The sequence below is a fragment of the Nymphaea colorata genome, chromosome 3 (assembly GCF_008831285.2).
Source record: "Nymphaea colorata isolate Beijing-Zhang1983 chromosome 3, ASM883128v2, whole genome shotgun sequence".
In the NCBI taxonomy this organism is placed as follows: domain Eukaryota; kingdom Viridiplantae; phylum Streptophyta; class Magnoliopsida; order Nymphaeales; family Nymphaeaceae; genus Nymphaea; species Nymphaea colorata.
The window spans coordinates 7,453,205-7,520,412 of record NC_045140.1 but is presented as its reverse complement, the minus strand read 5'-3'; the positions used below and the strand labels follow the sequence as shown (position 1 = coordinate 7,520,412).

Sequence of the window (67,208 nt, the reverse complement as noted above, 5' to 3'; positions counted from 1 at the left end):
ATATATATATATATATAGAGACAGAGAGAGAGAGAGAGAGAGATATGGTTGAATTGTTTTTTATTTTGTATAGTTAAAACTTACATAGTTTTCCGCAACAAAATATTATGTGGATGCTTTTTAACTCTCTCTCTCTCTCTCTCTCTCTCTCTCTCTCTCTCATCCACTAAGAGATTTAAGAGGAGCCGACTCTCTTTCTCTCTCAAACTTGAATGCAGGTCGACATTGGGGTGGATCTTATCTCAAGCGTCGGTCTCGTTACAGTGTTCATATCCAACGGAACGTGACGGAAATTTGGATCAATCTTAGTTGGGATGATGTGCTTCGGCTGGACTGATCCACAGGAAGAATGAGGCTTTTACTTATGCCCCAAGTGATTGTCGCCCGGGAAAAATTGTAAGGATCACAAATGGATAGTTAAAAAACACTGCTTCTAAACACTAGCATGCATGCACACACATACGTAGACACACAATCTCTTCTGTTAGTTCTATTAAGCAATTATGCTATGCAATTAAGGATATCAACTGATTGTATTTGAATTCGATATACTCTTAAACATACTGTTTTTTCGATATTCACATATTCAGATTCAAATATAAATAAAAAGAAATGTCATATCCAAATCCGAATCCAAATTTTGAATTGAATTTTTCCAATTTTCAAAATGTAAAAGCATTAAATATAGGATTTTGTTTAAAATTAAATTCAATCCGAATCCATATCTGAATCTTATCATATGTCATTTCTTAAATTTGAATTTGGTCTGATTTCTTAATTGGATATTATAATCTTTTTTTCATATCCATTTTTTCAAATCGGTTTGATCGGATATTAAATTTAAATTGGATATATTGACATCTTTGCTTTTATAAGCAAGTATTGTTGAGTTGCAGTTCTGTCGCAAGCCCTTCGTATGCAAGCCGGTACGCAAGCCCCACCTTAGCTTTTATAGTCAGTTTTTAGCACACTGATAGATAAAAAATTTGAAGCAGTAAAAGATCAATGAACCAGTGGATCACAATTGAAGAACATGAGAGTACTTTAAAGATGGTCTAAAAGTTCATGCTACCTAAACTTTTAACAACCCACGAATTATTAAAGCGAATCATATGAAACTTGGTCTACTTTTGCTTTTCGTAGGTCTGGTCTTGTAAGGAGTGCCACGCTAAGTTACGTTACCAACACCACAACGGACAAATCCAGACGAGAGCGAGAGAGATCAAATAAACGTGATGACATTTATAACCATTGCCAAATTCGAAGCTAGATTTACAATTCAAATCCGATTTGTATCGGATTTTTAAATTCAAATCCAGGCATAGAACTAACTTTTAATCTGAATCCGAACAGCATTATCACAATGAGTCAGCAACCGGCTAGTTTCAAAATGCAAATTTTTGTGTCTAGGGCACGTTTTGTTCTCAAATTTTGATATACATTCCCATTTTATCGGCTTTTTCTTTCTAGTTCTCTTTCTTCAATCGGATGCCTGCGACCAAAAAGATCAAATCCGATTGATTTTTAAAAGACGATCATATTGCAACTAGATTGATGGTCCTGGTCGATCGACATGACCACAAACAAGAAAATCATCAATCCCATAACGTTTCTTCCACGGGCTAGTTCTATTGATGTTACAGGTATGCCAATAATTCTGGTTTGAAAATCTGACCGGATTTAGATTTAAGAAAATCTGACCGGAAACAGCCACAACCTCAAGCTAGGAAATACAGAGACGGAGAACTAGAAAGAGAAAGACAGAGACGGAGAGATGAATTTTGCTGCAACAATTCACTTTGCTCACTGCTTGCTGACAATCCCGAAATGAAAATTTATATTTTCTTGTTCTCAAATCTTTCTCTAAGATAATCTGATGTTCTCACTCAATCGATCTGCTCAATCAAATGGATGGTAATTGCAATCGAATGCCACACAAATGCTTGTCAAGAGGCTCATGAACAAACACCGAATCGACCTCAGATGTTGACAAACCTGCACTTCTTCCGGACTTCGCCCGTGCTATAGCTCACTGGATCTGTTATATTTCCCAGCTTCACCATTGACTCAGAGAACTGCTTGAAGAAGGCCAGCACGTCCATCGCATACTCTGTGATCAATGGCTTTGTGTCCTTAGACAGGAGGCTCGAATACATGGCTTGGTCAGAGCTCAGAAGCCCCTCCCCTCTGGTCAGGATCTGGTAGAACGAATTGTCGAAGAGAGCCGGAGAAAGATAATCCAATGAAGTGATGTTGTCGTCGTTCCCGACTGGTGGGCACGCCGATTTCAGGTTGTAGAGGTAAGCTTGGCTCAGTGGGTTTGCTCCAATTGTGTCCTTGAAGTCGCCATGGATCCTGTCCCTGTAGTTGGTACATCTAGACATTCCAATCGTATGTGCACCTGCCATTTTTTTGTTCTTTTAGCCATTAGTCTAAAACTTTGAAGGCCTAATTGATATGCTAACAAGTTGTTATTTTTTCATGAATTTACAAAAAAAATTTGTGGTAGATTCATGAAACACTTATGCATAGAATTTTATTTTATATGAAAGTGCCTATTTTTTTGGGCAGATTCATAAATAACGAATTTTACTATTACCAAATGACCCCTAATTAGTACAAGTTGGAAACCATGCATCTATAAGTAAATGGATGTTGTCCAGATAATACTTTCCCATGCATAGGAGAAGCGACTTGAGTTTTTCATAGACGCATTTGTTCCACTTTCGAAACAAGTTCTTTTCCTATACCGTAGACATTAACAACTACTGCTTAAGGAAAAAATTCATGAACTTGGACTTGGATTTTAATGCAGTATATATCTACGGCTCCCGTTAAGTGGGTTTCGTTTTATAAGTTAGTACATGAAAGGCAGATGTATCGATCAATGGTTGGTGAACCAACAACCACTTGGTTGCTGTTGTAAATGGTTGGTGCCTTGAGTGGATTTAATTTACTACGAACTGCTATTGGGATCAAATAATAAAGTAAGTAGTAGATGAAAATACCAACTAGAGCCACCATATCTGTCAAAGAGAGCCCCTGATTCTGAAACTTGGCGAGGAGGGTCACAAGGCCATGACTAGGCAACGGGAGATCGACGTCCGCCCTGGCTAAGCTTGCCGTTGTTGAGTCTCTCCTTCCTAGCGGAACGTCCCAACACGGCCCCCCAGTCTGCAATCTCATCATAAACACCAATATTTTATTAAGTTCAAGATTATATGTCATATCAAGTCCAATTATCTAGTTAGCTAGCTGCTAATACTTTGGGCCATAAAGTTTATTTACATTAAGGAGATTAAATATTCATAACAAATAGTAAAAAAATATATCTAGCTTGATAGTATGAAAAAGATAGAAGGCAGTGATAAAGTTTATTTACAACGAGGAGATTAAATATTCATCACAAATAATAAACAAAGTATACACATATGAAGGAATCACGAGTTAAATGTTTAGAATGTTTGCAGATGCACCGGTGGCTGAAATGCATCTTTTGTCTTGATTTTGCAACTATGATAAGAAGAATTCATAGTGGACTGGTAATAAAATTTCATCTCCGCTTTCAGATTTAATTTGGAATAAATTTAGCAGTGATGGATGCACGCTTTGCTTGCATGGTAAACATATTATGCAGAGTTCTGTCTTACTAGGACAACAGCGTCTCTGGCTGCAATTGCAAGTATGTCTGCGCAGGACACGATTCCTGGGCACCTGGCTTCCACCATGGTTTTGATCCTGTCCACCAACCTGAATCCTCTCAATGAATCCTTGTTTGCGATTGCAGACCTTTCGCCGATAAGGGTTCTAGTGTCGTCTAGCAGCACCGATCCATCGCACCCCTGTGAAGGAATATATATGTAGAACCAATGTGTTCAAGCTAGGGGGATGCATGTCTGCTGTGTGCAGGCTTAGCTTTGTATACATCATACCTGAACAAAACAGTCATGGAAATGCAGCCGGAGAATTGAGGCGGCCGTCCGGCGATCGGCGACCACTGCGCACTCCATCTCTCTCCTCACTATGTGAAGCACTGAGGGGCAAGTCTTAGAGTAGTAGTCTAGTGACAGAGGTGGCACTTGGGCATGTGCAGTGATGGCCAAAGCAGTGATCAGGAAGAAGGCTAGGATGTTCCTGGCCATCTGAGGAGTTGAAGATGGAAAACTGAGCTTCTGTGGACACTGCCCAAGCTGCAGATACGGGCTTCTACTTATAACACCTAGAATTCAGAAATGTTCTTCGTTTGGACTTGACTGCTAATTTTAGCGTCTTAACTCATAAATCCTTCCAGCATACATATTATACATAATGCATGTCAATGCAAAATTAAAGAACAAAGTTTTATTTTCGGGGTTCCTTTTCCCATAATTTCAAAAAAAGAGACTACAATTTGCAAGTTTTTAAGAACACCATGTTTTTTCATGAAATGAATTTGAAGGAAGTTTTTGTAAACTTGAAGAGCAAAAAATGTTAGTGAATACGAGTATAATCCATAGTTTTAAAAAAAAATCTGTTTTTTTTTTTTTTTGAAAAAAGCGTGTTAGAAAACAAAAAAATAAGTCAAACGAAAGAAAACAGCAACACGCCATTTTTTTTGGAAAAAAATACCAAAACGAAGAAACGCAAACCAAACATGTTTTTCCTTTTTTGTTTTAGGGTTTTTTTTAAATTTTTTTAACGCAAAATGCTTGTTTCCATTTTAAAATATTTATTTCGTACTTATGCATTTATTTTTTGACTTTGCCTTTAATTTCTCATTTATTTTATTTTTTCATAATTTTCAAGACTTTTAAGTTTTTTTTTTCAAGTTCGCTGTATTATAAATAAGAAAAACCCTACCATTTAAAGTGTGAAAACAATATTTGTGACTATAATATAGTCTATTGACAGAGGTCACTATGATTGAAAAAATTAAGCAGCTATATTTACTAGTCCTTTTCAAATTAACAAAAAAATTCACTTTGAACAATCAATTTGACAGTTTCTAGGTGCAATTTTGCCGTTTTCTGGAAAATTTTGAAAGGATGTCCCACTTTAGAATTATGGAAAAAGGAAGGCATGGAAATGGTAATTTCGCTGAAAAAGAAAACCGTATGTATTAGAAAATCGAACTCGCTTGATGAAATTACGAAGACGCATGGTCTTCTTGCTCCCCAATTTCCCTAACTTAATGCATCACGTATGTAACGTATAGAAGGAGAAATGTGAACTCCAAGACAATCTAAACATCAACCAGTTTTAGCTAGTTTTCCATGTATTGGCGTGTAGGTTTTGGTAGTTTATGTGAATTGGCCACCGTTATTTTCTCTATTCTATTTTCATCACCATCAACTTCTGATCTGAGATTTTGATATTGGAAGTAGGAAGGACCATTAAGTCACCGCAGTCAGGGATTTAGGTCAGGTTGGTGAATCTGTTGCAGACTAACACTGACTTCCACCGAGCTTCTTGAGATAGCGTGAAGATATCCATTTCGAGGGTTGTTAGACTTTGTTTAACCACATGGAATCTATGCTCTTGCCCAGTCCGTAGGCTTCTAGGAGAAGATTTTACAGTTGATGTGTGTAGGCTTCGGTTGGAGAGATTATTGTTTTGATCCTTCCTTTTGCGCCTTGGAGTTCTTTCTGCTCTTCAACTGGTTCTTAGTGCGTGCGTGGAGCATGCTCGAGGGCCGAACACTACTCAAGCAACACAGCAGGATGCCTCCCAGCCATGACCAGATGGGAAAAGAAAACTTTTTATTTTTGCTTTTTGTTCTGAAGGACGTCAGTAAAAGTGACTTGTTTAGCAACATTTGCAAAATGGATGTCGGTAAAAGCCCAACTTCAATGACATCGTAATACCACGCCTTGGTGAATGCTACCTTTCATCCACATCTTCCTTTGGTTGTCGGCGAAAATGAATCTTCACTGACATTTGCTTCAAATGTCAGCTTTCCCATGCGTCGCTGAATCCTTTTTTTTTTTAGTGCTTGTAAGTAGGAATGCGCCAATGATTCCGATTGGAATTCAATATCCTATTAAACTGTTTAAAAAAAAAAACAGATATATAAAATTATTTAACACCAAATTAAGAAAATGGATCAGATTTGGATTTAAGAAATGACTTCAAATCGGATTTGGATTTGAATTCAGTTTCAGATTTAATTTTAAATATGTATCCCATATCCAATACTGCCCATGCATTTTGAAAGCAATTGGTTTATCATATCCTGGTGCAACCCTGATCTGTTTGTGTATCTAAAAGTCCAAATGGTTGTGAAAATAAATTAAGGTTGGATTTGGATCTGATTTGGATTAGAAATTTACAAGTCAGATTTGGATATGGCATAGACTTTTCTCCAAATCGTATTTAAGTCCAAATATTATTTGAGCATCTGACAAATTAGAAAAAGTAAAGAGAATCTGATATTCTTCGAATTCGATACATTGACATCCCTATGCCTACATGGGCAAGGGATCCTTTTTTCATTTAAGGGCATTGTCTGTCATTTAGCCACCGAACATGCAATAGAGTCAAACATATAAACAGATCCAATTGTTTCTAGTTTCAATGTACATAACAGTGGTCTAGAACCTCCTTGTTCAGGCTCCATGCAAAAGTAGAGTATGTCAACTGGCTACGAGATCTAGACTACCTATAAGGATGGTTGGCTACAGATCTAATTTATGACCAACTGCAACATATCTAAGTTTTGGAAGACTTGAAATGTTTGTTAGTATTACTGTATTATCCATCGTGCAAGGCAACCTAATTCCCAATGTTGGGGATTCCAACTACTATCTAGCACATGTGCTTTGTGCTTCAGAATACAATTCTTTTTTGCTCTATATATCACAAATGATCAACATATTTTAGCGCATGGTGGGGTTATATCTGGGCAACAAGGGAAAGTGTTATATATAGAGATAAGATCAATATGCAAGACATGATCAGACAGATCTTATGTGGTGTTTCATTCATTGTTAAGTAGCATCACATTGAGCACTTGTTCAAGAAATATGGATGGCACTGTAGAGAGGTGGACCACCCAACCATTTCATGAAGTTGATAGGAGAACTTTTGTGTTGTTTATTTAAAATACTCCATTGACTATTGCGTCAGTTTTTACTTTTTTTCTTTTCTTGTAGTTTGTAAAGTATGTATTCTTCATTCCTCATGCATTTGGCCATCCTCATAATGCAGTTTCTTATTTTTTTAATCTTTAAAATTTTGAATCCCACCAGTTTTTTTTACACGATCGGAACCTGAAGATGTATACTATTATATATTAAAGAAATAGCAAACTTGTACACGTTTTTGAAATGAGCTTGAATTAAAGAAACCAAGACCTTAAACCTGATAATTTGACGTCCAAAATCATAATTGCTGCTAAATGTGGTTCTGAAAGCTGCTTAAATCAAGCACATGTTACAGCATATTAGATGGCTGATTTTTGTGATGAATTGGTCATGATTTTTGTGTTGAATAATCATGCTTAGCTTTAGAGGTGTAGATTGAACAAACTAATAACAGAGAAATGCTTGCGTTCTTTTTTCCCTGCTTTTTCCCTTGTTCCATTTCCTTTGTTTTCTACTGTTTATTTATATTTACAGCATCAAGCTTGTGTTGCTTTCTTTATTGAGCCCTTAATTTCACATGATATCAGAGCTATACATCTGATACATTGTGCGGGAAATTCATCGACTTTTTCATATGCTTCAGCATCAAAAGCATCAATAGAGGTGGTAGTTTGAGTTCTTGAATCCCTTCTTCCTCCATCATGGTGGCAACCTAGATGTGTTACTAATGTTTCCACAATTAACTGCTAACAACTATGTTAACATAGGGTAAATCGATATGTATATGTCTCTAGCTGCAAATAGTAAGCTATGTTTTGTGGATTGTTCCATGCTTCAACCAGAAGTAGGGTCACCTAAGTATGCACTACCACTGTGATGCAACAATATAGTGTTGTCATGGCTAATCAATTCTCCATCCAGAGAATTTTGGCTTAGAGTGTTATCTATGCCACTGGTGCAAGGAAAGTGTAGATTGATTTGTAGGAGAGGTTTATGAAAAATTTTGCAACAAGGAAATATCATATCAAAACTGCAACAAATCGGTTCTCCCACGATCACCAATTTGTTGTTGATTACTTCACTCAATTTAAATTGTTTTGAGATGAACTAATGTTGTGTGAACCTGTGCCAAGTTGTCCATGTGGTGCCATGAAAATTATCGTAGAAAGACAACAAAAGCTACGCAATTATTGATGGTGCTCAATGAGTCTTATAAGACAATAAGGGGATATATCTTACTTATAGAACCTCTTCCTTCCATTGCCAAAACATATTCCCCAATTCTATAGTAACAGAAATAGAGAGGCACCATGATATCTCTTGAGCACTCAGGTTTAGCTGCACTTAGCACTCATCCATTCATGGGGAAAACAATCAATGTTAATTGTGGTTTGTACACAAGACCGACTTGCAACAAGTGCTTCAAATTACATGACCGAAGTTCAGAAATCAAAAGGGAATGCTCATTTTGTTGCTGATGCCTCTAACTATGCTGATCATGCTAAAGCTACTAACAAGGAGATTGCTCCCATGATCATGGAGGAATATTATAAAGTCATTCAAGTATTTATTGAAAAACAATGTTGTACATATCGTACGATACGACCCCGTATCGTAAGATACGTATCGTCTCGTTTGAAAAAAATGGTACAATACACCTCCCATATCGTAAAAAGGGGGTGTATCGGCCCTGTATCGCACGTATCGTACGATACAGGGCCTGAATCATACGATACAGGGTCTGTATCGTACGATACAGGCCCTATATCATACGATACGGGGCGATATACCCCGTATCGTACGATACGTGCTAAAAACGCAAAAGGGGGCCCGAGACCTACTTATTCGGCTTCTTTTTGAAATTTTTCTTTCGTTCTTCATTTCTAACGCTTGGATAGTGCCGTGAGGGAGGGCGATCGTTCATTTTTACCATGAAAAACTTGATTTTCATCGTCAAATCGAAGATTAAGTGGTCGATTTGTGTGTGGGTGCTTGATTTTCATGGGAAGGAAAGGGGTTTTCTTCATTTCAGACATTTCTTCTTCGTAAGGTGTGAAATCTCATGTTCTTACCATGTATTCTTAATTTTTTACCGTATAATCGTAGATTGGAAGACTTTGAGTGTTTTTCATTAAGTTTACCATAGGATTTCGTTTTTTTTTTTTTGAAGATATGGATCCTACATGGCAATGGTGCGAAAAGGGTGAAAGAGAATAACCGTTTGAAACTCAAATGTAGCTTCTGTGGGAATATATTTTCAGGAGGGATTATTAGAATGAAACACCATTTGGCAGGGACCTCCAAAGATGTGTCTCCTTGTGTTGGAGGACCAAACAAACCTTTGCCTCTATTTGTGCGTCAACAATGTTTAGATATGTTTCATGCTTTACGTCAAAAGAGAATACAAAAAGAAATTGAAGATGCAGATGTAGGCTATAATGTGCCTTTGGAAGATGAAGAAGAAGAGGAAGAAGCTTATGAATGTGATGATGAAGACGATAGCAGTCTAAGAACAGATTTGGACACCTCAAGAGGCAGAGATCGTAGAGGAAAAGGGATTATGTATGAAGGAGGTCGATCTGGCCTAACAGAAAGGAAGAGAAGAGGCACAACAGATATTAGAGCCAGGCGTGGTATGCGACCACCTAGTGGTAGAGTTCCTACTGGTAGGTCTAGTGTTGGTTCTATTAAGAGTTTTTTCCTTTCATATACCAGCCCAGGTGGTCAGCCGCAGATTCATGCTGCTATGACATCTAAAAATATGTTATATCATGCACAAAAGCAGGTAGGGAAATGGTTTTATGATGCATGTATTCCATTTAATGCAGCTAATTCTTTTCAATTCTAAGCCATGGCAGATGCAATTGCTTCTATAGGCCCCGGATTCAAAATGCCATCATATCATCAGTTGAGGGGTAAAATTCTTCAGGATACAGTCAAAGAAGTGTCTGAGCATTGCGATGAGTTGAAATTATGTTGGAAGGAAATAGGTTGCTCCATTATGTCAGATGGTTGGACTGATACAAGGTCAAGAACACTTGTAAATTTTCTTGTTTATTGTTCTAAAGATACTGTTCTTGAAATCTTTTGATTTGTCTAATGTATTTTGATAATGTCGTACAAGAAGTTGGACCTGCAAACATTGTACAGTTTATTACAGATAATGCTGCAAATTATAGAGCTGCAGGAGATTTGTTATTTCAAAAGTATAGAACATTTTATTGGAGTCAATGTACCACTCATTGTATTAATCTAATGCTTCAAGACCTTAATAAAATGCATGATATGAAATCAGCCATTGACCAATGTCAAGAGGTAACAAAATTTATCTATAATCATGCATATGTATTGAGTTTGATGAGAAACCTTACAAAAGGAGTTGAATTAATACGACCTGCATAAACTAGATTTGCCACAAATGTATTGACTGTGCAGAGTGTGGTGAAACAAAGAACTCCTTTGAGACAGATGTTTGTTAGTGAAGAATGGACTGCATATCCACATGCTCATAAAAGAAATGCTTCTTTAGTTGTGGATATTATATTTAATAACGTATTTTGGGAATCATGTGTGAAGCTATTGAAGGTTTGTGTTTCATTAGTTAAGGTTCTCAGGTTGGCTGACATCGAGGACAGACCTTCCATAGGGTACTTATATGAGGCTATGGACAAAGCAAAATAGGCAATTCGTGACAACTTAAAGGAGAAGAAAAAGTTATATATGCCTATATGGAAGATTATAGATAAATGGTGGACTGGACAACTTCATCAACCTCTTCATGCAGCAGCTTATTATCTAAATCCTGCAATTAGATTTTCTCCTACATTTAAGAAGGACAGAAAAGTCATGCATGGTTTGTTAGATTGTATTATTGTGTTAATGGAAGATTCTACAGAACAAGATGTTGTGCACAATGAGTTGGATCTATATGATAGTTGTTTTCGGAACATGGGACTACCTGCCGCCGTTCGAGCCAGGACAACGATGCGTCCAGGTAAATACATAGAAATTTTTAATTTACTTTGCATTTGTTACATTTGATTCTTTTAAAACTTTCACATTGATTTGTTATATTTTTGTTTAGATTTGTGGTGGAATAGGTATGGGTTTGATTGTCCAAACCTAGCACGTTTTGCAGTTAAAGTCCTCAGCCAGACATGCAGTGCTAGTGGATGCGAAAGGAACTGGAGTGTGTTCCAACATATCCATAGCAAAAAAAGAAATAAGCTCGAACATAAAAGGTTGAATGACCTTGTCTTTGTTCGATATAATATGAGGTTGAAACAAAGGTAATATAGGCATATAGCTTAATTAATGTTTACATTTTTTGTACAATATATTTATATGAAATTATATACTAACAAATTTTCTCTTATTTAATGTAGAGAATTAGAAAAATCATTAGCAAGGAAGCACACATCTCAGTTCGATCCTATCAGCTTGAAAAATTTTGATGATCTAGAGCCATGGATTGAAGAAGAACCAGCTACAATATTTGATGAAGAAGATCTTGAATGCTTCAACCTTGAAGCTGAAGCAACAGAAGGCTTTGTTGATGAATGAGAGTCTGCTACTGCTGGTGCTGAATATGTTGGTGAAGATCAAGAAGAAGAAGAAGATGAAGATGAAGATGATGAAGATTATGAATGATGAATCATGAATGAGAGTCAATAGTGCTTTTATTTTATATGTAACAAAAACTTAAGAGTTATGAATCTATGGTCGTTGAACACTTGATTGAATGTTTTATGACTTTATCACTTTATGGCTTATGGCCTTATGCTTTGTTGAATGATATTGTATTATTTATTGTTATAAATTTTGATGTTTATGAATGATGAACACGTAAGTTTATAGCAATAATAAGTCTATCATTATCTCAAATATGTTTTCTATGAACAATTTATTATTTTTATTTTTTTCTGATTTTTTTATGAATTTTCTGATTTTTTTTTAAATTTTTTCTGATTTATTAATAATTTTTTTAAAAAAATTACGATACGGTTACGATACGTTACGATACGGCGTATCTTAAAGCCCGACCGATACGGCTTACGATACGCATTTTACAACATTGCTGAAAAATCATTTTTGTCCCAAGCAAACCTAACATGCACATCTTCTGTTCTAATATCTAATCGATTTTTGATAATGACCACTTGTTATCTTTCTTGTCCTTGCTAGAATCCTATTGAAAGCTGCATAGTGGTACATTAGTTAGTGCTCTGTTCTATCATAGTAGCACATTAGCGTGCATGTGCTCTATTCTATCATAGTCGAACGTTAGTTAGTGCACATCATAACCAATACACGACACACCCATACTCTAGTAGTCAAACCTAAAACCTACATATAAATATATATACACTGTATCTATACAGGCGAGCATTGCCCTACATGATCAAATATATAGAAATTAGAACCACAACAAAAAAGGCTATCATGGCATAATTTGCGGTGCCCAACAATTACCTTCTATCAGGACAACATCTTGATCTAGAAACACCACTTTTTGCCAAGCAAGTAGTTGAAAATAAACATCAACACATCAAAGATAAACTCAAAATATGACCTATCTTGAGCTAAAATGTACAATCCAAGTAAACCATAAAACACAAACCACAGGTGTCCACACGCAACATAGTCTGTCTGCATAAAAAAATAATAACCATGAATAACATAATGCAACAACTGCATATATATGCCCACGTACACAGTCCTGAGTACTGAGCAACAAAGCATTCCCCACTGAAATGCACATAAGACCACTATGCAGCTTATAGTCATCACACACAAAATGAGTCACCGGGGACAAAAGAGTATGGGTTAACCCCAGTCGTGACTGCAAACTAGGCTAACCTTGTGTATCACTGCTACAGTAGTGGCGTCCCACCCTCTACATGGGGACGAGCTACTCGCTAGGAGCCCGAGTAAGGAGGACTGCACAATATAGTTGTTCTTAGAACCTGACCCGTGCACCGCCTACCTAACCCCTTTTACATGGGGCTCGACTGTTATCCAGTCAGTAAAATCCATTTATGATAAAACCGGCCTTCAGCCATTACACTATGTCTATATTTCACATGCTTAGGCTTACAACACAATATCCACATGCCACATAAGCTCATATCTTAATATTCAATAAAATACACTAGGAAATGCATAATATAGTCTTTGTGTAACATCAGATAATAAGATTCAAAAACCTGAAATCACATTCTCGCAAGCACTGGTCTAACACCAGTTTGCCAGTATCCTAGTCATAACACAACTCCTCTTGAAGAAGTGATATCGTGTAGAAATTCTAACAGACATGTGTGCAATGTTGCTAGTAGAAAGACTAACGAACATGTGTGCAATGTTGCTAGTGCTCATCAGTACCCATATCATGTTATTTGGCACATGCTATGATCAGTTAACAGCTCACAGGCCATGAAAACAAGAAAATTTGATTTCCCCACATTAGAAGAAATTGACATAGTACCCCATGATGGCAAGCCTCAAGTCTAAACTGCATCCATCAATATGATCAATGCTCAACTATGGTTGCTCATTCGCTTGTATTCGTTAACCCATACATGACGCAAAAAAAAGTCAAAATGCACATCTAATGTGTGGTGGCATGCAAAACGAGGTACAAATATGTATCAAGTGTGTATGTGTGCGCATACCAGTAAGCCAAACAAGTCAAACATGTGACCACTACATTGTGGCCGACTGAAGCTGGGCATGACTGACCAATGCTGGCTGGTCAGGGCAAGCCATCGACCACAACCAATTTCAACAGAATAAAATAAAATACATCTGAGCTCATTAGCCCAAATCATTGAGTAAGTCGTAATGATGCACTCCATTATATGTTAAACATTACATCATAAATGCTCTGTCCTAGCTTTTATTAAATGCCGAGAGAAGTGTTCCCAGTGCTCAACAAGCCACACTCAACGTCTCGTGGTGCTAGGAGAAGTGACCACCTCGGACCAGTTATTTCTGTTGCTTCCAACAGCGCTGCAAAAGCATATATATATATAGCAAATAAACAATAAAAACTATTATTAATGCATCATTGAAGCATATATATAACAAAATTCAATAATTCAATCATCAGTTCCCAAATAACAAAATTGATGAAACTAATGGAGCTTATTCACTAAGAATCTTTAGTACTACTATTCACTCTTGGTCCAACATAAACTAAATTGCAGAGTTGTTTGGTGGATCAAGAAATTTCTTGTGAAATGGATGACTTTCTGCATGGTACTCAAAAACTCTCCCAGGTCATCTTTGAATGTCATTCCTAAGTCACAGACCCTTTGAACTCATCTCGAGGAGCTTCAACAATATTAATTGTCTACATGTCTCATCTAATGGAACAACTGATTGGTCACAAACTGAACATGAGAACTCCGCTCCATTCTCTACTACACCATACAGGAAGAAGTTGTATATAATTCCAACATACACATGCATGTAACAAAAAAGGCTAATGACATCAATAGGTGATGAAGGTTTAGTACCACTGCTGTAATGTTTCTATGCAGTATCAAGACAGTAGCACACTATTGTCATTTTAAAATGTTGCCATAGATCATAGACACAAATAAGCCTATCCATGACGTAGATTGTTGTCTAGTTGGGCATAAATGCTCATTGAAGCTTGGCAACACCTTTAATATCTGAATTTCTTTTTTATCACACTAGCAAGTACAAGAGTTTTCTTGCCACCAAAGAATGGTATGCATCAATAACAAGGGGTACCTTTACAAGGAGATATTTGTGACCAGTTAGCTCCCAGACAAGTACACCCATGGACTTTTGAACTCAAACAAGTTGTGAACTAGCAATGCTCTTTGATTGTTTAGTCCACCATCCATAACAACTTGAAGAAGAGAAAAGGTAAATTTTAGTGCAATTGATGAAAATGCTCAACATAACGAATGATGCAGTTTCAGATGAAAAATGCTGAAAGATGCATGACATGCAAATCTATTCTATGCCTTCTAATTGGACAATTCAACTCACCTAATTTAACATTAGTTTGATCAATGGAGTAATCTGCAGCAAGTGGTGCATTTCAAATTCTATTTTTTGCCTTCATGTCAGGAACTGCCATCTTTTCAACCAAAACCTTCGAAAGAGGTGAACTTACAAATATGAACAAATAACAATCGTGCATCCTAAGGTACCCATGCTAGGAAGCTTACAAACTATAGCATTTTTTTGTGCCATTTTTCTGGTGCCCAGTGATAAACAAGTGGGAATAACAATAAGGAGTCCTTCAAGTATGGCAGCAACTGCAAGGGCAACAACAATCTTAAAATAGTATGTGCAAAGGAAAACTGAAAATCTGTTGTCCATCCATTCATAATAATAAAATTTTTATATACTTAGATAGTTACCTTCAATGCTAACTTCAATATCCTCACCAAGATATCAGTTTTGATTGCCTTAATGAAACAAGGGTAATATAGTTAAAAGAATAGTAATACCAAAATCTTATTAACTGTGTAGAAGTTTTCCCATAAAACATGGACAATACATCCTGTTCTTCATACTTAATAAGTTAAACTCTACATCATGTAGTGCAGCTAAGAGAGACGAAGGCCCCTACTTGACCAACTCGTGTTAAGTTGAAATCTAGAACATGTGGTGCCACTGAGGGATACTAGTGCCCCAACTTGACCAACTAGTGTTAACTTGAACTCCAGACCTTATAGTGTCACTAAGAGAGACTAATGGCCCAACTTGACCAACTAGTGTTAACTTGAACTCCAGACCTTATAGTGTCACTACGAGAGACTAATGGCCCAACTCATGCCTCTTACTTATCGTTTGTTGCTTCAAAGGAAGTAAAACTTAAAAAAAATAGAAAAGTTACATGACTTTAAGATGACTAGAAAACGTTAAAAAGAGAATGCCATATTTGATGTGATGAATATGCCACCACATATTTATTATGAGTCGTGGCCCACAAACGATACCACATTACTCATGGTCAGTATGTTGAGGAACAAAGGAAAAAAATGAAGCTATGAGGGCAATATAAAACATAAAAATAATGAACTATTAAGACCAAAAACTTTAATAACTTTCCAAGGCGCCACCAAATTTAACTAAAAATGTGATAATTTGATAAACATTATATACATGCTAGCTATATAACATAAGAAAAATTGTCACCTCTTGATAAGAAAAAGTCACATTTTTTTAGGTTTGAATGTAATTATCTTGCCATTCAAGTAGATGTCTTGCCACCGATATATATGGTGGTCGGTCCTCCAGTAGGTTCTAACTTCTAACAAATAAATCTGAACATGGATTGCACCCAAGTTCTTAGAAAAGAACTATATGTTAAATAAAAGTTGTCTGAAATTTAGTCTATAGATTGAATTTTATGACAAAATTGGGGAAAAAGGGGTACTAATTCCATCCAAAAATTTGGGTGAAATAGACACATCATTTCAAAATTGTATGGGGAGATGAAGTTAAGAGAGGAGGAGACAGAGATTAGACTCATCTATACCTCGTGGCAGTTGAAGGATGATGAGATGAGCCATGCATGTTTCGACGACAATCATCAAAGAGAGCTGCATAAGGACTACAGAAATCTTCATAATTTGGTTTCGACAGCCCTCATTAGTTCCAAGTCCCAGAAGATGAGTAAATATTGGAAGTGTATACATAGAGAGAAAGAACAAAAGTGTGAGCAAGCAAAGGATCAAAATCAAAGGGAAGACGAGCCAATCTGCCAGCAGCTTTGCCACCAAGCAAATCTGCATAAGAACCAGAATACCGGAGAACAGTATCATACAGATTTTTGTAGGAATCTTAGGTGGTAGACCATCCTCCCTCTGGTTCATCGTCGAAGAGGAACTGTGCATCGAATGTCCAGCGGTGATCTGATGCTCTATGTTTATTGCTGAGCTTTGATGTAAAACTCCGAACTCGATTTCCTACCGCTGCAGTGTTGTGGAGGAAGGCCTAGGTGTTGCCCTATTAAGCCATGATAGAATGATCCCGGTGGTTTGATGCCATAAGCCTTTTAAAAGAAAAAATAAAAGCAACTCTAGACATTTTACTGTCGTCCGGTGGTGCAGAAACCTACTGAGGAAGTTGCAAGCTTCTAATCAATTGGGCATGTGCTCAATGGAATAGAATTTGCAACTATCGTTTTGAAAGTATCAACAAGTGAGGCGGAGTATGGCAAAGCATGTGTGTGTGCGTGTTTGTGAGAGAGAGAGAGAGAGAGAGAGAGGGTATGGCGGAGGGAATAGGAGAGAGAAGCAATTTACAGAAACTTTCTTCTGGTGGTGGTGCAGCATGCGGACGACGGTGGCAACATATCACGTTCAATTATATTTCGGATTCTACTTTTACCCTTTAAGGGAAACGGTCTTGCATTTTTGGCCCTGAGACACAGTTTCGTCTTACTTTATGGTTCGTTTTATATAAAAAACACAATCCAATAGTTATTTTTCTTATATAGTATATCTGCACAAGGGATGGGCATCGAGCCGGACAACCCGAAATTCAGGCCCGGGCCCGCCCCAGCCCAGCTCGTTTCAGTTACAATAAAAAAAAATAGTTATAAAATAATTCTTTTTGAATATAAACTGAATTTTAAACAATAAAATATATATTATTAAGTTACATTAACGTAGAGGGTCGGCCGGCTCATCGAGTGGGGGACCGGGCCTACTTTTTCGGGCCCGTTACATCAGCCCCCACCAACGGCTTGGCCCAGCGCCCACCCTTAAACTGCACTCTGGCAATCCTTTAATTAACTTTTAAAAGTAAAAAGCCAACTGTAATGTGATATTGATCTGCGTCTTTTTGCAAACAAAATCGAGAAAAAAATAACACAATGCACCAGTGCTCTTATGGGCTGACTTTTTTAAGCTTTATTTGGCTGGCGCGGTGTTGAGGGTTTTCACAAGCCCGTGGCCAACCTAACCCACCCTTAAAGGTAGCGAAAGCATTCATCAATCTTTTGGCACTATGGACTAGATGAAAAGTGCTAGGCACTCGGCAAACCATCACCTATGACTATCCCATTGCATACCTTGTGGCAGTTGAAGGATGATGAGATGAGCCACACATGTTCCGATGAAGGTCATCAAAGATAGCTAGCTGCATAAGAACTACAAAAATCTTCATAATTTGGTTTCAACGGCCCTCATTAGTTCCAAGTACCAAAAGATGAGTAAATATTGGAAGCACATACATAGAAAGAAAGAACGAAAGTGTAAGCAAGCAAAGGATCAAAATCAAAGGGAAGACGAGCTAATCTGCCCACAGCTTCGTACCAAGCAAATCTACAGAAAAAAAAAAAAAAAACTGGAGAACAATATCATACAGATTTTTGTAGACCATCCTCCCTCTAGTTCATTGCCGAAGAGGAACCTTGCGTCGAATGTCCGGCAGTGATCTGATGCTCTAGGCTTATTGTTGAGCTTTGATGTAAAGCCCCAGACTTGAATTCCTGTAGCTGCGGTGTTATGGAGGGAGGCCTAGGTGTTGCCCTATTAATTCGTGATAGAATGATCCCGGTGGCATGATGCCATAAGCCTTTTAGAAGAGAAGCAACTCTAGACATTTTACTGTCCTCAGGTGGTGCATAGACCTACAAAGGAAGGTAGCAAGCTTCTAATCAATTGGGCATGTGGTCAATGGAATAAATTTGCAACTACCGTTTTGAAAGTATCATCCATTGAGATAGAGTATGCCAAAGCTTTGTTTTCTGTGTTTGTGAGAGAGAGAGAGAGGGGGTATGGCAGAGGGAATAGGAAAGTGAAGCAATTTATAGAAGCTTTCTTCTGGTGGCGGTGCAACATGCGGATGACGGTGACAACATATCACGTTCAATTATATTTTAGATTTCACTTTTACCCTTTAAGGGAAACAGTCTTGCATTTTTGCCCCTAACAGACGGTTTTGTCTTACTTTATTGTTCGTTTTATAAAAAAAACACAATCTAATAGTTATATTTCTTAGATAGTATATCTGGGCACCGAGCTGGGTCGGGCCTGACAACCCAAAATTTGGGCCCGGTCCAGCCCGGTCCAGTTACAGTAATTTTTTTTGTTATAAAATAATTTTTTTTAATTTAAATTGAATTTAAATAAATAAAATATATATTAATAAGTTACATTGGCGGGCGGGGTCAGGCCGGCCCATCGGGTCCAAGCCGGCCCATCGGGTCCAGGCCGGGGCCAACTTTTTTGGGCCCGTTATGGGGTGGGTACCAGGCCCCCAACCGATGGCCTGGCCCTGCGCCCACCCTTAATCTGCACTCTAGCAATCCTTTAATTACCTTTTTAACGTAATAAGCCGACCATAATGTGATACTGATCTGCGTCTTTTTTTGCCAATAAAATCGAGAAAAATAACACAATGCATCAGTGCTCTCATGCTTTTTTAAGCTTCATTTGGCTTGCGCGGTGCTTAGGATTCGTCCTGCCTAACCCACCCTTAAAAGTAGTGAAGTGTTTATCAATATTTTGGAACTATGGACTATATGAGAAGTTTTATGCACTCGGCAAACCATCACCTATGACTATCCCACAGTATGCCTAGTGACAGTTGAAGGATGATGAGATGAGCCATGCACGTTCCGACAACAATCATCAAAGACAGCTGCATAAGGGCTACAAAAATCTTCATAATTTGATTTCGACTGCCCTCATTAGTTCAAAGTCCCAGAAGATTAGTAAATATTGGAAGTGCATACATAGAGAGAAAGAACGAAAGTGTGAGCAAGCAAAGGATGAAAATCAAAGGGAAGACAAGCCAATCTGCCGGAGAGCAGTATCATACAGATTTTTTGTAGACCATCCTCCCTCTAGTTCATTGTCGAAGAGGAACCTTGTGTCGAATGTCCGGCAGTAATCTGATGCTCTATGCTTATTGCTGAGCTTTGATGTAAAGCCCCAATGCTTATTTCTGAGCTTTGATGTAAAGCCCCAGACTTGAACTCTAGATGCGGTGTTGTGGAGGGAGGCCTAGGTGTTGCCCTATTAATTTGTGATAGAATGATCCAGGTGGCTTGATGCCATAAGTCTTTTAGAAGAGAAGCCACTCTTGACATTTTACTATCCTCTGGCGGTGCATAAACCTACAAAGGAAGGTAGCAAGCTTCTAATCAATTGGCCATGTGCTCAATGGAATAAATTTGCAACTACCGTTTTGAAAGTATCAGCAATTGAGGCAGAGTATGGCAAAGCTTTGTGTTTGTGTGTTTGTGAGAGAGAGAGGGGGGTATGGCAGAGGGAATAGGAATGAGAAGCAATTTATAGAAGCTTTCTTCTGGTGGCAGTGCAACATGCGGATGGCGGTGACAACATATCACGTTCAATTATATTTCAGATTTCACTTTTACCCTTTAAGGGAAACGGTCTTGCATTTTTGCCCCTAACGGACGGTTTCATCTTACTTTATTGTTCGTTTTATAAAAAAACACAATCTAATAGTTATTTTTCTTAGATAGTATATCTGGGCATCAAGTTGGGTCGGTTCTGACAACCCAAAATTTGGGCCCGGCCCGGGCCGTTCCAGTTACAGTAATTTTTTAGTTATAAAATAATTTTTTAAAATTTAAATTGAATTTTAATTAATAAAATACAAATTATTAAGTTATATTGGCAGGTGGGGTCGGGCCGGCCCATCGGGTCTAGGCCCGGGCCAACTTTTTCGGGCCCATTACGGAGCGGGTACCGGGCCCCCGTAGATGGCCCGGCCCTTTGCCCAACCTTAATCTGCGCTCTAGCAATCCTTTAGTTACCTTTTTAATGTAAAAAGCTGACCAAAATGTGATACTGATCTGCGTCTTTTTTGCCAATAAAATCGAGAAAAAATAACACAATGCACCAGTGCTCTCATGGGCTGACTTTTTCAAGCTTTATTTGGCTTGCGCGGTGCTGAGGGTTTACACAAGCCCTTGTCCGGCCTAACGCACCCTTAAAAATAGTGAAAGCGTTTATCAATCTTTTGGAACTATGGACTAGATGAGAAGTTTTAGGCACTTGGCAAACCATCACCTATGACTATCTCACAGTATGCCTCGTGGCAGTTGAAGGATGATGAGATGAGCCATGCACGTTCCGGCAACAATCATCAAAGAGAGCTGCATAAGGACTACAAAAAACTTCATAATTTAATTTTGACTGCCTTCATTAGTTCCAAGTCCCAAAAGATGAGTAAATATTGGAAGCACCTACGTAGAGAGAAAGAACGAAAGTATGAGCAAGCAAAGGATCAAAGTCAAAGGAAAGACGAGCCAATCTGCCAGCAGCTTTGCCACCAAGCAAATCTTCAGAAACAAAATACCGATGAGCAGTATCATACAGATTTTTGTAGACCATCCTCCCTCAATTTCATTGTCGAAGAGGAACCTTGCGTCGAATGTCCGGCAGTGATCTGATGCTCTATGCTTATTGTTGATCTTTGATGTAAAGCCCCACACTTGAATCCATGTAGCTGCGGTGTTGTGGAGGGAGGCCTAGGTGTTGCCCTATTAATTCGTTATAGAATGATCGAGGTGGCTTGATGCCATAAGCCTTTTAGAAGAGAAGCCGCTCTAGACATTTTACTGTCCTCCGGCAGTGCATAAACCTACAAAGGAAGGTAGCAAGCTTCTAATCAATTGGCCATGTGCTCAATGGAATAAATTTGCAACTACCGTTTTGAAAGTATCAGCAATTGAGATAGAGTATGGCAAAGCTTTGTGTTTGTGTGTTTGTGAGAGAGAGAGAGGGGGTATGGCAGAGGGAATAGGAAAGAGAAGCAATTTATAGAAGCTTTCTTCTGGTGGTGGTGCAACATGCGGATGAGGGTGACAAATATCACGTTCAATTATATTTCAGATTTCACTTTTACCCTTTAAGGGAAACGGTCTTGCATTTTTGCCCCTAACGGATGGTTTTGTCTTAATTTATTGTTCGATTTATAAAAAAACACAATCTAATAGTTATTTTTCTTAGATAGTATATCTGGGCATCGAGCTGGGTCGGGCCTGACAACCGAAATTTTGGGCCCGGCCCAGCCCGTTCCAGTTACAGTAATTTTTTTTAGTTATAAAATAATTTTTTTGAATTTAAATTGAATTTTAAATAATAAAATATATATTATAAAGTTATATTGGCGGGCAGGGTCGGGCCGGCCCATCGGGTCTATGCCTGGGCCAACTTTTTCACGCCCATTACGGGGCAGGTACCGGGCCCCCACCGATGGCCCGGCCCAGCGCCCACCCTTAATCTGCACTCTGGCAATCTTCTACTTACCTTTTAAAAGTAAAAAGCAAACTGTAATGTGATATCGATCTGCGTTTTTGTTGCAAACAAAATCAAGAAAAAATAACACAATGCACCAGTGCTCTCACGGGCTGACTTTTTTAAGCTTTATTTGGCTGGCGCGGTGCTGAGGGTTTTCACAAGCCCTTGGCCAACCTAACCCACCATTAAAGGTAGCGAAAGCATTCATCATTCTTTTGGAACTATGGACCAGATGAAAAGTGTTAGGCACTCGGAAAACCATCACCTATAACTATCCCATTGCATGCCTTGTGGCAGTTGAAGGATGATGAGATGAGCCATGCATGTTCCGACGAAGGTCATCAAAGATAACTACATAACAACTACAGAAATCCTAATAATTTGATTTCAACGGCCCTCATTAGTTCCAAGCCGCAAAAGATGAGTAAATATTGGAAGTACATACGTAGAGAGAAACAACGAAAGTGTGAGCAAACCAATGATCAAAATCAAAGGGAAGATGAGCCAACCTACCGACAGCTTCGCCACCAAGCAAATCTACAGAAAAAACAAAACATCGGAGAACAGTATCATACAGATTTTTGTAGACCATCCTCCCTCTAATTCATTGTCGAAGAGGAACCTTGCATCAAATGTCCAGCAGTGATCTGATGCGCCATGCTTATTGTTGAGCTTTGATGTAAAGCCCCAGACTTGAATTCATGTAGTTGCGGTCTTGTGGAGGGAGGCCTAGGTGTTTCCCGCTTAATTCGTGATAGAATGATCCAGGTGGTTTGATGCCATAAGCCTCTTAGAAGAGAAGCCGCTCTAGACATTTTACTGTCCTCCGGCGGTGCATAAACCTACAAAGGAAGGTAGCAAGCTTCTAATCAATTGTCCATGTGCACAATGGAATAAATTTGCAATTACCATTTTGAAAGCATCAGCAATTGAGACAGAGTATGGCAAAGCTTTGTGTTTGTGTGTTTGTGTGAGAGAGAGAGGGGGTATGGCAGAGGCAATAGGAAAGAGAAGCAATTTATAGAAGCTTTCTTCTGGTGGTGGTGCAACATGCGGATGACGGTGACAACATATCACGTTCAATTATATTTCAGATTTCACTTTTACCCTTTAAGGGAAACGGTCTTGCCTTTTTGCCCCTAACGGACAGTTTCGTCTTACTTTATTGTTCGTTTTATTAAAAAAACACAATCTAATAGTTATTTTTCTTAGATAGTATATCTGGTCATCGAGCTGGGTCGGGCCTGGAAGATCAGTGAATCAGTGGACCTGGGGAGCCCTTTAGAAGGGCTAACTAATCTTGGACTATCACTAATTCTCTTTTTTTTTTTTGACAAAAAAAAATCTCAGGTTTAGTGCTTTTCAGTTCATTCATCTGCAATTGGATGTGCTTTGTGCTCCAAATTACCAAGCCGGGCGCCCCTTGTGCGAAGGGGAGATGGCCTAAGGTTCTGGAGAACATTGAACTTTTATTTGTACAATCGTTTTTTAAGTAGACTAGGAATTGTAGCTGGTTTCATATGTTTCTAATAGAATTTTCACCAAATTAAAATCGTTTTTAAATATCAAAACGACCTTCAATTTTTTTTTTTTTGTATCTAAAACTTCTTTGGCATATGTAAAATGGCCGCCAGTTTTCAGTTGGACCAATTAGGTTGGATTTGCAACATTATTTAGTGTTCTTCATTTTTTTTAGAATTTTGGATCTTTAGTCATTAACCTCACACGACATTGGTGGAAAGGTTTGCTTTGTTGTTTTCATTTTTCTTTTTTAGTAAAATTTTTTATCTTATAGTTGGTAAGGGTTCAACTTAGTAAATATAGGTTCACTTCTTCGTTTTTAGGACGTGTTTATGTTCCTATAAACTGTTTTATTTTTTTTGCTTGAATTCTTGATTTACTTAGCATAAGGTGCAAGGGAGGAGTGATTAGATAGGCGGGGATAGAGTAGATTAGATGATTTGTATTTGATTTTTGAATTCCATAATTCAATTTTTGAATTGGATAATTTGATCTTCCCTACTTCTATAGGAGAGCATATGAAGTTCTTCTTCTACCCAACAAATCAGTCTAGTTTCATAAAAACTCCTTTTTTGGTAGAAGAGAGTTCCTACTTCGAGGTGATATGCCATTTGATGTCAAGTACTTTTTTGAAAGAGGAAATTTTTTATTGTGCCTAGAAACATTTTAAAAGTATCTTATCATGCAAGGATATGTCTTCGTTTTGTTCTTACTACCTGGCCAAGTAAAATGAAACTTTCAAATTTTTTTTTGTTGTCAATCATTAGAAGAGGAAATCTGGAAAAATCCTATGAAGCTGAGAATGTTAAGACTAGGAGATGGTATTGGCTCTAGTGATCAAGTGTCTGTAAGGGTTTAGCAAGAAAATATCCTAAGAGATAAGCCATAATGCCTTATAAAATATTGGCATGTAGCAAAATAAGAGTTGAGAGATGGACTCGGGGCTTGTGTAGTTGTTCCTCTGGGTTAATAATCAAGAGTACCGGGTAGGCATATAGGTGATTTAAGTCTATGGCGCGAAGATAATGACTTATGAACTTTTGGCATGTTGAAAACCCGCAAGGTGAAACGGGTTGATATGTGACAAAACTACACCTGACCACCAATGCGGTGGAGCTTCGTAGTCTTTGGGATGGTAAGGTATTCCCTCAAAGGTGAAGGTCAGCCTGAAAAGGAAAATCAAAAGCAAGAAAAAATGAAAAGGCAAAAGGCCAAATGCAGGAAGAAAGGAAGAAAAAGAAGCAAAACCAAGAAAAACAAAAAAGGTGTCTGTCAAGAGATAAATGGCAAGAAGGCTGAACTCGAAGGAATTGAAATGCGACAATCTTTCATGGATGTGCGATCCTTGGGTCAATATCTGTTCTTCTTTTTTATTTCCTAAGACGTTGAGGATGATTACGTTATGTTCATTTTTTGGAAATTTAAAGGCTTCCCTTCTAGAGATTCAACAACATTGATGCGAAATGAATCCCGATGCATGTACGGTATTGAGGGTAAATGAAAGGCATATCATTTGCACGACACGAGCACTTTCTATTTATGATTTAAATTGATGATTTATAAACTATTTAAAAGTAAACACTTGGCATCTCTTATATTGTTTCCTGACTTCATGGGTGTATGAGGAACTCTCAGCCCCTCTTTGTTTTTGAAAAATGTTGTCCTTTTTATTACCAAATCGCTAGTCCATTCATAGAATAGATGAAACCCCTCAAACATATTCCACTCATGCTGAGTGTAATGAATTTTCCATCTTCCCCTTTCCATGTTCCCATCACAATTTGTTTTATTGTGAAGGCTAGACAGTATTTTTGTTGATTTCTCTTTTAAGGTTTGTTTAGGAAAGGGTTTGAAAGAGTTGTTAGCTTTTAACTTTTTTATCATTATTATTATTATTATTATTATTATTATTATTATTATTGTTATTATTATTACATTGTCAGTGTCTTCTGATTCATGCAGTTGATGTCGAAGTTTAAAGCCCAACTCATCAGTGTTCTTGTGGATGTACAGTGGTTTTAGAAAAGTCGATTCATGTTGCACGAGAGTTTGATCTTGTACTTGAAATTCAAGTTTTTATTTGAGTTCCCAACAAAGTTGTGGCATCCAATTTGATTTGAGTGAGTTTACATAAATTTTTGGCTGAAACGGAAACTAACTAATGCTGGTTGCAAAAGTTCGCACAAAGACAGGCAAATCCTGTCATTGTTTGTTTTGTGTTTTTTGTTTGTTAGCTTGTCATAACTGGTAGGAAGCCAAATGTTATGCATGTACATTGCCTGAGAGCTCGAAACCACAACCTCTACGCCAGAAATCTCCTACAATTGCAGAGATTGCTGCAGAATTCTATTCCAAAATTGTGGATGTTTGGGTGACTTTAACATTTGATGAATGATTTGTTTTGCTTGCCAAGACTTATCCCTTGGGTTTAGTTTATTTTATTGTAGGGAATCTGATCTGACCCAGTGGCATCACTCTTGAAGAACCTTTTGACTTGTTTCAATTTGAGGTAGTAAATGTGCATTTTTTGGTCTAACTTAATATCCGTTTGTTCCCTGTGTTCGATCTATACTTCTCACTTTTTGGACTCTTAGTTTCCTCAAACTGCACAAAACTGCTAGTTCCACCAGTGATTTTGTTAGGGACCGACTTTTGTATGGTTTTTGGGTCAAAGTTGGGTACTGTTTTGTTATGGATATATGTCGATACATCAATTTAGTTGATTCTTGGTTTTACTGTTCAATTTGATAGAAGCTTTTCCAAGAATTGGTTGTTTGAGATTGAAACACAGAGGGATTGGTCTCACTCTGAAAGGACCAGGATTAGATCTGGACCCATGAAGATGACAGACACACTGTTGAAGCAATTACCACCTGAAACCAGCTCGCTTGCTCATCTTGTTAACAGTTAACTAGTGTTTCTGCAGTATGCTTACAACGTTACACAGAAAATCAAAGATACTACTTGCACGCAAAATGGTCAAACATAGAACTATATCTGCTTCCAGTTTACAACAATTTACTTGGATTGGATTTTGGTGTGCTATGCATGATCTACAGGTTTGGAAAGTAGAAACCATACTGAAATGTTGTATATGTTGTAATTCACTTATATTCATATCCCAGTTGGGTAATGCTCGACATTTCGTTGTCATTTCAGTACGCAGAATGTGTAAGCATAGTATGTAAAAGCAAAAAACTTTTACTGAGTTATTGGATATACGTGAAGTTCATCCAACTCTTTGTAGGCACTGGGGGCCAAATTGGAGCTCTATAGACAAGGTCGTTGTCAAGCTTGAATGTTCCAATGAATGGACCAACATGTAGCTACTTAGCAACGGCTTGTCTATTGGCCATGCTTTTGGTCTCCCTAGAGTATTATGCATGCATTCTTTCTAGTTGGCATGTGCTGTTGCATTTAAGTTTTAGTTGTGCTGTATTATTTATTAACTATATATATTCTTGATAGGTGATCAATCTTGCAAATGCTCCATCAGTTGTTGGCAAGCATTTAGACGATGAGTGTCTTGAAGATTTCATCAAAGGCCTTATTCTCTTTGTTTCTTCTTTTTTTCATGTTGAGAGGAGGTAATTCGTCTTTCTCTCTCTCTCTAAATATTTCAATGTCTACTTTTGCAAGGTCCCATATGTTCTTGACCTTAAAGTATAAGACAAACTTATGATGAAAAAAAATTGAGAAACTGTGGAAGATCATAAAACATAATGGCAAAAATGAGAATGAAGAAGTCAATAAAAATGAGAAATAGGGCCAAAGATAGTGATCCCACTTGAGTCTAGCAGCAATCTGTTGCTACATGGTTGAGTTACGTACACATGGATCGTGTTAGTTAGCCAACTCCTTTGTAAGTGTGGGCATCGGGCCAGGTCACCGCCGGGCCTGGGCCAGGATTTTCCTGGCTCAGGTAGGGCCCGATAGGTCGGCCCGGCCAAGATCCCATATGTTCTTGACCTTAAAGTATAAGACAAACTTCTGATGAAAAAAAATTGAGTGGAAGATCATAAAACATAATGGCAAAAATGAGAATGAAGAAGTCAATAAAAATGAGAAATAGGGCCAAAGATGGTGATCCCACTTGAGTCTAGCAGAAATCTGCTGCTACATGGTTGAGTTATGTACACATGGATCGTGTTAGTTAGCCAACTCCTTTGGCTTACCTTTTTCTGAAAAATTATGGCATTACAAATTATCTTGTTTGAATGTGCTACCACATTGATATTGCATTAGCTAATGATTGGACACTTTGGCCCACTTAGTTACTTTCCATGGTATGGGCCATGGCCAAAAATCTTATTTGTTGTGGTGATCAATCATTTTCTTACATGTAGATTTGCAGAGCCGCTGGATGGAAGCCCATCCTTGCCGTATCTGATCTTCTGGAACCCAGCCAAATTCTTGCCTCTTTTTTATGAAGCCGCTCACATGGCTCAGGTAACAGGTCATTATATTGGGTGATTTTTGAGGGAGAGAAATTCTTTCATGTTTTTGATGGACGTCTGGAAAATGAAATCATGCAGGAAGTTGTGTTTGAAGCATGCAAAAGTTGCAAGGAGATGGTGTTGGAGGAGTCCTTGCATATGCACATGGTTATGTGGGTGGTTCTCCATTGGAGTGTTCCAGTATACCTTCTCATGCTTTGTCGCATTGAAGCTCTTCTAGTTAAATTTTCACTAGATTAATGATGATAGTTTCCCATCTAGTGTGTTCCTTGATGCTGAATTTCCTCTCTGTTATATGCTTGTGGGGGCTGGTTTTGTTTTCTACGAACTAATCTGGCTCTGAGGTGATGATTACATTTATTTGAAAGCCTGCTTACTGGAAGCTGATTTGGTGATGTTGGTTTTATGCCTGGTAGATGAATCAAAATGAGAAATGGAGCCTATGGCTGTTATTAGTAGGTGAACTGGCATGATGAGGATGGTCTCTTCATTGGTCATCTGAATCAGAAACATCCGGAAAGAGAAGCTTCTCTCATAACTGGAAAAGATGCTACTTGCATCCGCAAACATGGTAAATGGTATAAAATTGCTGATTAGAAGCTTTTGTTTTGAAATGTTTTGAATTAAACGAGTCTCGTATGGGTTTTATGAATCTCCATTGACGTAATGGAAGTTGTTGCTTGAGTTGAATTTATAATTGATACCTTTTCTGTACGTGATGTTTGGCTAAGATATAGCTTTTCTCAAGTGTATACTTGTAAGTTACACTGTATCCTGGCCAATTGTTACCATTGTGCAACTGTTACATGAGATTTGCCAGAATGCTGCTTTCGTATTTTATATGTGATTTTTTATGACATTCTTTCTAGAAGATAGTTACTACAGTAGTTCTTTAGAAATCTAAAAATATATTTATTTATCATCAAACACATAAATATTGTTCTGGAAAGATATTTCTCAGTCATCACACACACACACCAAAATGGAAATCGGAAAGATTTTTCCCATTCATTTTTTCCAAGAAATATATTTCTATATTTTCAATTTCAGATTTTCAGGCCATCAAACTGCCCCATAATGAAGATGTAAAGTTTGTCAATGCATGCAAATCATTCCCTTTAGTGGAGAAGTGCTGAAGTTTGCCAACGTTTGGAACACAGTCTTGAGGTTCTTGGAGTTACAGTCTTGAGGTTCTTGGAGTTGCTGCAATAGAAGAAAGGTGATTCTCTTTTTCCTTCTCTGGGGGGTATTGTTTCTTGCGAGAGCTTTCCTTCTTGTTTGACTTAAGTAGATTGTGCTCATTTTCTTTTGGATGTCATTGCAGGAAGGTGTTCCTGAAACAATCGATCTGCTTCGGAAGGCAGGAATCAACTTTTGGATGCTTACTGGTGATAAACAAAATACAGCCATTCAGATAGCGCTCTCTTGCAACCTAATTTCTCCTGGTTAGTCATGCTTCATTCTTCTTTTTTCACGAGCCCAGGTCACTTCTTTCTCTTGCAACTCTCTCTCGCTGAGATAAGTTTGAAGGAAGCTTGTTGTTGTAGCTCAGAGAGACAAGAATGTAGACGAAGAGGACGAGCAGAGAGAGACTTCAGAGCCTCCTCTCCTTCACGCTTCCTTTTATCATCCCCTCCAAGTTCCGTCGTTCACCCTTGTCACCAGCTCTACCACTTCACTTTATCCTACCTCCCATCTGGACCATCCCTGGTGTAAAATACTGTTTTGAAATTGCTATCTTTCAACAAATAGATTTTATACATAACATGAAATTAATCGGCTCATATATATAAATAAATAAATATATCATATATTTATTTAGTTAATCTGATATGTGCGTAGAATATTTGGCAATAGCAAAAACAAGAGAATAAGTCCTCAAAATTGATTTAATGAATAGTCGTTGACAACAAATGCTCATAACTGGCTTAATTAATTGTATTAGCAGAGACCCACTTCTCAGTTTTGAGTGAGACAGGGACCCAGGTTGAGATCCCGGCTAACATTATCCGGTCTGATTTAAACTGTTAATTCTCGTTAGCTTTCATTTACATATGTTCAACTAGTTCAGCCAACTAGGGTTGGACTCGAACTCATCCATGCAAGTTCAACTTGTTAATGAACGAGTCTAATTTGAGTTTGATTTACTCGAGCTCGACTCAGCTTGTTTAATAAACGAGTCGAATTTGAGTTTGAGTTTGATTTGCACGAGCTCGACTCGTCGTATTGCATGTTTGTTAATCTATATTAGCATGTCATGACTTTTAACACTTTTGTATTGTTTTAATTTTTTAACGCTTTTGTATTGTTTTAATTTACCAGATTGTAGAGAATTTTTCCTATGATTTAAGGTCTGGATTCAGATCATGAGAAACCATATCCAAGGTCCGAAACCTCACTGCTTGGATTCGGTACCCAAGCCTTTCATAAATATATGAGATTAAAAGTGATTTGATGAGAAACATATATTAAGTTAGTTGTTTTGAAATTGTTTTAATTAAAAAAATAAACAGTTTTTATACCATCAAAGTTTGTATAGTAGAAAAATATTTTTTTTTTTACAAAAATTCTTAAACTAAAACATGATTTATAAGTAATATTATGTTTTCAAAAAGACAGATTCCAATCTCACAGGTTTGAATGCATATACTATATAATTAGTTCGACGTATGTCATTTATGTTAAATACCAAGACCCTTGTGCTCTTCTTGTCATAGAACCCAAGTCATATGCGTAAGGGTGCGGGTTCAGTACAAGAAGTACGAGGAGACGGGTACATAGATATTATATATAATGTCCATAAAAATTTTCGAAATTAAAGAAAAATAAGAGGAAGATATATAATCTAGATGGATGGAAAAAGAAAAAGAAAAAGAAAAAATCAAAAATAAAACAAAAACAAAATTAAGATGGAAAAAGAAAAAGAAACTATCAAAATTAAAACAAAAATTAAGTTTTGAAACCCAGCTGTATCCACGTACTTGTGTGTTACTGTACCTACATACTGACACAGATATACGCGCGTCACTTAGCATAGAACCGTCACCAGTCATAGAACTATCACCATCGTTCAAATCAGAGCCAAATTTGACACTTTCAATTGGTCACGTAACAGTCTGCATCCTCAAACATGGATCGTTTCCAATATTCCAATTAAGGAGGAATCGGGGATCGATTCAAAATTCTTGATAAGGGAAAGATGAATCCTGAAGATTGCCACTAAAGTAAGGAGAAAACTCCAAAATTTACAGATCATTATGCTATTGCTATTCTGCGGACGATACAGTCCCTCTTCATTATCCCTATACCTTAATGATATCCTCATGTTTTTTTATGTTCTTATCGGTTGTGACATTTATATACAAGCTCAGTTCACGCTCTTTACTGAATCGTTGATAGTTTAAATGCAGCAGGGACGATGAACAATTAAATGTAAAATTTACTTCAGAGCTGTCCAATCTCAAAAACTAGTAAAGAAGCCATATGTAATAGAAGAAAATGACTGAACTACTGATTAATTAAATTTACACGAAATTACAGTAAAGGATTCGAATACGTTCATGGATTAATTTATGGACTGTCCTAGTCTTAGAACAATTTCACGATCTTGGCAATAAATAGCCCACTTGTTCGGGATGTGCAGGTATCAAATCTTATCGTCCTTGGAATCCTTCCACTCCTACAAGGCCAACCCTCTGCAGCACGAATATCTTGCAGCTCTAATTAAGTCAAAACAGAGAACAATAAAAGAAATCAGTTACAGCATCTCTTTGAACAACAATTACTATCTCGATTCTTCTGACCAAATTTCAGGACATCCATGATAATAAAAAGCCAAGCAGCAAATTTTCCAGTAAATTTTTTCCTGTGTTGCTCATCGCATTCTTCTATGTGATTTCTCTTTTTCTGCCGAAGTGCCAGCAGGATCTACTGTACTAAAGTTCAAGTAACGTTGGTGTGAAAGCATAGCATTTCAATTTGAACCCACCCAACCCAATTGAGAAGAACCAAACCTAACAGACACTTTTCTCTGGTGGGAATGTACTCCAAGTAATGGGTACCTTGTGGGGAACTCGACCCACCTAATCAGGTCTTGTATATACAGGAGGAAGGGCTGCTCCTAGGTGTATGCAGGGGGGAATTTGTCACAAGAATGGATTCCTCATCAAATCATTTTGGGAGTTGCAGACATGCTTGTGCAAATTCGGTCGACAGCTACAAGGAAAAGAGAAAGAAAGGAAATTGTGCCCAACCATTATGCTGCTAAATCTCTAACATCATTCCCAGCTTAACTAAAAGTCCAAAACTACATTGCAACTACATGTGCACCAACTATTTTTTTTTAACAGTTGCAAATTATGATCAGATTTGCAGTTGGCTATCATTGTGCAAAAATCTAGACTATAGAGTATTTTAACCATTGTCAAATATATAGTGTGGGCATTATATGGTGAGGAATTTCTTGGGTATAATACAAAAAAATTGTATATTTCAAGAATATCTCGGCAAATTTTTAAAAATTTAAAACTTTTAAAAAATCCTGAAAATTATAAAACAATAAAATAAATAAGAAATTAATAAAAATAGGAAAAAAACACGTATAATACGTGTTTTTTCATGTTTTTTAATATTTTGGCTTTTTTTTGTCGTTTTATATGGCTGACTTATTTTTCGCGTATTTAACGCCTCTTTTTCGATTAAGACACGATATTTGTGACAATGATTTAATTTCACTCTTCCTTGTGACAAATGCATAACTTATATTGCTTGAAAATTGTATTTATGATGCTTTAATTAGTTACAATTGTTCAGTGTCATACTATGTTTTATTTTGCACTCAACATTTCCTTGCTGTGTAAGTTTGTAACCTTTTCAACAATCATTTTTTAATTTTCTGGTTTTCTATATTTTTCTCTGAACGCTTTATCTTTTCTAAAATTGTGAAAAAGGAAAATATGTTTTTCACGGTATACTCTTCCATGGTAGGTATCACTTGAAAAACAAACAGGTATTACAGAAATAATCATCAAAGAAATAAAGAACTTTAACTAAGATTTCCTAAAGGATCGCGTTATTACCAGCAGAATGATTGTTTGAAAGAAACTGCTCGACCACATCTTCATTTTGAGCAACAGTCAAGCTGTTCAAAGGCAGCAGTCGACAACTACTATAGGATTAAATTCCCCACAGAAGGACTATAACATGAAATTTAAAAAACAAAAATTGCATTGATGTCCCAACTCCCAAGTCCTAAATATAGATATTTACCTGCATGTGCTATACACAAGTGACCCTCCGACTTTAAGCAATCTAAAACCATTAGTAAGAAGCTGTAACTGCACAGAGTTTTAAGAAAAATCATTCATGTAGCATTTAGATCAAATAGATCTGCAGAAAGGTTGAACCAACCCGAAAAGCGAGAAAAAAGAGAATAAGATGATGCAATGAGAAAAAGTTTAACAACATCAAGCAAAAAATAGGAACAACATAACCAAAAAAGAAAAACTAAAATTTTAAAGAGTGTTCCTTTTCCTGAAAAGAAAGTATCTAAAAATCAAGTCAAGTTTCGTAACGTCTAAAAATAATCAATTATTGTTAGAAATCTAAATACAGATGCACAAAAAATGGTGTGGTGCTCCACGCTTCCTGGTTTTAACCTTTTAGGAGAAGACATTGATCTACAGTAAAATGTCCTCATAACCCTGATTACTATCACGTTGCTCCTAGTGGCTTGATACGAAAAACAGTTTGAAGCACTTTCAGAAGAAGTACCTCGTAGCTGTTGTACTTCCTATTTTACCATGTCATATTACGGATTATAGCCTTGATGCCCAGAATCGTCCCCAAGAAAATAACTCTTCAATTTCAAAATTTGATGTCTTTTATAGTCATGGTCATACAAGTATAAACATCCATTACATTATTTCTTTAAAGTTTAAACTTTAAACTAATCGAAGTTGACAATTACATTTTAAAAAAGGAAACTGCAAATAATTAAAATACAAAATGGATAGCACCGCAAGTTCATATTTCTCTTTTCTGTATTGACAGGCAAGGGATATGCAAACTCGTGAAGAGGATAGCATTGGATTTGCCAATCAGATCAGTAACAAATGGAAACCAATATCTCCTCATAACTCAGGAACCCTAGTGCGGCTATTCTTAAGGCTCAGATGTCTTTTCTAAAGCAATTCAGCATCAGTAATTTGGAAACATAAATAAGGATCATAGGAATGTTAATTCAGCAGGTGAAAACCTGTAACTAAAATATGATCAATTTAAAATCTCTAGATAGATACGGCCAGGGATTCAACATATTTTGCCTGGAGTTGAGTCACTGAACCAATTCTTTCTGAATTCAACAGTCTTCTTTGAAGAGTGTCCCATCCCCAATCTTCAAACTTGAGGATGTGCTTAACAGACCCATCATGTGTGCACTCAGCATCAACCAAGACCTAACAAATGAATAGAAACACACACAAAAAATAAATCCGTACAATGCTGATAAAGGACAGAGATAGAAGAACAGAGAAAACAAGTCACCTAAAATTTTAGCAACCATGATAAGGCAACTCACAGCTAGCCTAAAGGTACAATGTTACTGCTATCTAGCAAAAATAGAAGGACAAGTACTAAATTACATAAACACCACAAAATACTAGTCCAACAGAGGTAGCGAAGCTATTCCTGTCCCTCTAGAGAATTAACAGCATCGATTCAAAGCATTATTGCACCCCTGAAGTAAATGTTCATGACCTTCATGCATTATTCAACAACATAACTGTTCACCATGAATATACAGACACCCAGATCTTTTTCACCTTATGAAAGTAGATTTCAAACAAAATCCTAATTTTTATATGATGGCTATAGGGATGTCAAGATGTCATCCAGGCCTGCATCGTTCAACGAAAACACATAATTTAAGGTTCAATACAAATAGTGAAAATTCAATTAAAGCAAAAAATCAATCGGAGATCCACTGAATCAACTTAGTTGGCAACGGGCTTGATGAATGTGTCACAACAAACATACAGCAGCACTCATGCATTGCTTTTAGTATCCAAATCTAAATCAGGATGAACCTCAATACCTACAATGTATATCCAATAAAGCAAGTATCTAATAAAATAACACAAACATGTGGCCCCATTGAATGTGAGAAGTTGCTACTGAGTTCCTTAAACTAATAAAAAAGACTTTTAATTTTCATCCGAAATGGATTCAGGGTGCAGGTGACACTTCTTGAGAAAGCTCGGGTGTGGGTGCAGCAATGATACATTGTGCATGTGTTTTTGTGTGTGTGTCAAAGAGAGGGAGAGAGTTAAAAGCAAAAAGAAGCTTTTTTAAAATTGTAAAATAATCCTGTTCGTGTAAATTGTAATAAAAAGATAACTTCAAAAGTAAAAGCATAAAATGTCAAAAAGAAACTTTTCATAAAGTGTAAAATGATTCATTTTCTGGATCTTTTCTTTGTGTCCTTTCTTTGTGTCTCCCTCCATTGATGGTTGAACCATGCAGCCACTACTCCTCCTGCTGCAGATGGGTTCCCTTCTTCTTCATTTTTCTCCTTCTCCTTCCTCCTTACTTCTCCACTTTCTCCTTCTCGCCTCTTTATTCTGTTCTTTTTGTGAATTTTCACACACCCAAGCAGCACTGGTATATGCATTGCATTCACACGGGCTAAGCTCCCAAACAGGTGTGTCTATGTCACTAGAGAACAGTCATTAACTGGACGAAGTACATCTAGATAGATAAGTTCTGAAGGTCTATTTGCTAAACACTCTACTTCTTTATATGGTTGCCTTGGAACTTTTCCATGTTGACACCATAGCCACAAGTATCGTTCTCGGTTTTTATCGGCGAGGTTTTTCTAAGGTATTTATCATTAAAGTTGTTTTTTTAGGAAAATTTTAGGACAATCTCTGAGTTTTTTTAAAAATTAAAAAAATCAAAATGTCAGTCAAAAAATGAAAAAGTAATAAATATTGTATTGCATTTAGGAGGTCATGTTAAATACTTAAAACAAGAGAAAATAAGACAATGAAACAAAATTTGAAAAAAAATAAAAAACAGAAAGTGAAATTAAAAAATAAATGAAAAAATCGTGAAAAATCGCCATAAATTGCTATAAAATTATTTTAACATTTTTTTTCAAAATATCACAATATTTCCCCCTTTTTATCGTTTCTTTTGTTTTCCGTTAATATCGTGAAATTTTCAAAAATATCACAATATTTGTGGGTACGGTTGATGTTGCGTAGAGAGGTAGAGAAGAGGGAGAAGAGAGGAACGAGAGGAGAGAAGAGAGAATAGGTAGCAGTCCTCAATCAGTCAGCTGCTCCTTTTCATTAGACTAAATAATGATTAGGGTTAAGTTTAACCCTTTACATAAAGAGTCCAACAAAATTTAAAAATTCTGAAAGCTACCTCATATAAAACTCCAAAATACATAACACTTTTAAAAGCCAAAGTAGCACGTTTCCTCAACACTCCCCCTCAAGCTGGAGCATAGATGTCGATCATGCTCAGCTTGCTACAACACTTCATAAAACTGGATATCGGAAGAGCTTTGGTGAATATATCTGCAGGTTGGTCTTCTGAAGCAACACACTCAGTAGAAATAATTCATGTTTGAACCAAGTCCCTAATGTAATGACAATCAACCTCAATATGTTTGGTACGTCCGTGGAAGACTGGATTATTTGCTATATAAGTAGATGCTTTATTATCACACTGCATTTTTATAGGCAATTCTACCTGAATTCCAAGACCTTCTAGCATGCCTCTCTCCCACGTGATTTCAGTGGTTGTTTGGGCCATGGCTCGATATTCTGACTCTGCACTCGATCGAGCTACAACAGCTTGTTTTTTACTTCTCCAAGAGACTAAGTTACCACCAACAAAGATACAGAATCCTGTAGTGGACTTTCTATCATCAATTGAGCCTGCATAATCAACATCAGAATAAGCTTCTATCTAAAGTGAGGTGCTTCTTCTAAACAATAGACCCTTTCGAGGGGAACCTTTTAGAAATTTCAGCAATAACATAGCTGCATCTCAATGGGCTTTCCTTGGCTTATCCATAAATTGACTTAGCTTTCCCACAGCAAAGGATATATCTGGTCTAGTAATCATTACATATAATAGCTTTCCAATGAGAGACCGATATGATTTGCTATCAACAGGTTCAGATTCATCATCATATAAATGAGTGCGAGAATTCATAGGAATAGAAGCTGGTTTAGTTCCTATCATACCCGTTTCGTGTAGCAAATCAAGAACATATTTCCTTTGAGAAAGAACTAGACCTTCTTTACTTCTTGCCACTTCTATTCCCAAGAAGTAACGTAGAGAGCCAAGATCTTTAGTAACAAAATGTTGTTGTAAATACTTCTTTGTGTCTTGTATTTCTTGTTCATTGTCACCAGTTAAAATAATATCATCCACATATATCACCATAACAACCATACCTCTTGAAGTCTTTTTTATGACAATGAATGATCTAAAGACGATCTCTGAAACTCAAACTTAGACACAACGTCACACAACTTCTGAAACCATGCTCTAAGACTCTGTTTCAAACCATATATAATCTTCTTTAACAAACATACCTTGGTACACTCCTCCTGTTTCTCAAAGCCGGGTGGCTGCTGCATATAAACCACTTCAGTTAAATCCCCATACAGAAAGACATTTTTAACATCGAGTTGGTACATGTTCCAACCATAATAAACTGCAACAGATATAATGAGTCTTATAGTGCCCAAACGTGCAACAGGAGAGAAAGTTTCAAATAAGTCAACACCATAAGTCTGTGTGTACCCTTTTGCTACCAAGCGTGCCTTGTAGCGGTCAATAGTACCATCTGACTTGTACTTGATAGTAAAAACTCATTTCGAGCCAACAATATCTGACCCAGAAGGAGGTTCAACGAGATCCCAAGTGTGACGCGATATTAGAGAATCCATCTCCTCCTTCATAGTCTTGTACCACTTAGAGTCCAACATAGCTTGTGCATGTGAAATAGGAATGGATGTAGCTGACAAGACATCAATAATTTTGCACATATGATCTCCCACATGAGTTGTACTAACAAACTTAGAAAGAGGATGAATAGTGCATTGTCTAGTCCCTTTACGCAGTGCAATAGGTAAGTCATGAAACAGGAGCATCAAGGGAACACTCAGGCATGTCATGTAATTCAGATCTACTTACCTCCCAAGAGCAAGATGGTGCAGGGTCATTAGATAATGGATTCCTTCTTGAATACGTGAGAGGAAGATCTTTAAACCGTGGAATGGAGGGAGTGGAACAGGTGGGTGATGATGAAAGAGGAAAAGATTCAAGTGGAATTGGAGGAATTGAGAGAGGAACAGAAGAGGGCATCTCAGATTTTGTATATGAAGGACTTACAGGAAAGAATGGAGACGACTCGAGAAAGGTTACATCGGCACTGACAAACTCTCGATTAGATATAGGATCTAGGCATCGATACCCCTTGTGATTTTTAGAGTATCTCACAAACACACATTTAGTTGCTTGAGCAGCTAGCTTATCTCGATTGGGACCAAGTTTATGTGCAAAGCATGTGCACCCAAATATTCGTGGGGGTAAAGAAAATAAAGCTCTATTTGGGTAGAGAATTTGTATTGGGATTTTGTCATCTATGGAAGATGATGGCATTCTATTTATTATGTAACATGCGGTCAAAATTGCATCTCCCCAAAATTTGGAAGGCATATGAGAATGAATCATGATTGTGCGGGCTACATCCAACAAATGGCGATGTTTTCTTTCAACTACACCATTTTGTTGAGATGTGTGAGGGCAGGTAAAATGTGACACAATACCATGGGATTTATAGAATTCAAGTAAGTGAGAGGATTTGAACTCGAGAGCATTGTCAGTGCGAACAACCTTGACACAGGAATTAAATTGAGTTTTTGTTTCCAATATGAAAGATTTCAAGATACAAGGAGCTTCAGTTCTGTCTTTCATCAAGAACATCCAAGTGACACGAGAAAAATCATCAACAATGAAAAGATAATAACAAGACGACAACCGACTTGGAACCCGACTCGGCCCCCAAACATCAACGTGAACTAAATCAAACAGATATTGACTAGACTGACTTTGACTCGATGAAAAAGAAGTGTGACTATGCTTGCCCAATTGACAAGCTTCACATTCAATGGACGTTGTGGAAGAAATCTGAGGACATAGCAGACGAAGTTTAGCAAATGATGGATGACCCAATCTGAGATGCCACTGGAAGGCACTTGAAGAAGAATCTACTAAGAATGATGCCTCCTTATTGGATGTATCCAAGATGTATATTTCATCTATCTCATGGCCTCCACCAATCTTCCTCCCAGTCGATAGGTCCTGAAATACACAAGTACCCGAGTCAAAAATAACTCTGCAATTCATCTCTTTAGTTAGTTTGCTTATAGATAACAAATTCTTCGGGAATTCAGAAGTATATAACACATCATGAACATGTAAAGATAGAGAAAGATAAACATCTCCATGTCCTTCTACTGGCGATAGTCTTCCATCCGCCAACCGAGCATGTTGTGGTGAATCAAATTTCTGTTGGTTTGAAACACTAGTATCTCCACAAAAGTGTTTAGAGGCTCCAGAATCAATTATCCAACAACCTTTAGAAGTAGTTTACCTGCAGAGTATGCTGAACTTGTGACAGTTGTAGATGCGGATGATGTAGAAGAAGTAGCATTAGATCTATGCTCCATAATTAGATCAATTTCAGCTGGACTTAAATTAAGAGATGTAGCATCTACTGAAGCACCAGTGGGATTCGGCTTAGGAGCTATACTGATAGACTGTGTGTTTGGAGTAGAACCAGATGAAGATGTCACAGTCGAAGAAGTTGATGAATTAGGTTTACCCACTTTGTTCCAGCACCTATCCTCTAAGTGACCGAGACGACCACAATATGTGCACTGAAGTCTCCCACGTCCTCCAGAACCTCAACCTCTTCCTCTACCACGGGAAGAGTATAGTCCACTTCTTCCTCTTCCAAATGAAGCAAGGGCAGAAGGCTGTGAGTTGTCTGATGATGGAGGAAGAGTAACAGCCAATCTGTTTAGTCTATTGAAGGCCTCATCAAGATCAGGAAAATCTGAACCTGTAAGCATTTGTGCCTCGGAAGCAGAGTAATCAGAAGATAGTCCAACAAGAAATTTCACCACAATCATTTGCTCCATGTGAGATTTGAGACAATGCTCACAGGGCGGTTTTAAGGAATTCATCTTTTCATAAGTAAACTTCAACTTTGTAAAGTATTCCGTCAAATCCATGTCTCCTTGCTGCACTTGTAACAATTTTTGCTGAACCTGTAAAATTTTGCTGATGTTTTTATCTTGAGAGGCTGAGTGCTATTCATAAGCCAAGCACTAATAATGTTGTTTTCTTCCTCCCACCGTGCGTATTTACCAGTCTTTTCAATTGGTTCATCTTCTTCCAGTATATATTTCTTCTCATGTCCAACGACTGACAACATGAAGGTTCTAGCCCATACATCATAGTTGGTTAGTAGATCCAAACGTGAATGGATTGGAGAAAGCTTTGTACTCAACACCTGCCTCTGTGTGTTGATTTCCAGATTCAGATCTGTTGGCAGCCATGATAAAATCTCAAAAGTTCTCGGTAGACTAAGTATTGACAAAAAGAAATCAAGCCAATCACCAACGGAGAAGAAAATCTCTGCAATTGTAATCTCTGCAGCCCCACGATAGACCAATTGCTATAGAAATACTACACAAATTTCCAGATGCAGATTGCTAGCAGCCAACGTGCACAGGTCTGACAGCAAGATTCAATACCAACCTATCTGCTTCGCACAACTTCAACGATGTTTAAACTAAGAAGATCCACCAGGCATCACACGACCAAGCAGATCAGTTCACCTGGTCTAAACTTCTTCAAGGGCAGCACACAACTAGGCAGATCAGAGTTTCTCTGATCTGAACCTCTTTATCACAGCAACTGAATAATATCTAGTACACGGCAACATGTAGATCTGAACGACGACATCATATTTGTTTTTTTTTCAGCAATCTGAATCAGATCTGATACACCACAACTAGATCTGAACGACGACATCAGATTTAGTTTTCAGCAACCTTACAACTTCAACAGCAACATAAGGGCGTTAATCACGTTTTACATGTTAAACGTGATTAACCTCTTTCCACCAAACATTCCACCGTATCCTTTGAAGGCAGCAACAACTTTAGACGTCCAACCTTGTCGTGAATGAGGGGATGAGAAAAAGAGAAGATGGGGAGCCACGTGAAACCCTAGATGGCACAGTCCTAGGTCTTCCGCTCTAATACCATGTTGCGTAGAGAGGTAGAGAAGAGGGAGAGGAGAGGAACGAGAGGAGAGAAGAGAGAATAGGTAGCAGTCCTCAATCAGTCGGCTGCTCCTTTTCATTAGACTAAATAATGATTAGGGTTAAGTTTAACGCTTTACATAAAGAGTCCAACAACATTTAAAAATTCTGAAAGCTACCTCATATAAAACTCCAAAATACATAACACTTTTAAAAGCCAAAGTGGGATATCTTTAAAGCTTTTAGTTCACCAGTTTATAGGAAACATGCTGCCAAACCAGTGGAAATCTTGAATACAAAAAGATGCATGTTCATTACAAAGAGAAACTGCACTTGCTTAGAAAGAATCATACATGGCAACTTGTTTAGCTGTTCTACATAAGGTGGGGTGATTTTATTAATAACAGAGGCATCTTAAGTGAATTAAGTGAAGGGAGAGGGATACAAAAACAGATACCGAAAGGACATGGTATTTCCAGATGACCATGGAAGATAGCATACCTTGTCATAACCACCATCATTAGCCTCTTCTTTTCCAGTTTGAAACAGCTGCTCTTTTCTTAGTCCAATTACTCCAGAATGCTTTCCATAGAAGATCAATTCACATGTATTGGCTTTGGAAGTCACATTCAATTGGATTCTATTAGTATCTTTAGACTTTCTTCTTTCACTCCAAGGTACTCTAGATGACCATTCCTGATAAACATCTTTCTTTCCTCTACAATCACCATTTTCTGATTCCTAGACATAGTAAGTTAACATGTTGCACGATATCTTTAGTTGAATGTGTATTGAACTCTTGCTGCAAAGAAAAGTATCAAGTTATCATGTGCTACAATTTTTCTCCTTTACCATCACTGGTTGGTTCTCTGTGCAAGTTCCCAAAGGCAAAAGGGAAAACGTTGTTCCATCTGCTACAAAAAGCCTACAACGACCTCCCAATGCATATTTTTGTAACATTGTCCTGCATGCAGCCAGACGGCTTTTTGCAATGTCCACTCCAGTTAGCGAACCTGAGCTGCCAAGAAGTTCAGCAAGCATGCATAATTTTGCACCTGATATAGAGAAAATATGGCAATCAGATGCTGGCCTGGAGCACAAGCAAAAAATGTATAAACTATAAAGCATGCCTAAAACGGTTCAATCATGCTTAATTATGCAGATTTAAATGGATGAATGTCAATGCAAGATACAAAAAGTATAGTGTTGTCATTTGAGTCATAACTCCACATATTCATTAATTTGCTCTGGTAATCAGTTTATATGTTATCTTTTGCTATATATTAGTCCATATTTTTCTCTCGATGTTAAAAACTTTAGTACTATAATTCTTTCTTTGATTTTCTAACTAACTGATAATTTTTCATGCTTACAACTGGTGTCAAGTAATCTAATCATGCTTGTACTCGTTGTTACTGAACAACAACTATTACTTTATTTTGCATTATAACTTGTGAGCATAATTCTTCTTATTTAGTAGTTTGTGGGTCTTTCTTCAAAGTACAGTTCACCAAAACAAAGGTAAGAGAATGTAGTTGCAAGCTTGAAAACATAGAAATGTTAAAAGTTAAAACAATATGATGACCAACCATTAGTTACTATGTTAGATCAGCAAATTTGCAACTCATCTCTTCTATTTTCCACGTGATTGAACTGCTGCTGATTTTGTTTCCCTTAAAGTTGCCAGTTTCCTTTCTCTTCAATGTCAACCACAATTAGACATCAATATGTTAATTTGGCTTTTAGCATATATCTTTCATGGTGCCAGTAGAGCTTCCACATGCAGATGAACCTTGAACAGGTCTGAAAGTCATAACTGCTTAAGGTTTGGGCTTGCACACTGGTTGTGCGTTGAAGAACTTAAAGTACAGTTTTTATTGACAAGTTGCCTTGGCCTTTAGAATCCACCATGCACTATGTCATCACAATTCAGTATTCCACTTTGATCCATGTTTACGCCAACAAATAACAATATGTTTAAAATGAAAAATATGGCAAATTTCTCACCCTTCCATTAATGTATGATCAAAGCTGATGAAAAATAGCTAGATATAATTAGCTCTTCTAATTCGTCTAAAAGAGAACCAATAATTTTAGAAAAGCCAATGCACTTTGGTTTTTTAAGGTTCATTTCATAGTAAAATTCTTTTAGGAACAAAAAACTATATACTTTTACAAGTTACAACTATACCAGGTATCCTACAGTGCATTTGTTTTCATTTGAAGTCTGCAGCACGGAATAACATTGGTCTGATATTAGCTTCCTGCATCACTTTAGACAAACAATTTTTGTTTATCAATTATCATGTATTGATACTTCTTATGGTTCGTGGACTTGTGTGGTTAAGAAAGCCTTGTTATTGCCAGGCAGGCCTCTCTTTCGGGTCTTTGATGCCATCGATAGATTAAACTGTAACTGCTATAAAAATGCAATAAATCAATCACTAGACAATTATAAGAAAATAAAGTACATCAAATTATAGTTGTTCTAATTCACAATTGCATAAAAGATTTGATGCTGTTATACACTATAATAGTTTATTAAATCTTGCATAATATATGAACTTTCTCTCGTCATGCCAAATTTCCAGCTATTTTCAACGAGGATGATCCATCTTTATCTCACGACTGATGACTTCTGGCAATATTTTGTGCAATTAATCTAGTATGAGTTTGTGTCTTTCTTTTGTTATCTTCTACAAGACTTGTAAGGAGCACTACATAATAGTTGATGGGATAACACAGTAAGACCTTAAAGACTAAAACTTTATATCATGAGGAAAGAATAATGTATCACATCAAGTACTCATGTATTGGAAGTTGCTACAGACTTATTATTTGTAGCTTTTCTGCTAGAACTTATTTGGGCTACATTTCATTTGGTTTATATGCAATACAATTCATAATCACGCTCCTCTTTGTCAGATATGCACTTTAACATGATTAAGATGTTTAAACCATTGTCACAACAAAAACTTTTGGTGATATATTTCTCAGGCAGGAAAATTTAGATAATTTAAAAATTGAAAGTAATAATAGAACTACAAAAATCTGAATTTTGAAACATGATAAAATTCAAAACAGGTAATGTTAAAACAAACTACGAAAAGATTAATATATATTTAAAAAATTATTATTGAAAAAACAATAAAATCAATTTTTTTTGTGGCATTTTTTTCAAAATCACGTAAAGTTTGTAGGTTATTTATAACATGGACAGATGCACTCTTTAGATTGTCAAGTTTTAAACTTAGTTTAATTATCTGCAGGTCCTCATAGCATATATTTTCAATTACTGTGTCTTCTCTTCTCATATCTAATGTCATTTACTCTAGCAAATGACTTTTCAACAAGTAACTTTTTACTGAATTTTTATATTTTTTATCTTTTTTAAAATTTTCAAAGAAAAAAAATGTTTTTTTACCACATATTACATTCTGTTATAACCTTACTTTGCACTCAACTCGTATAACTTATTACACTTTGTAACAGATTGTGAAAATCAGTTAAATTGTAGAAATTGAAAAAGGAGAATTGATGGGGAGCAACAAATCTTTGAAGAAACATAAAAATAGTAGAATGGAATCGTCATATAACAAAATCAAGTTACCTGGAGCAGCACAAAGATCAAGAATGTGATCCCCTGGCAAAACATTTAATGTCGTGACAGCAGCTCCAGATGCAGCATCAATTCCGTATATCTAAATTGAATCAACAGAATCTACTTAGTAACATATATTACAAAAACAATATTAAAATCAATATGATAAATGCAGTAGTTATAATATAAATATGTGTGAGTGTTTGTGTTTGTGTATGTGTGTTTTTTTTTAACCACGGTATGGGACAACACAAGACATGCCCTTGAAAGTAGATTACACTCCTTATATTGCACTGTAATTATACATTACATAGTACCTTATGCTCTTCGCGCACTTCAAAGAAAAAACAATGCGTATATAATACGAGAAAAACAAGTCAGCCGTATAAAACGTGAAAAAAAAAACATCTTTTAAAAAAAAAGCCAAAAAATAAAAAGTGTTAAAACAAGGCATATTATTCGCTTTTTTGCATTTTTTTCATTTTTTTTATAATTTTCAGGATTTATTAAATGTTTTAAATTTTTTAAAAATTTATCGAGATTTTCCCAATATATTCCTGAGATATACATCTTTGTCGTATTATACCAGAGAAATTTTTTGCCGTACAATACCAGTACACGATATATGTGACAATGCTTTATGCAATTCAAAGTTTCTTGATACTCATATTATTATTTCATTTTTAGCTAGTATAATTTTTCCAGCATTAACTTCTTTTAAGTATTTTCCCGAATTTGTTATCTTGCAATTTTGAAATCCTTGTATTTTTTAAAAGTTCACATTTTTTACAATATGTTTCTTTAACATACCTTAATTTGAGCTGAATCAGTACAAGCTATAATACATGTTTTACAACATTACTCCGAACTTATAACACCATTTTCTCATGATAATATTGTGATGTTATTAAGAAAAATTCATTTTTCTGACAGAAAATCCCATAATATTATTTCCAGTAAAAAAGTCTTTTTGCAATAAAAACACAAGAAATTGAAAACCTCAGATATTTGTAAGGCCTTCAAATGAATGAAGACTTGTAAAAGATGTTAAGGCAACGATTAGTCCTGTTCAAAATGATCATTTTTGGAAAACAAAAAAGAGAGATAGACATGTTCACTGAGCAATTAGTGAGGGTATTAAAATCTGTAGATAGAGAAGGAGCTACTATGGGTGTATTTGTTTAAGGAACTTCATAGAGCCAAAGAATCTATACAAGCTGCTAGCAAATATAAAAAGAAGTATATATGTCATATCAATATAATAGATAGAAGAGGGAACCATAATGCTTTAGTTTAGATATGTGGTTTTCATCACAATACAAATAAATGCCCGTAATGCTTTCTACTGCAGCCATTTAGATGTGTATGCCACATTTTTTCATATGCATAAATATTGAAGCACCAAATCTTAGATATATTTTTTTTGTTTAGATAGACCACAGAAACCAAATCTAAATATTTGATCAACAAAATACTCAATCAATATAATGAAGACTATGGGAGCAGAATAAACTGGAATATTCATATTTGATGTACATCATTTTGTGAGAATTACGATTCTTTTGAATCAGATAAAGTTTTAATTAATCTTTCTCTAAAGACTTTTTTAACATTCTCCAATCCATTGAAGACATGTTGGCATATCTCAAAAAAAGAATAGGCTTAGATACACACAGACTCAAAGAACCCAGCATGATTGCAGCTGGACTAACTACCACTCAACCCTATCCAAAAGAAAAAGGATTGAAAATGCCTTGCTTGAAAAGCTTTCTAATCTCATTCATACTTGTGAAAAATATACATAAACAAAAGCAGAAGATTGAAACCTTATTCTTAACAGCAAGTTTCTACATGAGCTAAAATCATGTCCAAGAAGATCACAATGTTACCTTTCCTTCACAATAGACCTTAGACCTAGCAATTTGAATTTGTGATGCAATTGCAAAGAAACCCGGGAGCCAGTTGACGTTTTCAAGCTTACAACCAAGCTCAGCTTCCACATCTGCAAGTAGAGTCTCAGAACCTGGTTTAAGCCTTGAAAGCAAAAGCAGTTACTTAAAATATGCACAATTCAAAACTAACGGGGAAAAAGACCATGATAAGAATTTTACATAATGCTGATATAAAAAAGAAGAAGCACAATGAAGAAAGGTTTCTGTTTTTGACAATTTATCAAAGAGGTGGTGATAGGTGAATCATGTGGGATCAATATGCCTCTTATGTCAACTGGGGCCAAACAACTATTGGCATGTGGTTAACCATAAAATATTAGGATGGCTGTACTTTGTAAGTAAAGAAAGGAGTGAGGAAAAGCCAAACTCTCAGAAAAGTGTCTTTTTGTGAGATAGCAAAAGCAGCTTTTACACCACAGTGGACATTCGCTATGTCTTAAGAGATAAATATTATGAGAAGCTACATTAAGTGTGCCATTGTGAAGTAATTACTTATTATAAGATGCGCAATTAATAAAAAAGTGATTTTTCCAACTTCAGGTCCAACTTTACTCCTCACTGGTTGATACTATTATGAGACTCCTCCTCCAGTTGTATATGACTCTGGAACTTAGTTGTTAAGGCGTCGCATAGGCGACACTTAGTCATGGACTAGGCATGAGTCCACAGCTGACAGCCCTCGCCTAAGTCATGGACTTAGGCGAGGGGTTTGGTGTTGGCGCCTAGGCCCACCAAAGCTGGACTAGGCGCCAGTACGCCTAGTCCATGGAAGGTGACTTTTCACCTTCAAAGTTCTGTTCAAAGTGTTTGCTGTGTTTTTTCAAAGTGTTTTCTGTGTGTATTATGTATTTCAAAGTGTTCAAAGTGTTTTTCTGTGTGTTCTACTAATATTTATCTATGAGTTTCATATTTGTTTGTGTATATATTATAACTTGTTACATCGGTGAAACCTTTTATGATACTGGTTGTTTCTTCTTCTAACTCCCCATACTGTGAATGCAATCCTATCAAATTTGGTAACTGATTTCTTCTTCTATCTCTCCACACGTTGAATGCAATCCTCTCTCTATTGTTAATTGTTATGAAGAACTAATCTCCATACACAGAAAATTGTTGAAAGACTGGCATTTGACCAGACAACTATAGCCTGGCATTTCACTATTTATCATTGCAGGATTTCTCCTTGAGATATAATTGTTACTAAAATGTCTAACAGTGAGATTGTGAAGTTTATGTACTATATATTCAGCCTTAGTGTTAGACCTGGCCACATATACTTGTTCTTGTACAAAAGACCCCTCATATATAGGAACACCCTATGTGCAAAAAAGGACTTGAGAATACCTACATTGAAGATTTTGAGAAATCTTCAGGGATCCATATACTAAATACTAATAAGCATCTCATTTCATAAGAAGTCGACTACGGGAGGTGTTGAGATCCACCATCCTGGCATTCAGGTCAGTTTTGTGGCAGGTCCTTATAGTTGGTATGAAATCAGGTCCAATACTCAAACTTAGGTACAAACATGCAACAATATGTATTCCTTAAATTAGGGTGGTTGCAACACCCTATCTGCGGAAAGGACTTGATATAGTCCCTTATTGAAAATTTTGAAAATTTTTTGATGTTCTATGTCTCCATGTTCCACACTACCGGGCATCTTGATGCTTAGCCTTTTTAAGTGTGAATCGGAGTCAATTACAGTGCGTATTTGGATCGCCCATACCAAGCACTCAATCAATTCCAGGCTGGCTCGTCACATTCACAGTGTCAATACTCAAAATAACATCCTCATCCATGAGAATACTTTCTCATAGTCCTACATCTAAGGTTTTGAGAATAGCCAATGGACCTATATAGGTAAGCCCTACTTTGTTGTGTCTCAATTTGCATTCCTTGCCAGTGTTGTGCACCATAAGGCAGGTTGAGTCCCACAGAGTTGATGTGTTACCTGGTCAGCCTTGGACCTGGTCGTTACCATTCACACACCTACGTCATGGGGACTCCACTCTCCAGGCCCCACACAAGTTGCATCCAAATATCTAATTACGTCAACATGTTCTTTCCAGGGAGATACTCCTTCAATAGATTCCCCTACTTCTGAAGCATCTTTTTGTATGTGTCATTAGTCACTTCAATGCTTCCACGAGAGTCAGAGGCATGCATGCATATGCAAACTTTGTAGTCAAAATTTCAAATGCTCCACATATGCTTTTGAAACTTTTCTGCGTTACCTTAATACTCATTGCAAAATGTTTGTTGGCTCGCAAACCGCCAGAACCTGACAAGCTTATTATTAGCTTCATAAAATAGATATAAGAATTTGAATTTAGTTTGTGCCATCCAAAGACAGATTGACCTAAGATCTAAATGATCTAGAGTTGATATAAATTTAGCACACCACCAAAATGTTGTCGGAACAGGTGGACAAAGAACCGACATGTTTAAGAATGGAGGTACTTTGTGGAGGTCAAGACACTATAAGTTACAGTTATATTGCCATTTTCTAGAGAAGAAAATTAATTTGTTTGTCGCCAAAAGGTGTCAGAAACGAATTTATACGCGCTGGCGATTGCCAACAAGTTAAGTTCGTCCACGAGCCACAAAGCTGAAACTTCGGCTCTAAAATAAGCAGTTCTCGACCCAATTATCGTAGACACGTCTAGCATTTTTTTTTTTTTTCACTGTAGCACTAGCAGGGTCATATTAGAATTTCATAATCGAAATGGTACTTCCGGGGGCAATCGAAAAGAGTCAATTTCCCAACACGAGAAGGACCAACCTACCAATTCTGCTTAAGATTTCCAGATCACACAAATAGCATGTCGTTTCTTTAATAAAAAATTGTATTAGAAATTACAATAAGAAAACGAAATAGGCAGGAAATTCAATAAATTCAAAAATTATTTCCACATTTTTGTTTGGAATCGTAACCTCGCAACAAAGTGAAGCCAACAACAGACTTCGGAATCGACAAGGAAATGCATGCAGTTTACTGCCAGGAACAGGGAAGAAAGCAAACCTTATATATCGAGGAAGGTTATCAATCTCATCATAAACAGAAGGACTGAGGCCGTTCAGTGCCAGGAAATCGAGGAAAGACTTTGGCAAGGGGACCTTCGGAGAGGGTTCCTTCTGTAAGTGAGCATTGGACCGCTCCGAGCGACCTTGATTTTCCATTCCTAGATGCCGCCCCAATTCCCAACAGAACACCCGAAATCTATCCCAAACTCACGAAACCAATGTGAATTTAACCCACATAAGCCAGAAATTCGCCGTGATACAACTGAATCTCCTTATCTTCTCTACATCCAGGAGAAATTGCAAAGTGATCACGTTTATGCAGGTGCCCTGCGCACTCAGAGAATCCGACAAACCCAACGCCGTTCCCCCATTCCTAACATGCTGCTCAGCAATCTGAGTCGCCCCAGATTGAAGACGCAGCTCTGATTGAATTGGAGTTCCAAAACGCAGACTGATTCCTCCAAACACAGCAGAAGTAACAATGATGTAGCACCGTTACTAAAAACCTACGAGTTTGAAATCCCAAGTCCGCCAAAAGACCCTAAAAGCCGCCCCCGGAGACCTTCAGCAGAGCTTCCTCGGGCCGCAAAGGACCGCATTCGTGATATCAAGGATAATCGTGTAAACATGAATAAAGTATACCCCACATTTTATCGGAACTTTAGTCTTTTCATGTTTTCCTCCTTCGTATTTTATTCCGTTTCTTTCTCCTGTTGAGGAAAAAACAATCCTTTTCTGATGAGCAGCTAGAGTTGAAGCAAACACCTGTTGGGGGCTAGGGTCACCCACCTAATTCAATGATCCAAGTCACAAAAAAAAGTTTGGTCTCAACAATTTACAAAGAAAACATTGTCCTTCTTACCATTATTTAAATTTTAATTATTTATAAACCTAACAATCTTGCAACTACTTCTAATTTCGAGCCCAATCCAAACTATCGACGAAGAAAGAGGGATCTACAGGAGGGTGAAGCTCCTTTCTATAAGGGGGCACTCGTGTTCTTATGATAAGTATAAGATTATAAGATAGTGATTTTATCCGCATATGTTTGTTTGGTAAAAATAATAATCTTCTCCCTTGATCATAATTCAAAATGAAAAATATTCAATTAAAACATGAAAACGTAACTGAATTGGTCCTAGTTACTCTAGCTACTTTGAAATTCGATGGTGTTTTTCGTAGTAGTCCAAGGGATTGGTTCACGTTTGGACATGCTTTGTTTGCTTTGCTTTTCTTTTTCGGCCACATTTGGCATGGTGCTAGAATGTTGTGGGAAATTGGGTACACCAGCCCAAATAAATTGCTTTATTTATGTATGAATACCTCTTTAACTTTTATTATTTATATATGGGTGCCCCTTAAAGTTTAAGGTTGAAACTATTATTAATCTAGAGCCTCCTTGCATACCAATGGAGCCACCTAACTCTTACTTGTAGGAAGAGATGTTTCCTGCCCATTGCACTAACCCCCTTGGAAATACCTTCATCTTGGAGTCCAGGAGTTACCGTTAAAAGGGTTTAATAGCTGATTCCACAAGGCTCAGACCAGGGTTTCTCTTCAAACCCTGTGAAGAAAAATGTGACACACAGCTAGGTGACTGCAAATTATGCACTAAAGCAAACATGTGGTCTTCAACATGACTCAAAATGTATCCTCCACATTTCCACATGCAGTTGTGGGAAGTGATATATGCTGCGTTTGATGCAAGAAGTGGTTCCAGTGGCCTTTGAATAATGACACAGCTCCAAGATAAGAGAAGGAACTCAATGGTTTTCTTTGTAGAGAAAAAAAATGTACAAATAACAACTTTCATATTGGGGATCAATGTACACTTTGGTTACACAACATGGTCAGTCGAAGCAGCCTCCTATAGCCTCTCATTCTCATGTTACAAGGATCCTTCCCTTAAAGTTCCAAGTTACTACAATCTACAGAAATCTCGTGAGTGAACATCATACAGGAAACATCTTAATTGCATTGGCCACTTTTGTTCTATGCTCCCTTTCAACATACAAGAGATGACAATAACAGTCTAACTGGAAGACACAAAGAAATCAAGAATGTGATTGCACAAGCCCGAAAGTACAGAGGGATCTGGACCTGAAGAAGTTGCTAAACAGAAACTTGGTGCTAGATTCTTGAGGAGCAGAGTTCAGACCAGCAGAGTTGTGTCTCACTTTAAGAATTGTTGGTCCAATCACTGACCTTATCTGGTCAATTGTCTTTTCATCAACAGGATGCCCAGAGGCACCACACACATAGAAAGTGTTGATTGCTTTGCCCCCTCTGGTTGTTACTTCTGCTCTAGTGACAGATAAGCTATTCTCACGAAACAGCCTTGTGACATCCGAGAGCAGGCCAACTCTATCAGTGGCACATAATTCGAGCTTCAGCCCCTGAAATTCCCAACAATTTAAGAAGGAATGAGTGTTGAATGGAAGAATATGGGCAAAAGCAAAAGTTGGGAAACAACACCTACAGGGTACACCGCTACAAAAATAAAAAACGCCAAATTATAAGGCCAGTCACAGGAAGAAGAAATGTTAAAACTTAAAACAGCATTTTTCATTCTTAAGATTAAAGAGAATAAATAAATCTATACAAATAATGATTCCTATATCTCAAATCTAGATAGCAGATATTCTACAGTTGCTTAAATTAATATATATCGACAATTAAAGGGTGATGTTCTGAACTACCTTGTGTACTCTAACTCCTTCTGTTTGATATTTTAAGCATGTAACTGGCCAAAACAATGAACCATAATACGGTAATTTTCAAGGATAAAAAACAACCTGCTCATCATGACCGCTGAAATTGAAGATCCATTCATAGCAAATGCAGTTGAGAAAAGATTCACTTAAAACGTTTCCAAACATAGACCTATTAATTAATAATTCCATGACTCTCTGATTCTAAAATTCAAAATGTTTTGCAAATCCCTATACCAAGGAACAAATGACATTAACAGGTCCAATCAAAATATTCTGCAAAACCCTATACCAAGGAACAAATGACATTAACAGAAACAAGGACTATGAAACAAATTAAGTACAGAAGTATTTGCGATAACAGACTTCTGAAACTCTTCTCTCTGTTGCTGCCTGAAGACATTGGACAAGGCGCTGCCTTCAGCTTCTGAATTTACAGGGCATCCATCTAAATGACAAATATAGTATTCCTTCGATGAAAAAAGTAACAAAAAGAAAAGGATTCAGTTTGACATGTCATCAGACACTTTGTACAATTTCGAGAAAATGATCAGGTTTGTTTCACAAGTAATAAAAACCACAGAAAGATCTATTTTCATATTCCAATACACAATCAGTTTTAAATTTATGGAACTGGATTTGACTTGCTGTAATTCTGAGGGACTATCTAGTCACAGTTCAGTATTACCTGATAAGTTTCAGGTGTTTCTGCATCAACATTTGCGTGAAAAACCACATATTGCATGTCCATCAAAGTACATACTATATCAAAAAGAAGCTTTGGCCTATCCCTGCAGTGAATGGTGACAACTGAGTAGTCCTTCTCAGTGCAATCCATAACGGTTACACGAGGCCTAAGACTGTCAATTATGCAGTCTTGATCACTTCTTTCATAATCCCGGTCAGCAAACATCATCTGGGGCAGCCTCCTCTCAGTGTGAGTATGACCAAAAGAAACAGTTGCACTTGCACCTCTACTTCTGTTGTTGCCTCTCAATACATTGCATAGAAGCTCCTTGATCCTAGAAAGTCTTTGTGGGTCATTAATAGGCAAACCGGTTGCTTCATCAGTTACATGTATCACTGCTCCAGCTCTAGTGTTATGGGTCCAGAGTTCAACATTCACCACATTGCACTTGAGATAGGCAAGAACTGCAGAAACTTCTGAGAGTAAACCTGGACGATCGGTACCCGTTAACTCAATTGATGTGTTCCCATTTGAAGGTTGGATACCAATGAACCTTCCCATAGTATGGGGGCAAGAGGGATCCTCACCTAGAGACTGCACATTTAGTTACCCAACATCACATGCTTAGTTAAAGTTAGTAGAAAACGGAAATGTTGCTTGGCTGTTTAAACAGCAACCAATTAGATTCCAAGTTAGCTTGGTTTAACATAGCATAGGAAATGCAATGTTCAAAGATGACTAGTTCAACCAAACCCATTCGAGGAAAAATCGAAGAAACCAACTAGTTCATTTATTCTGACATGTAAAAAAGGACTCAGAGAAGGCCAAACTTCTGTGTAGTCAATGGGAACTTCTTAACTTGTCATGCTCAGAGTTGACTTTCTGGTCTACTGACTCGTTTAAATACATTCATCTTGAATTATAAGGAAGCTAAATCTAATTTTCAGGGAACTGCATTTCTTTCTTTTTTTAGAAAAAAAAAGAAAAAACCGCTCAGATTAGCTGAGAGTACCAATCCACTCAAGTGTTCTGAATGTGGAAATGCAAACAATTCAAGTTCACCGAAGGTAGAAATACAGACAATCCGATTCCATGGACTTCAAAACAAAAATCAGACAAAATCTCAAGAACAAGCAGACAAGAACAAGCAGACAGCAGAGGTAAGGTAACAACTGAAAATTCTAAGGCATGCTGGTGGTAGATGAAGACAATAACATGAACAAAGCAGATCAGCAGCAAACAGTCAGCAAAAGCTCCAACTCAACTTCACCCAAAAAATGTTGAAAATACAGATAATTAAAATGTACCTCTCGAATGCAATCCAAAATCTTCTCATCTCTGACTTTTTTCCCCTCTGAATCAGTTACATTAAAAACTTCAACAGAAACAAAAGTTAGGAAAGAACAGTCAGATCCTTATATCCACATTAATGGGGAACGAAAATAGAAAAGATACTAACGCTTCAATGAAAGAACAAGTACAGTTCTCTATGAAATCGAGCTCTCAAAAGAGGTTTCCTCAATAAACTAAAACTGTGGTGAAAAGGATATACTTGAATACTGGTACTTCAAAATACTTGAAGAATAGGATTCTTTTCTCATTTTGGACAACAAAATATAATAACTTATTTTGTCCCGCATGGGATTCTCAAATTATGTAAGAAATAGACGAAGATAGAATTACCATCCATGAACCAACCTCCGTCTGAAGAAATGTAGGCCTTCGTGATAATGAGATTTAAATCAGTGAGTATCTGGACAACTTCCAGAAGTATGCCATGTTTGTTTGCACTATCCACCTGCATCAACCCATATAGATATAACAAGTTAACAAGAAAAAAAAATCCAAAACAAATAGAAAAGCAAAATAATTGATTAAAATCGACCCTGACAACCGTTGCGTTATTGCATGACTCATTGTCAATTACCACCCTGACGTAAAAAAAGAGGAAACAAAAGAAGAATAGAGATTAGCAGTTTTCAGGCGATTGGTAAACCAGAAACAGGGATAAGAATTATAGCTGGGAGGATTCATCCTTCTGATTAGTTTCTCGTATTCGTCCTCCATAGTCCACGAGATGTCCATATATAGCTTATGAACCAACGAAGGAGTAAAGCACCCTGTTTCTTTTTCTTTAATTTTCTCGAAAGAAGCAAGGAGGTTCGAGTGTGGTGCCCAAAACCAGTCGTAGAAACCACCAACGTGTGGAAATCAGCGATAGGCAAAGAAACAACTCTCACCGATCTCAGGAAAAACTAGTATCCTCTCTCCCTCTCTCTCTCTCTTTCTCTCCATAATAAGTTGAAGGCATTTGTGAATTGCCATGCTAGAAAAGAAAGAAGGTTGTAGCGAAACTAGAGATTGTACATATAACATATAATATACATACAACACACAAAACACCCTCACAAATGAGAAAGCAAATCTGTAATCAGGTTGCAAAAGCAAGGTCTGCACGTATTTCTCTAATTACTAGACATGCACTAAACAAGAGCAACTGGTGGTCTTTTTACCATAAACCTAGGTTTTTAACATGGGTAAGAAGGCTGGCATAGGTTCCACAAAATGTGTTTTAGAGCACATAAGATATATACAGAAATTCATTGGTTTTATAGAATATGTACTTAACGTATGGCTGGAACTTCCACTTGATGAGGTTGATGTAGAATATGTAATTAACGTACAACAAACTGTATTTAAAGAACAAAAATTATATAATATAACTGCATATAATATAAGTATATATGGTATTATAATAAAATTACAGGACTTAATTTGAAGGGAAAGTGACTTTTCACCTTCCCATAGACTGGGCATTCTAGTGCCTAGTCCAGCCTAGGTGCCAGTCTAACATCTGTCGCCTAAGTGATGGACTAGGTGCACCTAGGTGCCAGTCTAACATCCAGCAATGAAGCATGATTTCAATCAAGATTGGGTGAGAATAGATGTTGGCCTCCACAAGTGAGGGTTGAGAGGTTTGCACAAATGCCTGCAGTAACACAGCCCCCCTCACTCTGTGGCCCGTCTTATTGGTGTAGGAATCAGGGTTGCTGTTCAATTCATGGAGGTATGGTGAATTGATGGAGCTATATGTGTATGAGTCCTGATTAAGGCTGAGCAATTGGATGTTCAAATAGGTGATATGGGAGTAACTGCTTATGAGCTTGTAATAAGTGGAGCAATGAGGGCGATTTCTGCAGTATTAACGCCTTATTTGTGTTCTGTGCATGTGACCTGTTTTCTCTATTTGCAAATGGGTCAAACACTATTTAGTGTAAGTTGTCCTGTATTGGCCAATTTTTTCCTTGCGCACTTGTTGGTATTTGATACAGGAAATTTGTTCCATACTAATCTGCATGTTGTATACTTGTATTTCTTGGCAATTTCATGCATCTCAATAGCTCAAACTAGATACTGATAAGGGCTGCTCTTTTTTCTTTGTGTTTTGATGTGAAAAATGTGTCTTTGTTCTTTTTATGTCCCTACTAGATTGAAAGCAATTTCATGTTATTTTGATATTCATGAAACCAAAAATGGAAAAAGAAATGTTTATGAATCATGCAGAAGATAAAATTTTCCCAGTAATAATTGGTCTTGGAGGACTTTTATGCTGGACAAGTTGTCCAAAAGATTACGATGGATACTTATCTAAGCATTGAAATACCCTCTTAAGATTTAATTCTACTCAACGGAAACTCTAAAACAGTAGATAATTTGGTTTGTATTTTTAACTTTTGATCTTTTAACGTTATATAACTTTAATGTAATGCCAGAATTGTAGGTTGTCGGTTGTCCTGTTGAAAATCTTGAACTGATGCCATCTCCTAAATAGGAACCTGATGGCGCCTTAGGGGAAAGAGAGTTGGAGGCTACTACGGTACCACCCTTGTGCAGAAATGTTCTGCAAGAGTGCATCTCAGTTGCTGAAGGAACTAGCATACAATGACAATGATCAGCTAACACCATTCAATGTAAGTTCTGCTCTTACTCGGTTATTGCTACAAGCTAAGCTGAGTGAATACTCTGGCTCTTTTCTGCTGTAGGTCTTGAGGAATACCTTTTGGTACGATCTGTTATTGCAGTTGTAAGATCCTCTTTTTGCCCAAAACCAAGTTGATCGTGTTAGATACATTAAATTATTCCTTCTTTTATGCAAAACGAGCTGTTTAGAGTTAATCATTTGCAAGGTTAGGCAGTAATATTAGGAGAGGATTATAGTATTATGCATTGTGTCTGACACACAACTACTGGAAATGTGGTAAAGCAAGGCCAACTATATTTGCATGATTATGTAGTTAATAAAGAAAAAGGAGGAAGGGGGTGTTGAACAGATAAATGCACACATGGATGTTTTCTTGGGAGTAGATCAATGAACAGTACTTAGATACGAGCATATGGACAACATAAAACGGTATATGTTGAGCATATGGACAACATAAAACAGTATGTATCTGTGGAAATGTAGAGAACGTGTCTAGTGAACTGGAAAGGTGGTGGAGGTTTTTCTTTTTGGTGTGTCTATGTGGCAGAGGTGTGGATGCCTATGTAAATGACATCTAATCATGCTAACTGCTAAGACTTAAGATACATGGTCCTGAGTACTTTTTCTTAGACAAATTCAAACCTATAAATGTGTTTGCATTTATTTGTCAAGAGTATTCTTATTTGATAAAAACCATGCCTTGTAGATCTTGTGTCACAGCAGGAATTACCTTGTTCTGTTTCATAAAGTCAAAGGTTACAGTCCCATTGAAAGTATTGCAACTGTATCATCATTGCCAAGTGAGCTGATAATATCTTCAAAATGCCACAATATTTTCAAGCATCACAACAAAGACCAACTCTTTGGAAAAAGGAATCGTAGAAAAATCTTGTAAAGAAATTGTGGAGAACATTGATATTTTATGGTACCACTTGTGAATGCTTCTTAGGAGGTATCTTCATCCAGTTATCAATTACTTTGTTTAAATTTCGTCATTTATATGATTGCTTTTTTTTTTAATGTTAAGAAACGCTCATCACACTATATATTAAGCTTCATTTGAGCTTCTGTTTTGTTGGATGGGGGGAGAGGGGGGGTGGAGGGGAAATACGCGGAACTGGCTAAAGCCCCTCCGGGCTCTGTACATGTGTGCATGTGCTTATGTTTGTACTCAGAAAGTATCCTTAGGTAATGTACTACAGTGCTGATGTTACCATTTCAGGTAATGTTATCATTGCCGTATCAGATCGTGTATCGGTCGGGCCGACCTATACGCCGTATCATAAATGTATCGTAACGTATCGCAAAAATAATTTTTTAAATTTGTAAAAAATATTAAAAAAAATATTAAAAAAATATTAAAAAATCGAAAAAAATCAGAAAAAACTAGTAAAAATCAGAAAAATTCAAGAAAAATGTATTTGAAGGAACATTCATCATTCAGAAGTATGCATATGAACAACACATTCCAAAATAAGAAATCAAATATTCAAAAATCAAAATAACATATCAAGCAGCTTAAGAGTATTCAATTACATCACAATTCATAAGTTCAGAAGTCAAAACTCAAAACATATTGACATAGTTTACAAAACTCAAAACAAAAAGCCTCATCAATCGTCATCTGCATCATCATCTTCATTCTTCATCATCATCTTCATTTTCTTCATTAAGTGCTTCTTCTGTCCCCTTTGTTGCAAATGGAATGTCACCTGTCACACCCCGACCTTTTAAACCTTCAAACCTTTTTTTTTTTTCTAAACATAAAGCATCGAGGTGTGCCAACAATTCAAAAAGACGATGAGCCAAGCAATTCAAAACAATGGGGCGAACTTTCATTTATATAACAATTCTGTTTCATACAAATTCACATCTATGTGCATGACCAAAATGCCCCAAAATCATAACATTGATGCCTAACAAAAAGAAGACATCAATAAAACCAAAACATGACGCGCCGGCACTACAAACGACAATCCCAAAACCTCCCCAGTAGGACGTGAGTGAAGCCATCTGCTCAACCTGTTGCCCCGGGTCTGCCAAAACCTGAAAAAGAAAACAACTGAAGGCTCAGTCTTCACAGTATGGCAACAAGCCAGGAAAATGTCAAATCCTCTCAAGTAAGCCTCAAATAAAAGAACAAATATCAACCCATCTATCGTCATGTCGTGTCAGAGTACGACACGTAAAAGCCACTTGATGGCCACACTAACACAACATCAGTCACATGCGAAGCATGCTTAAACATAACACTTGCATTCATATCAGTCACATATACGTCAGTCATATGCATTCTATCAAACACATTACATTTTCATTAACTTTAGTGCATTAACAGTTCCTGTGGGTGCAACACAGGCACGTGCACACCGCGGGCAGCCTACAGCCGAGAGACAACCCCCGTGGTGGCCCATAACAGTATGGATCCATTTCACCCACTGCAGCAGTAGAGCACTCATTCCTGGATGTGTGAAGTCCAAGGTGAGATACTCAGCCTTCCCTAGGACACCCAAGTTGGGAAGGCGGGAGCCCAACGCTCCAAGCACAACACACAACAGAACCCTGGGGCCTTGCACCGCCTGCGTTCTGACATGCGAGACCAGTGGCGAGAACGGGCCGTCTCCCAAACACACAGCCACATCCCACTGGCCTCTCATCTCTTATCCTTTCGTTTTCTTTTTTATCATTATCATTACTCATTCACAAGATGACTGACTAGCACATGAGGTTAATACACCCTACGAGTGCACTTACACCTCCCAATGCCTCCACACGAGGTCTATACATACAGTAACAGTCATTGCTAGCTGTCATACAGTACGGGTACAACTACCCTCTATTTCATCCATTTGCATCGTTTCCCATGGCAATGCATATGCAACAACGTACACATTCATATCAATCATCACATCAATCCTCACATCAATCACGTCAATCACCTCTTTGAAAAACTTAGCCAATCCACAGAGAGTAGTCTCGATCTGCGGTTGGCTCGTAGCCGTCCTATGCAGTTATCATTCTATGATGCTTCCTAATGCACAATTGGAGTCGAGGAGACACTCGACTCGATACCCCGCCTCATCTGTCCTAAACAGATATCAATTCTAGCATGCACATGCCAATGCGTAACATTTTCAAAACAAATGACTAATAATCTTTCTAACCCATTCATATCATATAAGCAACATACATATACTCATTCACAAAGCAGTCAATCAATTAATATCACAATCCTATGATCTCTTGATCCTAGGAGCACACAATCACACATTTGCCCCAGGCAGGGATTTGCCTGGAATGTCGCCATACCTGTGGCGCGCTCACAAAACTCCTCGAGCTTCGAACTCAAGGTCGACGGGACGTGCCCGGGGTACCTACAAACATAAACAAATGATAAGATTCCTACTAGATACCTGAACAATTCAAACAAATACAAAACAAAATCCTTGAGGCACGTGTCATCGCCTCAAGAGGGTGTCGACGGGTAGTGTCGACCTACAAGCCCTCTAATAGGCCACTTCCCAACTTGTAGCCATGCCAACAAAAGTCAAAACTCAAAGCCATCAATCCATCTATCACAAATGCCTTTCTCCAAACTTTCTTTTTCTTAATCAAGGCGTCAACCCCAAAGGCACAACCAACTTACGTACGCTTTCCCTGTTTAACTCCAAAACGCACCCGTTCACCAGAACGTGTGCTACACGCTCACCAAAACCATCCTAAATCTTCCCCACAGCCATACAAACGCTACCATGCTTTCCTATTACTTCGAAAATCAACTCATCATGCTTAAAAGATCAACAAACACATGAATCATCGCTTCTCCATCATAACCCCACATTTTCCCCAAAAGCAAAATCGTTAACATGCCTCCCAAAACATCAATTCTAAGCCCTAGCATGCACAAACAATAATTATACATGCTCTAAAAGATAATATTCAATAATTTGGGCTTGATTAGGTCTCGCTCACCCTACATCAAGAATCTGAACTGTTGCAACGCCTCCGACAGTCACCTCAAGCGATCAATCGGTCCCCGAACAACAAAAAACGTGCTAAACCTCCACCACCAACACTGCCTACTCGCTGCTAGGAGGGGAAAAACACGCTTCCCAAGCTAGAATCCTAACAAACAAAGCTGAAAACCGTGAGAGAGTGCTCGATTGGGATAAGGGGAAAAACAATTAGAAAAAAAATGGGGAGAACGAGCTCACTTAGGGTACGTGAGGCAAGGGAAGACAAAGAGAGAGAGGTTCAGACAGAAAAAGGGAAGAAGGGCAGTGAGGGGAGAGGTCGAGAGAGAAGAGAGAGTCGGTGGGAGAGTAAGGAGAGGGACCGTGCGGGAGAGGGCTATTGGAAAGGGGGAAAGAGAGGGGCGAGGGAGAGGAAGAGAGAGAGAGAGCATTCGGTAGGGAGGGCAAAGGAACATGAGAGTGGCGGAGAAGGGAAACAAAGAACGAGAGAGGGAGAGAGTTTTACCCAAGCGTCGCTGCCTCAGCCACCGTCGTCGCCGCTCGCCGCCGGCACCTCCCCCGTCTTCTTCTTCTTCTTCTCTGCGTGGATCTCCCTAGCGGCAATAACGGCAACGAAAAGGGGGAGAGCGAGATGAGGACGAGGGAGAACAGCCCTGGTCGGGCTCTCCCGCGGGTAAGCTGCGGGTCTGGGTCTGGGTCCCGACCCGACCTGCCCAAACAAAATAACGAGTCGTTACATCACCAACATTCCATTGCTCCCCCCCCCCCCCCCCAGCCTCTCCTTCTTCAATAATCTCTGTCGTTCCTTCAATGTTCAGAAAATGAAGATCGTCCTCATCAAGTATTGCAGATGGTTCTTCTTCAACCCAAGAATCTAATATATCAAAATGGTCAATGAAGATAGGATCATATTGAGTGTGATGCTTCCTCATAGATGTTGTGTCTAGTTGCCTAACAAGAGAAAAATTTAACAAATTGTTCGAAATTAAAATATATATTAAAATTTGCTATTTTGTATAACAAAATACAAACTTTGTCTCAACTTCATATTATAACGAACATAAACAAGGTCATTCAACCTTTTATGTTACAGCCTATTCCTCTTCTTACTATGGATGTGTTGAAATACACTCCAATTTCTTTCACATCCAGTTGCACTACATGTTTGGCTGATGATTCTAATTGCAAGCTTCCTTAATTCTGGGCAATGAGGCCCAAACCTTTCCCACCACAAATCTAATAACAGATGGAAAGTAAAAATGAGATAGAATAAATATATGAGAAGGTAGAATAGAAGCTAAACAACAAAAAGTATAAAGTCTCTTTTTCTAATACCTGGATGCATAGTTGTCCTGCATCGAACTGTTGTGTCTCTCGCCAAGGTACCAGAAGCTGTATCATATTTGTTGATCGACATATGGATAGCATCTTGTTCTTTACTATCACTTACTAATACGTCAATACAATCCAACAGGCCATACTCGACTTCTCTGTCCTTCTTAAAAGTGGGAAGATATCTAATAGCAGGATTTAGGTAGTAGGCTGCTGCATGAAGTGAGCGATGAAGTTGTCCAGACCACCTTTCATTTATAATCTTCCATATAGGCATGTACAACTTATTTTTTCCCTTCATATTATCTCTAATGGCCTCCTTGACTCTGTCCATAGACTCATATAAATATCCAATAGAAGGTCTATCTTCACTATCAACTAATATGAGGACTTTCACTAGAGGTACACAAATCTTCAATAACTGCACACATGATTCCCAAAAGTCAGCATCGAAGATGGTATCCACAACTGTCGTAGCCTTTCTTTTATAGGCATGCGGATATGCAGCCCAATCATCACTTGAAAACATCTGTCTGAGAGGAGTTCTTTGCTTGACTATACTTTGCACAGTCAAAACATTTGTAGCAAACTGTGTTTGTGCAGGTCGAATCAATTCAGCCCCATTTGTGAATTTCCTCATCAAATTTAAGACATAAGCATGATTATAAATAAACTTCGTGATTTCTTGGCATCTATGAACTGTCAACTTCATATCATCTTTTTCACCTAGATCCTGAAGCATAAGATTTACACAATGAGCAGCACATGGACTCCAATAAAAAGTCTCATATCATGTTGCTAACATTTCACCTGCAACTTTATAATTTGTTGCATTATCAGTGATAAATTGCACAACATTTTTAGGCCCAACTTCTTGTATAACTTTATCAAAAACCTCAAACAAAACATCAGCAGTCTTAGGAGTATCAGACAAATCAACAGATTTTAAGAACATAGTACCAAGGGGGCAATATACAAGAAAGTTTACCAACGTTCTATTCATGCATCATAGAACCACCTTCCTATGGTTTCATCTGCTACTTCAACAACATCTTTTGATTGCATGGCTATACGAATCTCAGGCTGAGCACCAGTAGCAGTATAATTGGGAAAAAAATTCTTGATCGAATCAAACATATTACTCGACCTCATAGTAGGTACTCTACCACCACCAGTATGACCATGACTCTTGCCACATCCTTGTGAAACTGAACTTGCACTTGCACCTCTTCTTTTTTTGGTTGCAGTTGCAGAAGAACCACCTCCATGCATGATGTCTTCCCCTTTGTCTGTTCCCAAACTGACACCAACATCTTCTTATTCAAGGTCAACATCTTCACCTTCACCTTCTTGCTCATCATGTGGGTCCCCATGTCCTTCCTCTGCATCTTGCATTTCCTTTTCAATCCTATTTGCTTTCACTGCATTAAGAAGCTCCATACACTGGTGATTTACATACGCTGGCAATGGGTTCTCTTGGGAGCCAATGCAAGCAGCCATATCGCTGTGTGTACGAGCTATATGGTTTTTAAAGTGAGAGATCCCTCCTGATATGATTTGCTTACAATAATTGCACTTAACTCTTAACCTATCTTTGGGATTCACCCTTGTACACCAGTGCCATGCAGGATCCAACATTATATCTTTACAAAACAAGTAAAAACATACAAATAAATGTAAGTAATAAGAGAAATGAACGATTCAATGGAAAAAATGAGTTATTTCTTACCTTCTTGGTGTAAGAAACCAAAAAACCCTCTTCCTCCAAGCTTCCCACCGTTCTAAGGCTTCCCACAACGAGAAATAAAGCTTCTTCACAGGCAAATCTTGATGCAACTCTCCCTCTCACGTCTCTTGCAATGTTTAGAAAGAAGAGAAGAGAGAGAGAGGAGCGTCGACTTTAAAAAAAATACGCAAAGAAGGGGCCGTCGGGTCCCTTTTTAGTTTTGATCCTGTATCGCACGATATGGGCGATACGCACCCGTATCGCAAATTAATAGCGTAACGTATCGTTACGCTTGATACAGACGATACGTATCGTACGATGCACGTGATACAGACGATACGTATCGTACGATACACGTCCGTATCGTACGATACATATAACATTGATTTCAGGTATTACTTTAATTCAATTTTCTAGGTCAATGAGATTCAACTTTCTTTCCTTTTTTTTCTTTCAATCTCAGAATGATATCTTTGAACAAGTTTTCAGAAAATGTGATGAGCACCACTTGCATCTTCAGTCTTTGATGAGGTATGATCATTACTTTCGTAGTTTTCAGTTCTATGTAGGTGGCTGTACTCTTGAAATATTTGATAATTCTTATTCCAAGATTGTTTCTGCAATTAAAGAAAAAAACTTGTAAGGACTTGAATATATGAATGTGAGAAATTTGGTTAGCTTTGTTCACTATGTCACAGTTTGGATTTACTAGTACTGTGGTTGTGCATCTTTTCTTGTTTGTATGGAATTGTTGCGACTTAGCTGTATGTTTTCCTTCATATTTCTATCTTCAGTAGCTGCACTATTGAGATTTACCTTGGACTAGATGCTAATTTCTTTGTTTATTTTTCACAGGAAAATTCAGGATGATGGATTAGACATACAAACAACTAGAAATTCTGATCATTTCGGTGCTGTAATTCACCACCTTTCCCTGATAAGAAACAAGCGTTGTCTTATGGCCTACATGTAACTGACCCACTTTTTATCGTTTCCGTATGCTTGCGGAAAATGGGGGCCCTCATGCACATCCTTTCTTGCTCATCTTTCTCTCACTCTTGTGGATATCATCTAGGTACAACCGGGCAGAAATAATACGGAGCCTGAGATGGAAAATTGGGACTATACCTCCTGAAGAGATTCAATCAAAGCTTAACTACTCAGAAGAGGAGTATTTCAAGAATCACTGTGCTGCTTTGGAGGTTTATATGTCAGAAATAGATCTGGATTTGACAGTGGTCTCTGTCTCTGTCTCTGTCTCCCTCTCTCTCTCTCTCTTTCTCTCTTTTCTCTCTCATTCAAAAATGTTTATACTGTCTTTAACAGGACATGATCCCGCCTAATGATCCATCGATACTGGTCCGTGTCCGTTGTGATATTGGTGATGTCTTGCTTGGTGACCAGGTAGCATCCATCACTGACTAACAACTCGGTGCATTTGATGAAGCGTACAGATGCCGAACAATTTATTTCCCAGGTAATCTAGGAATCATAAGTGCAGCTTATGTGGCTTTTTGAATTTTATGCTTCTATACACGTACTGGAAACGGGGGTGTATATCATCTCCTAACGTGCGTCCTATTTTGGAAATTTCAGGGGCTGATGGAAGAGTTAACTTAAAACATGAGCGAGACTTTGCTTGACGCATAATTGGCTTTCCTTTTAGCATTTAAATGTGGATAGCCCAGCTGTCTTATATAAGAGCTTTACTAGAATATCACTAAGGCCTACTTTTATGGCTGGAAATGATTTTATTCACGCTGTGGAAATCTTAGATTATTTATTCGGGCTGGTATGTATGAGTATTTGTCCAAGGGGGTGCTATGTATCGTTGTTTGCTTACCTGGATAACATTATGCAGAGCCTCTTTTATTGTTTCATTACTTGGATGATACCAGGATTTTTAGTTGCAACTTGTTTAATTTGGAACTTGAAATGAAAAGGTGCAACTTACGCTCCTTATTGTGTGATATATAATCGACTACTTCGTGTGATAATTTGATTCAATAATGAAATAAATTTGTATTAAAATTAGCCATGCAGATGATGAAAAGCGATACAGCAACGTCTTGCCAGCGTAAATGGCAAAATGAAGGCCATACCAAATGTTCTGCCAAGCAATTTCTGGATTTCTAGAATATCCTCTCTGTGCTGTCCTTCTGAGAAAACAATGAACTCGTGAATTTTGCCGGCGGAAGCCAGAAATACCGCTCCAGGGCGAATGCTTTCGAAACTTTGCTAAATCTTCGTTTTTGCCCAAATTTAATTGGTTAAAGTTCCAAGCAAAGCAAGTGGTTGGAGCTCTGTTGGCACCTCTGCCATTGGAAGGCGTCAAGCTGCAGAAATCAGATCTCCACAGTGTAATGCCATTAATCTACGCAAATTCGGTTTTCGGCAGTTAACAGGATCGTTATAATAAGTCACTCGTAAAATTAATCACGAATAGCACTGATTTCCGTATCATTTTACTTAAGATTGGCGTTGGATAGCAATTGCTAGAGAGCACACTAGCGTTCTCTATTGAGGGAAGCAGTTTTACTTCTCTCT

General features: G+C 37.5%; 4 protein-coding genes and 1 pseudogene across 9 annotated transcripts; 2 read left to right on the top strand and 3 right to left on the bottom strand.

Annotated features, from left to right (window-relative positions):
* Positions 1 to 1,663: 1,663 nt before the first annotated feature.
* On the bottom strand, positions 1,664 to 4,227 carry LOC116251185 (peroxidase 11). Its single transcript, XM_031625299.1, has 4 exons — positions 3,933 to 4,227; positions 3,651 to 3,842; positions 3,009 to 3,174; positions 1,664 to 2,401 (listed from the first exon to the last, which is right to left on the bottom strand). Exons 1-4 carry the CDS (start codon positions 4,140 to 4,142, stop codon positions 1,980 to 1,982), a joined length of 990 nt encoding a protein of 329 aa, XP_031481159.1. The 5' UTR covers positions 4,143 to 4,227; the 3' UTR covers positions 1,664 to 1,979.
* A 20,729-nt stretch (positions 4,228 to 24,956) lies between these two features.
* LOC126409884 (uncharacterized) lies at positions 24,957 to 29,376 on the top strand. Its single transcript, XM_050076599.1, has 7 exons — positions 24,957 to 24,986; positions 26,103 to 26,222; positions 27,320 to 27,438; positions 28,198 to 28,300; positions 28,387 to 28,488; positions 28,725 to 28,879; positions 29,359 to 29,376. The coding sequence occupies exons 1-6, from the start codon at positions 24,957 to 24,959 to the stop codon at positions 28,779 to 28,781; spliced, it is 531 nt and encodes a 176-aa protein (XP_049932556.1). The 3' UTR covers positions 28,782 to 28,879; positions 29,359 to 29,376.
* A 2,416-nt stretch (positions 29,377 to 31,792) lies between these two features.
* Positions 31,793 to 50,888, bottom strand: LOC116249751 (uncharacterized). 5 transcript variants are annotated; one of them, XM_031622999.2, is made up of 9 exons: positions 50,247 to 50,888; positions 47,159 to 47,303; positions 45,279 to 45,369; positions 42,521 to 42,723; positions 42,170 to 42,409; positions 34,632 to 34,763; positions 33,577 to 33,644; positions 33,387 to 33,472; positions 31,793 to 32,003 (listed from the first exon to the last, which is right to left on the bottom strand). In XM_031622999.2, the coding sequence occupies exons 1-9, from the start codon at positions 50,402 to 50,404 to the stop codon at positions 31,897 to 31,899; spliced, it is 1,230 nt and encodes a 409-aa protein (XP_031478859.1). In that variant the 5' UTR covers positions 50,405 to 50,888; the 3' UTR covers positions 31,793 to 31,896. The 5 variants fall into 5 exon arrangements, 4 of the variants coding, with proteins under 4 accessions (XP_031478859.1, XP_031478857.1, XP_031478860.1 ...); XM_031622997.2 differs by having other exon boundaries at positions 31,793 to 32,027; positions 50,247 to 50,887; XM_031623000.2 differs by having other exon boundaries at positions 33,387 to 33,448; positions 50,247 to 50,887.
* Positions 50,889 to 52,050: 1,162 nt separating this feature from the next.
* On the bottom strand, positions 52,051 to 55,974 carry LOC116249753 (ACT domain-containing protein ACR4-like; annotated as a pseudogene).
* A 1,406-nt stretch (positions 55,975 to 57,380) lies between these two features.
* LOC116249752 (uncharacterized) lies at positions 57,381 to 66,572 on the top strand. Of its 2 annotated transcripts, none has more exons than XM_031623001.2 (6): positions 57,381 to 57,618; positions 65,125 to 65,192; positions 65,517 to 65,630; positions 65,737 to 65,899; positions 65,988 to 66,138; positions 66,258 to 66,572. In XM_031623001.2, exons 1-5 carry the CDS (start codon positions 57,544 to 57,546, stop codon positions 66,084 to 66,086), a joined length of 519 nt encoding a protein of 172 aa, XP_031478861.1. In that variant the 5' UTR covers positions 57,381 to 57,543; the 3' UTR covers positions 66,087 to 66,138; positions 66,258 to 66,572. The 2 variants fall into 2 exon arrangements, with proteins under 2 accessions (XP_031478861.1, XP_031478862.1); XM_031623002.2 differs by having other exon boundaries at positions 57,382 to 57,618; positions 65,737 to 65,863.
* The last annotated feature ends 636 nt before the right edge of the window (positions 66,573 to 67,208 follow it).

What these genes read in the sequence shown, in the direction of transcription:
- LOC116251185 (XM_031625299.1), bottom strand. Translation starts at nt 4,142, where the DNA reads ATGGCCAGGAACATCCTAGCCTTCTTCCTGATCACTGCTTTGGCCATC. An exon ending in TCCATGACTGTTTTGTTCAG is followed by an intron (nt 3,843 to 3,932) that starts GTATGATGTATA and finishes ATTCCTTCACAG; the next exon opens with GGGTGCGATGGATCGGTGCT. An exon ending in CCAGAGACGCTGTTGTCCTA is followed by an intron (nt 3,175 to 3,650) that starts GTAAGACAGAAC and finishes ATGAGATTGCAG; the next exon opens with ACTGGGGGGCCGTGTTGGGA.
- LOC116249751 (XM_031622997.2), bottom strand. Translation starts at nt 50,404, where the DNA reads ATGGAAAATCAAGGTCGCTCGGAGCGGTCCAATGCTCACTTACAGAAG. An exon ending in AGGTCTATTGTGAAGGAAAG is followed by an intron (nt 45,370 to 47,158) that starts GTAACATTGTGA and finishes GATTCAATTTAG; the next exon opens with ATATACGGAATTGATGCTGC. An exon ending in ATGATGGTGGTTATGACAAG is followed by an intron (nt 34,764 to 42,169) that starts GTATGCTATCTT and finishes TTCATTTGTTAG; the next exon opens with GTCTTGGTTGATGCTGAGTG.
- LOC116249752 (XM_031623001.2), top strand. Translation starts at nt 57,544, where the DNA reads ATGTTCTGCAAGAGTGCATCTCAGTTGCTGAAGGAACTAGCATACAAT. An exon ending in CATCTTCAGTCTTTGATGAG is followed by an intron (nt 65,193 to 65,516) that starts GTATGATCATTA and finishes TATTTTTCACAG; the next exon opens with GAAAATTCAGGATGATGGAT. An exon ending in TAGATCTGGATTTGACAGTG is followed by an intron (nt 65,900 to 65,987) that starts GTCTCTGTCTCT and finishes TGTCTTTAACAG; the next exon opens with GACATGATCCCGCCTAATGA.
- LOC126409884 (XM_050076599.1), top strand. Translation starts at nt 24,957, where the DNA reads ATGCGGTGGAGCTTCGTAGTCTTTGGGATG. An exon ending in CCAAAATTGTGGATGTTTGG is followed by an intron (nt 26,223 to 27,319) that starts GTGACTTTAACA and finishes TATTCTTGATAG; the next exon opens with GTGATCAATCTTGCAAATGC. An exon ending in TTCTCCATTGGAGTGTTCCA is followed by an intron (nt 28,489 to 28,724) that starts GTATACCTTCTC and finishes TATGCCTGGTAG; the next exon opens with ATGAATCAAAATGAGAAATG.